The following is a 72,089-nucleotide window of genomic DNA, read 5'->3' on the forward strand; positions in this document are numbered from 1 at the left end:
CTGGAATATTCCTCTGTAAACCCTATCACAATAGTCCTGCAAAATGGCCATTCCACAGACTTTATGGGGAGCCAGAATCACAGCAAAAAAAAAAAAAAAAAAAATCCCCTCTCTGCTCATCTTGTGTCTTCAGGTTTTCTAGGCCTTGATTCTACACACACAGCTCTGCAGGGCTAATCACATGTGCAAACTCACTTGTGTGTTACATGTTTGCAGAACCCAGACACTAATGTACAACCACGCACAATGGGCAGCCAAAAGTTGGCCCAAGGGTATTTCTACTGCTTAAATGCCCTTATCACAAATCTGCCTGAAGTTGTTACCTTTACTCTGTTTCAGCAGTGTTTTTTCTCCAGATCTAGTCCCACAGAAATCATTAGAACTACTTGAGGAATAAGGTACTGCTCACTCTAAGTAAGTAAGTAAGAATCTGGCCTTTGATGTAAATGCAAAAGTGGTTTTGAATAGAGAATATCTAATTCAAAAAAACATATTCCATGAAGCACCAATATTTAGAAGAAAAGGATCTTTAACAGTCTATTTTTAAAATAGAAACAACTCAAAGGTTGCAGAAAAAATATAAAACTACACAAGGACCCTCTCTAATGATTCAACTGTTTATTATACATTCCACTAGTTTTCTCAGTAATTGTAACGACTAAATATTTTCAAGAACTATATAAAAGAAAGCCAACCTCACAATTTCACTGTATAAAATTTTTCACTTATTTTTCCTCTATCTGAAATAAACAGCTCTAAGCAATGATAAAAGACAATAGGGCTTGATCCAAATTCTATTTAAATTAATGGGAGACTTTCCAGTGAGGCAGGGCCACAGGTACCATAGCTGGCAGAAAGATTTTGTAGCGATGGCACAAGACTGGGTATCAGGAAACCTGGATTCTATGCTTGGCTAAACTCTGCTATAGACTATATGACCTTGGGCAAGTTATTTCACTTCTCTGCACTCCATTTCCTCAAGGGTAGTAATAATGATTTTTTATCAAAGATTCTCAGTGTGCTTTCAAATACTAAGTCATTAAACTTTGCAACAAGGTTGTTATCCCCATTTTCCAAATCAATACACTGAGGTTTGTGACTTGCCTAAGGTTACATAAGTCAGGGTAGAACTAAGAATAGACCCAACTGGTCCTGACTCTCTGTCTCTCTGCTTTGATGCTAGCCAACAGTCCCTTTGACCCAAATCCAAAAACAATCCCAATAAGATGGGCAAATCCACCAGGACCACAAAGAACCATACACTCTCAACTTGACCAGAGTCAGCCTTTTAATGGGGCAAGTCGCAGCAAGAACACAGAACTTGGACCAGTTTGAAAAGAAATAGGTAATGGCAATACATTATTTCAGAATAAATAGCATACACTTGTGTCAATCTCCTATTACTGTATAGGTATTGTGCCACTATCTCTTTTAGATTTAGAAATATTATTGAAAACAAAAGGAAAGTTTTATGAGTGTATATTCTTGTAATATTTATATAAAAATGTACAAAAAAGTGTATAACTTTATGCATGTGGATAGTCTCAGTAAAGTAAATGGGACTACTGATGTGTGTAAGATTATGCACACGCTTAAGAGATTTGCAGGACTGAAGTCTTTACGAGCATTACTGAGACAAAGATCTAGTACTGACAATGCGGCAGGTACTAAGCAAGGGCCCAGCAGAAAATGCACCTAGCTGCCATGCTGTTACTAGTCTCAGAAAATCTACCTTCCTACAACTGATTTATGTAACACAGAAGCTGGATGAATTTATCTGTGCTGCTTTATATTAAAAAAAGGAAAGAATATTATTGCATCAAAGAAGAATGAAAGGTTAGAATAACTGTTATAGAGCTGTTAACATTTCCAAAAGCTTATATTTTTCTTAAATTGGCTGGCAAGTATCATTCTACACGTACTGTAATCCTTCCTGTGCAGAGGGCATTATTAATTCTAGAATGAGTAAGATATTGGAAAATGGAAAGAAAACTCAAAGCTAAATATAGATTGTTCATCTTTTAATAGAAACAAAATCTGACACGTTTCCTGGAGTCGTATTTAATATCATTCTATTTTCGTCCAATAAAAAAGAAAATGTTTTCCATGACCTAATTGGAAATTTGCAAAGTTGAACTAAAATGCCTTTTGGTATTATTATTCATAGGTTTGTCCAGGGACTACTCTTCTTAATGGATAAAATGGGCCTTTCTTCTTTTTAACCTATGGATGGAAAATCTTGACTTTCCTTCTAAGAGAACAGACTTCTGTTTCCCTTGTGAATTATCCTTTTGGAACTAACCAGAACACCTTGGTATCCTACATTGCTGTACAAAGGATTCCACTCTGCATTCAAAAAAGCAAGACTATTTAAATTATATTCATATTTAAAGATGACCATTAGAATGGAAGACAGGCACAGAGGGCTGAACTTCAACTATTTTGGCTTTGTGGTTGATAATATTTGATTATTTTGTTTGGCATATGTTTTCTTTCAAATAAAAGAAATGCTGCACAAAACAAACTTGGATTAGGAGTTTAAAATGTACTTCCCACTCCCTCCTCTCAAATCTCCATGGAAAAACAGTTTAATAGCTTTTCATGTGAGGAAGTATCTGTTTCTGGAGAACCCAAACCCAGACATTTGTCCTTGAGTGGAATTTGAATTCTACCAGTATTATATGCTAAAGGTTAAGGTATATATGTGTCTTGTCTTCTAAACCATGAGCTTTCTAAGCTCTGCAAAACTCTGCTGACACCTACATGATCAACCTCATCCCTAAAAAAAGAAAAGGAGGACTTGTGGCACCTTAGAGACTAACACATTTATTTGTCTCTAAGGTGCCACAAGTACTCCTGTTCTTTTTGCGGATACAGACTAACACGGCTGCTACATCCCTGTTTACTCTCACAAATTCCCTCACTCAGCTCTACTGGTACCTCATACTCAACTCCCATATCCGAGCCTTCTTTCACATTATCATCCATGACTGGAACATTTGTCTCATCCTAGCCAAGTGAGCTCCACCAATGCACTCCTTTAATTTCCTTTGAAATATAACTTTCCCACCCAGCTGGCCAGACATAGCCACTGCCTCCTGACCTGTGAGGGTTCATTAAAAAAATCTGCTGCATGGTTTTGGTAAGCAGTGCTTCCTCGGCTTTTGTTAATGAATGTGCTTGACTTCTTTGGCTGTAAAGTTCTTGGTGTAAGGAGTGTGGCTCCTTTTTTTGTTCTGAATGTTGTGAGCAACGGGTCCGTGCTCAAGAAATAAAAAACATACAGCCAAAGGGCTAAATTCTGGCTAGCAATGAGCGTACATACACGTCAAAAACTTGTGGGGCACAGTAGGAGCGTCCTGTGGATGCTGGATGCCCTGTTTCTGCTTCCTATGGAAAGTCACTAACCTCTGCAAGGGATGAGGGCCACAAGGGACATAGCAGGGGGAAGTACTTATAGTCCCTGTTTCAGAGTAGCAGCTGTGTTAGTCTGTATTTGCAAAAAGAAAAGGAGTACACAAGTACTCCTTTTCTTTTATAGTCCCTGTGTTTAACTGAGTTTATATATGACACTGCCTGAACCAAGCAGTCATTCCTGTGCACTGTATGGAAATTATTCCTGCTCTTAGCAGGAGTAGAATGCAGAAGAGAGCTAAATGTATATTTGCTTTCAGATTGAATATGGGCAGATACCAAACCAACCCCACCTTTTCAATCTCTATATATGTCCTTTTGATGGTTTAAGGGATTATGCCACTTTCCCTGTATTGTCATTAATAGCCACAGTTTGGCCCATTGTTGTATCAATACCTCTCAATTCTAGCAAGACCCACACAAGTGATAGATGTTAAAGGTAAGGGTCACAGATTGCATACAATTCCTTTCTCCCTCATCATGTTGAGGAAATCACTTAATCTCTCTGTGTCTGTTTGCCTACCTGTAAAACGGGGAGGTGATGATACCTACCTGTCTTTGTAAAATACTTTTGTTGTTAAAAATTGCAAAATGATGCAACAGGTGAGTGGGTATTAATTGCATTGCATTGCTATTTGTTGTAATTACATTAATCCTATTAAAAATGTTTGCTTGGAAAGTAGATGGACTAGCCTATGTAGAGCCACTGGAATCTTTATTACAGCTGAGTCCCTGGCTACAATTATAGTGTTAATGCTAGGGGAGGGAGGAGAAGGAAAGGCACTCAGTGAAAATTAACATGGACTTTATTACTTCAAAGTCTTTGTGGGCCTCTGAGGAACACATTTTAAAAAATGTGTTTAAAATTAATGTCTGATCACGGTGTCCTTTTCTCCTAAGGGAACAGTGCCTCTTCAGATGTCAGCTAACACACTTAAAACAACATCAACAATCCATGCTGCAGAATCAAAGAAAGGATGGGAATGAGAATGAGGAGTGTGAAAAATCTGTTCCAACCCCTTGTGCTTCGAAACAGAATCTTTTGGGAAGTCTAATTCCCGAGCAGTTTGTTAAGAAAAGGTAACTGGCAATGATTATTGGCCTTTTGTTAAACACATTCTGTGTGCTGCATGGGTGGTAAAAATGGCATTGGCTGGAGAAGCTCTGGTGTTGGTTTTTTGTTCCAAAGAAAAAAAGGAGACTTAACAGTCTGCTCGTGCCGCATACTGAATCCCCAAAGTTTTTGCTGAGTCTGATAGCGCATGGTGCTGAGTGGCCTCAACTCCCATTGGTTTCAGTGGGAGATATGAATGATCAGCGACTTTTGGGATTAGACTGGAATTGTGGCTGGTTCTTACTAGTACAGCATGCATTCTGGGCAGCAGACCCACTGTACAGCCTCGCACCATACAAAGGATCTTTGTACGAACCTTCAGAGGGTTCTTGGCTTGTTATTTTAGTGAATGATAGAATCTGAGACAGAAACAGACCTCACAGTAAAACTACCAGTGAAATTCCAAGCTTTGCCCTCTTACTTTACACTTGCTGTCGGGTGTTAGCCAGCCTTGCTTTAAGAGTCCCACTTTCCAGCTGGAACTCTTGAAGTCTTTATAGAGGGCAGTCTGCATATTACCATGAACACTATCATTCTAATTAATAGGCCACTGGCTGTGCTTGGATTGCTTTATTTATGTGGAGGTATATCAATGACACTCATCACCATGGTACCAGAATGCCTCATAACCAGTTAGGGCTAGATTGTACCTTTAGGGTGATACAGACAAGGGAGAAACTAAAGGATGGTGCCTCAGGGAAGCACAATTCCTTCCCCCATTCCTGAGTGCACAGAGGGTATCTAGACCACACTGTCACTTCTAGGGTACTTAGCATAGGGGTTGGTACTATAGTCCTTTCTCTTTGGGTGGTGATGAATGCCCCCTGGGGCCCATAAGAGGAAACAAACCCTGCTCTCACCTAAATGCAGGGACTGCAACTGTGACTGTCCTCTTGTGCAGACTGCACAATGGACAAAGGGCTCCTTGCCCCCTACCAGTGCCATGACTAATATCAGTCTGGTCTCATTGCACCCCTGGAGGCACGGGTGGATCATTATCTTCATTAGGCAGCAGGGGAAGCTGAGACAAGGAGAAGTTAAGTGACTTGGTCAAGGAGATGCACTAAATCTGTGAACAGGACTCAGGTAACCAGAGTCCCAGTCCAGTTCTGTTCCACCCATAGCAGCACCAACTCAGTCCTTATTTCAGAAATAGAGGACCCCAGTGAACACAACAAAATAAGTTTTAGAACATGGACATAGCACCCTAGTGTACATGACCCTTTAAAAATCTCAAGGCTCAACTGGCTTGTGGGAAATATTTTTCATAATTATCTAAATGAAAATGTCACCTCTCAGCATGGGCAAACAGTGAGATTATCTTGAAGGACATTATTTTAGTTCCTTCTACAGCTCTGACATTGTAGTGAAGGGAGAGGTATCAAAATTTGATAGATATATGCAAATGGAAAAAAATGCAGCAAAACAGCTATTACATGAAACTGAAAGGAAAGGCTATCACTTCCATGCTCTGTAACAAATAGACCTGCCAAGTTATGGCACAGAATGTGAAATAAATTAACATTTTTGGACACAGCACCACAATTAACAGATGACGCTCTAAAAAGCCTGGGTCAGATCCTTAGCTGCTGCAAATGGGTATACTTTGGCCTCAGTGGAGTTGCTCTGATTTACACCCATGATGTTTTGGTCCCCTAAACAACTTTCTACAAAAAGTTCAATTCTACTCTTTGAAAAAGTTATGTTGAGACAGACCACTCAGTTTCTAGCTCTTTGTCTTTGAAGGCAGCTATTATTCGGTACCCCTAAGGGGTCACATTCGCTACCAGAGGCTGGAATGTTAATAGGATGAATAACACAAAATTAAACTGTTTTCTTGGCAAATCTGACCAAAACTTTTTTGAAAGGAAGAGAGAAACACAATTGGTTCCTGTTCATTTAATATCACTGACGGAGTCAGAAATGTTACAGAATTCCACTCTGCTTTGTCCTTTGGAGCATTTGTCTTATGGGGCACAAAACATCTGGTTCAGATTGCAGTTACATTTTACTAATTGAGGTCACAAAGGGAAAGAACAATAACCATTTAATACCTTCCAAATACATTATTTATTTGTATTGTGGCAGAGCATAGAAGCTCTAATCATGGACTAGACCCCATTCTGTTAGGCACTGTAGAAACGCAGGCCAAAAAGATGGTCCTTGGCCCAGAGAGCTCACACTCAGACATGTGCACCTGGCACCAGGCCATGTGGTCATTCAAAGGGAATTCTTAACCCTTCTTCTGAGGTCCAGAGGAATCACATAGGGCAGGGGAAGGCCAAGCAAGATATGATGGTCTGTACAGATGTGTGCACACTGTGTGTAGTGCAGAGCCCAGCACCTAGTGGGAGGGGAGGGTGTTTTGTGACTGGCTGGCGAAGGGTGGGGCGGGGATGCTCAGGGATGCAGCTGCTGAGCAGTTCTGCAACTGGTCCAGAAGGAGGCGGACGATTTCTTATTCCAAAATCATTCCCTAGGGAGAACATCAACATATAACCCACTACTCTGACTGGGCTCTAGTGACCAGCCTTTGGACCATAACAAATACAACACAAGGGAGACTTCTTTCAAGAGCTCTCAAGTCCGGAGAAGTCATGTAGTTTCTTACATGCTCTTAGATATTGTTAAATGTCATTCTAACAGTGACTTGCCCCTTATCCAAATCACACATCTCTGCCTACCCAGCACTTGAAAGAGGACACTGTTGGATGGAATAGCCCCTGGATTTAGGCTATTGAAGGGATTTTATAAAAAATACTTGTGATTAAAACATTTTAATAAATTCTTTTTTTAAATTGCTGTAAGTAAAACCATATTTTAAGCCCCTTTACTCCCCACCCAAATATTCCCCTGGAGTGCTGGAAACCACACACCAGTTTTGGGCTCATTTAGATTCTGTTTTTTCTCAAAGCAAGTTTAATTGACAAGAAAACTTTTGTAAAATACAGGGATATGGGGAATTATAGGCAAAGAACCCTTGACTCATAATTAACTACAACAGACTCTGACATTGAAGTGACATTAACGGCTTTTCTCATAATGGAGAGACATTTAATCTAAACAATGCAAATTCAAAATGCCCTTAAAAATCTCGTTAACTGACTAGTTAAAATAACACAGAGAAATCCTAGATTAGCAAACAGCAGTAACCAATTGACATCTTATCATTAATAAAGAGCATATGCTCTTAGACGCACATCAGAATGGATATGTAGATATGCTAAGCTGTTGTGACCTGACACAGAGAAATGAGATGATTGGAGCTTTTGGGTGCTAACATAATACATTTAGTACATGCCCTAAAATTCGGCTCTGACACAGGCCTGGCACAGAGCCTTGCAATTGCAGATCCCATAAGGGGGATGCCCTCTTTCCCACTTTGAGGGTGGCCACATAGCCCTGATGTGGCTGCCAAACCTCTACCACTTTGGGGAGTGGGGGAGCTAGTGCATTGAGATAGCTCCTACCCCCGACTGTGGCAGCCGGGGCACAGTGATGTCAGCACAAGCAGTGCCTCTGAGATGTCCTTCCTAGCAGATAGTCAGGGACAAAGTGAGTGGGCCAACTTTCAAAGACACCTTCTGACTGATGGCTTGGATGAGAGCTGGGAAGATGAAAACAATCCATAGATGCAAAGATTCCTCCCCACATAATATAACAACCCCACTATCCCCCTCTGCCTGCAGACTACTCACTTTTTTTTTTTTTTTATTGCTTACTTGCAGAGCCAAAACCTGCTTTACCCTCTCTCCAGCTCTGTGGTGGTTATGGCCAGTACTGCAGTCAGTTTTGTGGTTCCTCTGACGGGAAAGAGGAAGACAAAGATCCATGTGTAACACTCAGTGTTTTGTTTTTTTGCATAAAGGGACCCCTCTTGTTCTTCTACTGGTCCGACATGTATGTCACATTCTGGGGCTGAGTGTGTGTGATTTCATAAAGGGATACTTCTCAGCCTTCTCTTTCACTGCATTTTGGAAGTCAGTGTCCATTAGACTGTAAAAGGAGTCAAGGTAGCCACAACATTTATCTGCTAAAGATAAGGTATATTTTGCCTTTGGAAGGGTTAACTTTAAAAAAAGTATAGAAGAGCAAAGGGGGAAGATAATTTTTTAAAACAAACCAAGTATTTGCAGGGTCTATTTATTTATTTATTTAGGTAAAAAGTGATTTCTTTTGATGAGATTTACATTAAGTATTAGATCTGGTTTATGCCAGACTTTTTGGAGGTTATTTTACTTTCAAACAATAGGTAACAAAATTCCAGATGCCATCCAAGATGGGTTGAAGAAAGGAAAAATTTCTGGGAACCATTGTGTGAGTAAATGACTTATGGTGTTTGATTTTATGTACCGGGCCACCACCTGTATAAATGATTCAGCCCACGCTATAATACACTTTGTGGTTTATTTCCCCCTCTCCATTAAAGCCCTCAAGGGAAAATATACATTCAAATGGTCACTCAGCCCCCTCCTAATGAAGCTAGATCTTTCCCTGTAAATAGGCCTCTTCTGATGTGGCAGTTACAGGTGATTTTTTTCCCCCTCAAAATCATATCAAAGGTCCCTTTATAGAGGAGACCACATGTAATGCTGTGAAACATTCCTGCTCTCCAGCCCTCCTGCTTTACGGTCTCTGTAAGCAAACATTAGAGCTTAGATCAGAGAGTGTGGACACAAGATAACCCCCATTCACAAACAGTGTGTGACTGTTAAAGCTAACACAGCAAATAGGTTGTCTCTCTCTCCCCACTCCCCTTTACTTGGGAGAGGGGAGTCTCCTCATAACTTGCAGTCAAAGATTTCTTTGATGTGTTTGAATCTCTGTACTAAGGTTGCTGCTCATTGACATGAGAAACTTTAACGTTTCTGCTCCAGCTCTGTGAGATTGAAGTTTCAGGTCAGACTGCGACATGATCTGCAAAGCTTGCCAAGACCATGTCTGATCTCAAATTGCCCTTGGAACACCCAAAATAGTGCATCTGATGTGCTGACGTGTACATCACAGTGTGAGGCTGACCATGTTTGACTGCATAAAGGGGTACTTTTCAGTCTTCTGTTCCTATGACTCACAGGGACTGTTTCCAAAAGTCTGGGACCTGTTCTTTTAAGAGAAAAAAAATGCAAAGCATTTTCCTTTTTATAAGTCCAAAGGAACATTTCACAATAAAAATCTTAAAACAAAAAACAAAACCCCCACAACCCACAGTGGTATTTCTGCTAAGGTGCTGAACTCCTGATTTAGAACTCTATCCAACTCCCCTTCAAGAGACTGTTCAGCGACTGTAATCAAGTTACATCAGGCTCACACATTGGACTTATTGGGCATGGTCAGTTGCCAAGGGGACCTTGTAGCCATGAGGGCAGTGGTGGGAGGGGCATTGTATTTACTTATTTAAATCCCTATTCCATTTTACTATAAAATTATGTAGATTTTTTGTTTCCACATGCATTAGAATTCTCTCTATATTGGATATCAGCCCCTTACTGCTTTAATTAAGAGACTCAAATTGTGTGGATAATATGCTAATCTTGGCCAAGATTTTCAAAAGTAGGTACCTAAAGTTAGAGAGACAGACTGGGTGAAGTAATATCATTTATTGGACCTGTCACTGTATGGCATGTTTTCCAATCCTTTAACCATTCTTGTGGCTCTTCTCTGAACCTTTCTTTGGCCTTCTATCTTTACGGTCACTTTTGTGTGGCATGGTGCTTAGCTGGAAATATTGATTAAAAAGGCAATGTGGAGCACTGGGATTTAAATTTAATTTAATAAAAAAAGTTGCTTTTTTTTAAAGTATGTCTACATCATTGCCCCCTGCCCCAGTGGTTCTTGACTGCCAGGGGGGACCCTTGAATTCAGTGGTAATAAACTGTAAGTTAGAACAGCTGTTATGGATCAAGCCCCCCCCCCCCTCGTCAGCCCATGGATCAACAGAGCTTAAAGATGAATTAAAGCCACCTTCCCCCACCATCATTCCTCAGTCTTACACAGATCATAGGTTGGCCATGCCAGAGAACTGGGGCCTTAATTATCTGCAACTGATGACTATGGAGAAGAAAATGAGCTAATTTTCCTTTTAAAATTGTGCATTAGTGTTTTGATGTCTTATAAAGAAATGGCAACTGATCTTTTATTTCAAAGCCACTACCAAAAAGGAGTTATCTTTAGATTTTCATAGTTGCCACCTAAGAAGCAGCAATATTTAAATTGACATGGAAAATTTAGTTCTACAGTAGGAACATTCATGCTACCAAAAAAAAAAAAAAGCACCATGAAAGGGAAACAGTTTCAGTGTGTGGAAACTGTAACTCTGTAGGTGGTATTAAGGAAGCATTTCCTTCTCATAACCAAGAACCACTCTAGCCCCAAACCATATCAAATAGAAGATTAAATTAGTGCAATCTTCCCACAGCACATTTTCAAACAGCAAGGTCTACAGCAGCCCATTGAGTGACATACTCTGAGAGCCACAAAAACTAGACATGCTGCTTTGATTTACAAAAATCATATGGGGTCTTTTTCAACTTCACTTGGCAACTCTTCCTGATTAGCGCAACTAATTTGCCTCAGTTCTGGGTGACAGGCAACACAGTGCCCTGATTAAACACCTTGGGAATTAATTGATACATCTGTTATATTTGTTTCCTTTAGCTTACTTCCAGTCTAAAGACAAATATCAGAAGCAATACTCAAAGCCAATTTCAGCATCTCTTCTCTATCAGCTACTATTATTTCAGCAAAAGCTTTGGTTAAAGACAACATTGTCTAGACAAAAAGAGAGTAGTTTTTCTTTTCTTTAAACAAAAATAAACTTCTCAAGTCAAAAAAGCACTAAAAGGTCTAAATGAAACTAACAAAAATCCACCAAATTCAAAGATAAGGATGACTGAATTTAGATGACTATACTTAATTCATGCTGTTGATGAGTGCTTGTATATGTTAGTAGACTAACAGCCTTAGCTTTGGCTTTCCTGGAATTTGTAGGTTCAGACAGCTGCAGCGGCACAGGAGCTAGCAAACAGAGCTCTAAACAGGGGAGTTTGAGTGGGAGTTCTGTTGGAGGAGAAGGTAATTGTACTTGGTTTTGTATTTTTTTTGTGTGTGTGTGTAGGGGTTTTGTGCTGGGAGAGCAACTGAGCCTGATTAGGGGGTGGGGCTTTGTGCTGAGAGAGCAGCTGAGCCCTGCTTAGGGGGTGGGGCTTCTGACTAGGGGCCCTATAAAGGTAGCCAGCCAGTCAGGCAGCGGCATAGACAGCTGGAGCAGCAGCAGCAGCATAGGAGCTAGCAAACAGAGCTCTAAACAGGGGAGTTTGAGTAGGAGTTTGCAAGGGGAGTTTGGATTGTGGTGCTTGTTTGGGGTTTGCTTTTGCTGGGGGGGGGTGTGGTCTTTTTGGTGTGGCTTGTGTTTCCCAGATTAACAGGATTTAGGTGGGAAGGAAATGATAGATACAGAGGCAGCTGTGGGAGTGACTCCTGTAGTGAAAGACACATTGAGGATGACTGGATGTGGAAGCTGTGGTATGTACATGATCCTGGAGGGGGGAACCGGTAAGAGTTTTTTCTGCATGAAATGTTGTCTGATAGAGCTGATGGAGGAAAAGATCTGAGGTTTGGAGATGCAGGTGGAAAGTCTGGTTGAGTTTAGGAAGGGGTTTGACCAGATGATGGAGCAAAGATATGAGGTATCTGAAGGGAAAAGCTCAGACTCACAGATGGAAGCAGGGCTGGGGAATTTTGAGGAGAGACTGGATGAGGAAAGTGGTCAGTGGAAACATGTGACTCAAAGAACCAGGCAGAGAAAAAGACGGGCTAGTGAAGGAGAAATAGAGCTTAGGAACAGGTTTGCAGAGTTGGAAAATGAAGAAGGGGCTCAGCAGGTACTTGTTGAAGGTGGAAGGGTAAGGAAGAAGAGAGGCTAGTCCTATAGAAAAAGGGGAAGAGTCAAGGGAGACTATACCAAATATGAGCCCCAGGAGGATACAGGATGGGTTGAAGAGGATTGTAAGGAAAAATAGGAATGGAAAGAACTTGCAGCCAGAGGGAACAGGGGAGAGACTGGAGAATAGCACTGTCACCAGGAAAAGGCAGGTCTATGTGATCGGGGACTCTTTATTGAGAAGAATAGACAGGCCTGTAACTAGAGCTGATCCTGAGAATAGAAGGGTGTGCTGTCTTCCGGGTGCTAAGATGTAGACCTGAGGTTGAAAAGGATCCTAAAGGGAGTGGGAAATCCCCTAATTATCCTTCATGTGGGAACAAATGATACAGCCAGATTCTCGCTGGAAAGTATCAAGGGAGACTATGCTAGGCTGGGGAAGATACTTAAGGAAATTGAGGCTCAGGTGATCTTTAGCGGGATCCTTCCTGTTCCTAGAGAAGGGCAACAAAGGTCTGACAAGATTATGACTGTCAACAGATGGCTTAGGCAGTGGTGCTATAAGGAGGGCTTTGGGATGTATGGCCACTGGGAGGCATTCATGGACCGAGGTCAGGTCTCTTGGGATGGACTTCATCTGAGTAGGGAAGGAAATAGACTTCTAGGATCAAGGCTGGCACAACTGATAGAGAGCTTTAAACTAGGAATTGGGGGGGAGATGGATGGGAGATGTCCAGAAAATCTCCACGCCAGATTTTAGCATTGAGAGGGAAGAAGATGAAGTAAGAAAGGATACAGCCGTGGGTAGGAGAATGTATATAAGGAGCGAGGGCGGTGTGGATACTAGTCTAATAGGTTATACTGGCTGTAGAATGACTGTGCCTAATAGGGTACAAAATGTGAGTGAGTCCAAACAGCAAAAATTAACGTGTTTGTACACCAATGCGAGGAGTCTAGGTAACAAAATGGAGGAACTAGAGCTACTGGTGCAGGAGGTGAAACCAGATATTATAGGGATAACAGAAACATGGTGGAATAGTAGTCATGACTGGACTACAGGTATTGAAGGGTATGTGCTCTTTAGGAAAGACAGAAACAAAGGTAAAGGGGGTGGAGTAGCATTGTATATCAATGATGAGGTAGAATGTAAAGAAATAAGAAGCGATGCAATGGATAAGACAGAGTCCGTCTGGGCAAAAATTACATTGGGGAAGAAAACTAGTAAAGCCTCTCCTACGATAGCACACCCCAAGCACTATAGACCTCCGGGATCTAATTTGGATATGGATAGAGCCCTTTTTAATGTCTTTAATCAAGTAAATACTAATGAAAACTGCGTGATCATGGGAGACTTTAACTTCCCAGATATAGACTGGAGGACCAGTGCTAGTAATAATAATAGGGCTCAGATTTTCCTAGATGCGATAGCTGATAGATTCCTTCATCAAGTAGTTGCTGAACCGACTAGAGGGGATGCCATTTTAGATTTAATTTTGGTGAGTAGCGAGGACCTCATAGAAGAAATGGTTGTAGGGGACAATCTTGGCTCAAGTGATCATGAGCTAATTCAGTTCAAACTAAATGGAAGGATTAACAAAAATAAATCTGCAACTAGGGTTTTTGATTTCAAAAGGGCTGACTTTCAAAAATTAAGGAAATTAGTTAGGGAAGTGGCTTGGACTGAAGAACTTATGGATCTAAAGGTAGAGGAGGCCTGGGATTACTTTAAATCAAAACTGCAGAAGCTATCGGAAGCCTGTATCCCAAGAAAGGGGAAAAAATTCATAGGAAGGAGTTGTAGACCAAGCTGGATGAGCAAGCATCTTAGAGAGGTGATTATGAAGAAGCAGAAAGCATACAGGGAGTGGAAGATGGGAGGGATCAGCAAGGAAAGCTACCTAATTGAGGTCAGAAGACGTAGGGATAAAGTGAGAGAGGCTAAAAGTCGAGTAGAGTTGGACCTTGCAAAGGGAATTAAAACCAATAGTAAAAGGTTCTATAGCCATATAAATAAGAAGAAAACTAAGAAAGAAGAAGTGGGGCTGCTAAACACTGAGGATGGAGCGGAGGTTAAAGATAATCTAGGCATGGCCCAATATCTAAACAAATACTTTGCCTCAGTCTTTAATAAGGCTAAAGAGGATCTTGGGGATAATGGTAGCATGACAAATGGGAAGGAGGATATAGAGGTAGATATTACCATATCAGAGGTAGAAGCGAAACTGAAACATCTTAATGGGACTAAATCAGGGGGCCCAGATAATCTTCATCCAAGAATATTAAAGGAATTGGCACCTGGAATTGCAAGCCCATTAGCAAGAATTTTTAATGAATCTGTAAACTCAGGAATAGTACTGAAAGGAAATGCAGTGGATCTAATTTACCTAGATTTCAGTAAGGCATTTGATACCGTGCCACATGGGGAATTATTAGTTAAATTGGAGAAGATGGGGATCAATATGAACATCAAAAGGTGGATAAGGAATTGGTTAAAGGGGAGACTGCAACGGGTCCTACTGAAAGGCGAACTGTCAGGTTGGAGGGAGGTTACCAGTGGAGTTCCTCAGGGATCGGTTTGGGGACCAATCTTATTTAATCTTTTTATTACTGACCTTGGCACAAGAAGTGGGAGTGTGCTAATAAAGTTTGCAGATGATACAAAGCTGGGAGGTATTGCCAATTCGGAGAAGGATCGGGATATTATACAGGAGGATCTGGATGACCTTGTAAACTGGAGTAATAGTAATAAGATGAAATTTAATAGTGAGAAGTGTAAGGTTATGCATTTAGGGATTAATAAGAATTTTAGTTATAAGTTGGGGACGCATCAATTAGAAGTAACGGAAGAGGAGAAGGACCTTGGAGTATTGGTTGATCATAGGATGACTATGAGCTGCCAATGTGATATGGCTGTGAAAAAAGCTAATGCGGTTTTGGGATGCATCAGGAGAGGCATTTCCAGTAGGGATAAGGAGGTTTTAGTACCGTTATACAAGGCACTGGTGAGACCTCACCTAGAATACTGTGTGCAGTTCTGGTCTCCCATGTTTAAAAAGGATGAATTCAAACTGGAGCAGGTACAGAGAAGGGCTACTAGGATGATCTGAGGAATGGAAAACTTGTCTTATGAAAGGAGACTTAAGGAGCTTGGCTTGTTTAGCCTAACTAAAAGAAGGTTGAGGGGAGATATGATTGCTCTCTATAAATATATCAGAGGGATAAATATAGGAGAGGGAGAGGTATTATTTCAGCTCAGCACCAATGTGGACACAAGAACAAATGGGTATAAACTGGCCACCAGGAAGTTTAGACTTGAAATCAGACGAAGGTTTTTAACCATCAGAGGAGTGAAGTTTTGGAATAACCTTCCAAGGGAAGCAGTGGGGGCAAAAGATCTATCTGGTTTTAAGATTCTACTCGATAAGTTTATGGAGGAGATGGTATGATGGGATAATGGGATTTTGGTAAGTAATTGATCTTTAAATATTCAGGGTAAATAGGCCAAATCCCCTGAGATGGGATATTGGATGGGATCTGATTTACTATAGAAAATTCTTTCCTGGGTATCTGGCTGGTGAATCTTGCCCATGTGCTCAGGGTTTAGCTGATTGCCATATTTGGGGTCGGGAAGGAATTTTCCTCCAGGGCAGATTGGAGAGGCCCTGGAGGTTTTTTGCCTTCCTCTGTAGCATGGGGCATGGTTGACTGGAGGGAGGCTTCTCTGCTCCTTGAAGTTTTGAACCATGATTTAAGGACTTCAATAGCTCAGACATGGGTGAGGTTTTTCATAGGAGTGGGTGGGTGACGTTCTGTGGCCTGCGCTGTGCAGGAGGTCGGACTAGATGATCAGAATGGTCCCTTCTGACCTTAGTATCTATGAAGACAGTCTCCTGTTTTGCTCTTAATTTCCTAGGCTTCTTTCACATTTATTGCAAGGTGCTTAGATGTTATGTCAATAGAGTCCATGCAAGTACTTTAGATAGATAGCTTGCTCTGATTTTTCTATTTTGAGGGTATAGCTCTAAGGGCAAATTATGCCCTAAGTTGTGCATCCCAGCTTCCGCTGTCTTCAATGAAGAAGTTGAAGACTTTAACAAGTAAAAAAGGGACATACTCTATTTACAATTATGAGTGAAGAAATCTGAAACAATAACAAAAAGCAGCTCTTAACAAAATAATGGCCCTTCTCTGTTATTATTTGGCCTCTGTCTTTCTCGCAGACTAAAATTATCCAAAATACTGTTTTGCTCTAGCTCCAGGATACAGGTATTTGCTTGAACTCTCCAATGGAATTTAAATTTATAATTAAGTCTGTTAGAAGTTTTGCCTCAGGATAGGCTAAGTTTTTCAGGGTTTGGCCCATTATTTCACTGTTTTTATTTCAATTTCTTCAGGGTTCATTGCTCATAAATGCATGTTTGTTTTCATATGATAATACCACAAAAAGGAATAACTTTAGTGTTTTATTAGATTATCCATTTTACTGTTTTTAATACTTACAATGTCTAGTTCACTACAAAATATTATTGCAAGTTTACCTCTTTAGTGCCCAGTCATTGACTTCAGAAAGACTTGGGCCTAGCTTAGTGGTGGGCAACCTGTGGCATGCAGGCTGCATGCAGCCCATCAGGGTAATCCACTAGCAGACCATGAGACAGTGTTTACATTGACCGTCCACAACCACAACCATCTGCAGCTCCCAGTAGCCACAGTTCTCCATTCCTGGCCAATAGAAGCTGCAGGAAGTGGCAGCCAGCACATCCCTGTGGCCCTCGCTGCTTCCCGCAGCTCCCATTGGCTGGGAATGGCGAACCATGGCCACTGGGAGCTGCGGGTGGCTGTACTTCTGGATGGTCAATGTAAACACTGTCTCGCAGCCTACTAGCAGATTACTCTGATGGGCTGTGTATGGGACGCAGGTTGCCCACCACTGGCCTAGCTCTTCAAAGCTAGTTAGTCACCTAACTCCCATACCTTTGAGGATCTGGGCCTAAGGTCCTGATTTTCAGAGAGTCTGAACACCTGCTGCAGCCATGATTTCAGATGGAGTTGTGGGTCCTCGGTTATCAGTAAAGGTCCTGTATCTTTGCCCCACAGAAGCATCTCCTGCTTAGGAGTGGCCTCTGTCCTCTAAGGGCTAGGCTCTGCAGTGGGAGGGAGCAATTGCAGACCTAGCAAAGTCAATGGATCAACTGTCATGCTCCCCTGTGTGGCTCTTTGAACCTCTTCCAAAGCCTACTAAAGTTGTGGGAGTTTCCATTTACTTCACTGGACTTTGAAAGAGGCTCTGAGGGTAGAATCCACAATGCTACTTAGACACCTAAATGTGGCTTTAGGTGCGTAAGTCTCCCATTGTGATTCACAAAACTCCCACTGAACCCCGTAGGCATTTAAATTCCCTCTGTGCCTGAGATTTTCAAAATAAAAATTCCGTAGATACCTAAGTTTTTTGCCTTGGGGGAGGTGCATTGCTGTCTCACTCTAGCTGTCTGGATACCTATCTCCTGCCTAAGCCCCAGAGCAATTCACAAACTAGGGGAAGACAGATGCCTAACTGGCCTGAGGAGCCTGATCTGGTAGGTGCTATATGAGCACACCTATTGAATTAGGCCCCTTTCAAAAGCTGGCTAGAGGAGATGGTGGTGCCCACCTTATAATTTTTAATTCAGTGGTTAGAGCACTCACCTGGGAGGTGGGAAACCTACATTCAATGGAAGAGCTTCAACAGGAGAGACTGAGGGAGTCCTACATCAGAATATCCTGTAGCTCAGTGGTTGGAGCACTCTCCTGAGAGAATAGAGACCCCAGTTCTCATTCTTCCCCATCTGGTGGGGCGGGGTGGGGAGTGGGGAATTGAACCTGAGTCTCCTGCATCCTAGGTGAGTAGTCAAATCACTGGGCTAAAAGTTAGAAAGCCATTGCTGCTCCTGCCATTTTGTGTGTAATGAAGCACCTAACTCCTTCCCAGAAGAAACAACATAGGCCCCTACACCAGGAGAGGGGTTCCTGTTTGTGGATTGCTAGCAGAGCTAGGCACCTCCCTGCATTCTGGACTCAGGTACCTGTATCTGAGAAAGGAGTGGACCGTAGCACATTGGTGTCTCTCATTGGCTAACTTAAGCAGCCCTCCTTGCTTGACATGCTGGCTTTTGTGAAGCACATTCCTGTGATTTTTTTTTTTTTCCCCCTGAGGTGCTTAGTTAGGTGCCATGGAGTTCTGTGTTGCAACACCTAAGTCTCTGTGTGGATTCCACCCTTAGCGCCTGCCTTGCAGCAGTTATCAAGAAGTCAACCATTTTGTGGTAGGGATATAATCAGTGCTGAGTGTTTCTTTCTGATTTTGGAATTTGTCTTCATAGCTGAATTCGTCTCTATTGTATATTTTCCTTGGATGATTTTGAATGTCATAGGGACATTTGAAAGAAATGCAAACAAGTTTTGTATGTTTTCATTTCAGTATATTAAATGTCTCTTCTTGCTTGCTTTTCTTTTCCTCTTTCCCTTTTCACCCCACCACCTTCTCTGCAACTGATCTCATGCTGTTTTAAAAAGAATTTTTCATGTTTCTTTTCCTTTCCTTTACAAAAATGCTATCTTCTTGCTGCCCTACTATTGCACTATGCCGGGCTGAGTTGCCTACTTTTGAAGGCAATGTTTTCAATGTCATTCTCCTGTCAACGCTTGTTCCTCAAAGATCTGATCCCCGTTCACCACTTCTGCTTGAACCTTTTCTGGAAGACTCTTCCCTCCTATTACTTCAGCTTCTTCATCCTTTGCTCATGGGAGGAGTGAATGTCCATTCTGCCATAAGCTGTTTTGTCCCATGATCTCCAGCTGACCCTCTTTGCATTGTTATCTCTAGGAAGCTCTTTTGCAGGTATCATCAGGCCTCACCAAGCTGGAGATCACAATGCTGGTGCTCCAGTGTTTATCTTACTAGGATGAGGCTTAATTAGGATCTTCCTGTTATATGCAGAGCTACTTTTCACTGTGGCCCATTGTTTCCAAATTCTCTGCATCCCAAGCTACAGTGGTGTCCACTTCTCCAACCTGGTGCATCCCTGTTTTGTTTCTTTCCTTATCTTGACAGTTAGGCAATGGATTGCCATGTCTACCTGGAACAAGAGGCCCTAATGGAGTCTATTTTTTCCCTCTCGTTATTAAAGTAATTATCCTAAAAGGCATTTCCTATTCTCACCTATTTTCCTCACTAGGCTTGCACAATGTCTTGTGTGGCAAAACATACTCTCTCATTTGTCCTGCTACTGAAGTCTCTGTTTCTCTCCTCAAGCTCTGTCAGAAGGGTCTTCCAGCAGCAGGACCTTACCAAAATTCTTTTTCACATATTCATCTTTTCTGCAGACTCCTCCCTTGCATCATAGTCTGCAATGTTAAATGTATTGGTTTAAGTAGTACTATGTGAACAGGAGTTGTCATGGTATTTCATACTTTCACCTTTCCTAATAGCTTTCAACTAGAGTGAGACCAAAGCTTAAATGAAATATTTTCCAATGCCACGTCATTCTAAAGGACAGTTTCTAATTGTGAGTTGCTCCAGATTTAGAGCCCTCAGCTAGGACTTGGACAGGTGGGAAGTCAGGTAGGAGGACCCACAGGAAGTAGGATAAGCTTCTATGGTGCAAATCCTGAGGTAGGGGCTACAAGGAGTAGGGAGGTCCCTAGGGAAGCTGCCAGAGTCCCTGGTAGGGGGAAAACCTGCTAGAAAGAAGCAAGAGAGAAGAATTCTGCAAGAGTTGGGGAGGCCCTTAAGAAAGAGCTTCAGTGGAGCCCAAGAGGGATGGAAGAATTGTTATTTGGATGTTTAGCATTGGACTTAGACCTCTGGCCAAGACATTTGCAGTTCAGCCCCTTCAAGAGGTTAAAAGAAGTCCAATCAAGTCACAGAACGGAAAGGACAAGGTGGTGCAGTGCAGAGGAAGCAGCCAGAGAAGTATTAGAGATGCTAATCTGTGTAATACTGACTCCTGATGCAAGAAGGTGCTACAACTGTGAGCAGAAATGGTTACAGTGCCTAAATATAGGTATAGTGATCTGAATTTAGGAAGATGTTTTTTAAAAAAAATCTTGATCAATAAACCTAAAACATCTGATCTTAAAATGGATTTTCTACATATAAAAATGTCAGACCGGAATTTAGAGATTGTCTTTTGTCCTTCTGAGGCTACAAGGATGTTTTTTTGGGTCCCCTTTCAATGAACAGGATCTCCTATTTCTGGAATTACAAAACAGCCTGTCACTGGTGCAAGAATGATGCCCATCATGGGCATCTGGACAGTGCAATATTTTGGAGGGAAATTTCATATTTGGGGGAAGGAAGAAAACATTTTTGGCAGGCTGATTTTTTTTTAAAAAAACAGTGGTGGTTTGAAACTGCTCAGAGATTTGGAATGTTAGTAGTTCCAGAGGAAATAGATTTCTTTCCAGAAAGAGGATGAAGTGGTCAAAGCCATATAAGTATAGTACATTAGATAGCTTTGCAATTCATCACATGCATAGCACTACCACTACCACACATGTGGATGTGGAGTGTGTGCAAGGATACATAGATATGTTGTGGAATTTAAAAGCATGTACATTGTCATAGCTAGCAGCTACGTGATGGAGTCCTATTGTAACTATCCATGTGTCTAGAAAGGCATCAACTAACTTTCTGGCTAACAGAAAATGTAAATTGTCAGTAAACTTTATTTGCTGAATGCTTTTTCTTGCCCATGATGAAATGTTGTGGTTTCTGAAATGAGCAATAAATAAGATGACTATAGTTTTTAACATTGTGCAGTCCAGTATGCAGAGTCCTTGGCAGGGCTTCAGTGAGTATTATTGGAAATACATTAGTTCCATAAGCCTAAATTTGGAAATAGCTACAATAATATTAAGCACAAGCAGATTGTGAAAGCAAAATCAACCAAAGTAACATCAGGTCAGCACTGGGCCTATGTCATCCTATTTGTTTTTTCACTTACAAATCTAAGCTGATGGCCAACAAGTTTAGAAAAATTCCTGCACTTCCAAACAAGAAGAATATAGGAAAAAGGGATTATACGGCTAGTTTCCTGTCTGTTAACATAGGATTATAGAGACATCATTCTACATAAAGACAAATTTCTTGTGCTTGAGAAGCTCTTTGCTTTGTTAGAGATGTGAAGAAAATTCACAAGGGGCATCTGAAATCAAGTGAAACTCAGTTGGCTTCAGGTTTTATTACAAGCTCAAAGCTCCTCTCTGGCTTTGGGAAAGCTCAAGACTCTTTTGAACGAGGGCCAACTTATGATTTCACATTGGAACAGTATAAAACTTGCAAAAAAACCCTCAAAACAAATTCAGTTTTGCCTGATTTACATTTATTTTTGTAATTCATGGGAAGCGTGGACTCAAAGTAATATGTAGCAGGTGAAATGCTACAGGGAGGGGAATGAAAAGAATGTTTCTCCTGGAAAACACAAATGCTGAATTTCACACAATTCTATGGAATAGCTTAGTTCTATGCAATAGCCAATTCACTCCACAAAACTGGAGTGAAGGGTAAAGTGTTGTGGAGCAGAGTATTGTTGGCCAAATCCTCCCATGTGTTAGGACACCTTATCTTTGCACTGGTGAAGCTATTTTAAAACCCAGTTAGCTGGCCACAGGAGAGTCTTCCCACATAGAGAGAGCCTCAGGTTAAGGCAAAGCTGCCATAGACACTATGCCAACCCCTTCTCTGGAGTTGGTATTGAGGCCATAGAGAAAGGGGGCATGGCTGTGCACCAGCAATCCCACTCTGCCATAAAATCCCTTGGGACTAGGGTTGTGGACTTTAAGCCACCTTTGCAGTCCTCCTCTCTGAAGCTATACTGCCTGTCCCTATTGCAGCTGTAGATCTAGCCCATGAAAGCAGATGTGCTACCAGCTCAGATTTTTTTTTTCCTCATGGCTCATCCTGATATTTACTCACCTCCTGGATATTGTCACTGGTGCCTGCCATTCAGAGATTGATCAAACTAACAAACCACCTTAGTAAAAGAAGAAATGCCTCTGATTAGACAGACTGCTGGGGCTAAATAAAATCAGATTTGGTGCTACATGGATCCTAACAGAAGAGTGAGTCTAATGCTTCAGATCCCTGATCTTATATTTTTATAGGCATTTTTCTTTAATTTGTGATAGTGTGTGCATCTAGGCTGATATCTAATTTTGTGGGAGCTTTGGAATCCAAATGAAGATCAGGATCAGAACTCCATAGTTAGCACTATGAAACCAAAACTGTATGTACAAAGAATTCAGGACTCTGAGCCATTCAAAATCTGCATCCATATTTGCTTTGCTTAGTGAGGATCTGATTTTTGGTCTTTTAAAGATGCTGACTGACCCATTCTATTGTCTGATGCTGAATACGATGTACTCAGATAATGGCATGTACAGTATATACCTTAAATAATGTGAAAAGAGAGAATAGTTGCTGGAGCTAAACTTCTTCTGTGGATTGTAACTTTCCACCCTCTGCCCCTCATTTCTCTGTTTTGTTGGGCACTTTTGAAAAAAATGGGAAAAATACCCCGCAAATGCTCATCTCCTCAAAGGCAGATATACAAATCGGTTTGTAGAAGAAGACAGCTGAAATGTATTCTGTTATATCGCCACAGATAAGTGGACCAGTGCTCAAGCCATTAATTATATCTGTCACTACACTTGTTATCTTATATCCTAAGTGCTATGCACTGGCACCTGAACTCCATAACAGGTGTCTTCAGAAATATAGTGGAATTGTGTAGGTGAAACCAATTGTCAGACAGATAAACTCACAAAGATTCTAAGTCTATCTTCAATAATCATGGCATATACAGTCTAAAAAGTCTTGGAACATCCATAAAGCAGAGTGAGGAGTTAGGCAGAGGGGTGGGAAATTCTTTTTTTGACGACTACATTTTATTTATGCTGCTATTCTACTATTCAGATCTGAAGGACACTTAGAATTAAAGGGTTTTCCTTCCATGTAATTCTCAAAATTTCAGTATGGGGGAGATTGGGAGAATAACTGAGTTCAGAGAGAAATTACAGTAGAATCTATCATCTAAGGGTTTGTCCAGGGTTTAAACTGGATTGATTTGACATGCATGATTTAACATAAAATATGCAAGCTGCATTAATAGTGTAGACATGGTATGGCTGTGCCCTGTTTCAATTTGCATCACTGTGTGCAAATGGTGTTGGCTTGCTGAATACTGAGAATGAGGTCTCTAGGTACCACTGTAATAAAAAATAATAGTAAGGAATTTACTCACTGCATTAAAAGTGTAAGCAGAGTCAGGATGAGCTTTACCCTGATATATGGTGGTGAGTTGTGGCAAGCTGTGGAAAAGAACTTCAGGGGCTGATCTCATTTGCATAGGCACACCCACCCCGCCTAGCATGAGCCCATAGCTGCCTAAATGGTCACTTTGGCTGCTGTGAGATCCCCAGTTTCTCTGTTATTGGGGCAAGAAGAATAAATTGTAATTATCCTGATTATGTGAATCAAGGACAGTGGAGCAGTACTTGGTCTTTTGTTATGATGGAGGGACTCCCCATCAACTAGTAGCACTCGCTAGGCAAGGGACATGGATTCCAAACTCAGTGAATTGAGAAAAGTTGGGGACAGGTATAACTTAGATAATATTTTTACTTCAGAGTCCAAGAGACAGACAAGGTTTTTATCTTAAGGCTAAAAGACCAAAAACATCAAGACACTTGATCATGGCCTTTGATAGGCCAAGAGACTACCGACACTTGATCTTAGCTATAAGGCTGAGAAGCGGAACATGGTATGGGGCCACTGGTGAGGGCCTTACATGCTAATTGCACTTCCTCCTCTTTCCATTGTGGAATATCAGAGCTAATTTTGATTCCATTAGGAGTCTAGTTACTGGCTGCTGAGCTGAATTCACTTTGGGCCAATGATGCACCAGCACTGAGGCTCCCCTACTACAGGTTGAAATCACAAAAGAGCTACACTTACTAAGAGCTGAAATCACTGAGTGTTGTGTTAAGTAGTGGGGGAGCCTGAAGATATATTGCGGAGCAGTTTGCGGGACAGCTGGCAGAGCAGAGTGGCTCTTGGAGCAGAGCAGAGGGCTTGTGGGATGGCTGGAGTGGCTCATGGGATAGCTGGCAGAGCAGAGCGGCTGGTGGAGCGGAGCAGTTTGTGGGATGGTTGGAGCAGCTCATGGGGCGCGGCTGGCAGAGAGGAGCGATTCATGGGACAGCTAGTGGGGCAGAGCAGAGCCTCATGGAGAGGTGGGGCAATTGGCTTTGGACCACGTAAGGTGCCCCTTAACCCCCTCCCCCCCATCTCCACCCAGGTTGGGAAGTAAAACTCTGCAGATAAACTTTCGAGCTCTGGTGCTGCACTGACCAGGGACAGAGAATTTTGGGTTGTTGGACTTTTGGGACTTTGGGCGACTTTGGGTCGCTGGACTCAAGAACCAAAGGGAAAGGACATGCCGCAAATTGCTTGGGGTGGGTTTTTTTGCTCATGGCTTGTGTTATGAATCCTGTTGGTGGTATTTCCCCAATATAATGCCACATTGTTTCTCTCTGTTATTAAAAGTCTTTTGCTACATTCAGCCTCTGTGCTTGCGAGAGGGGAAGTATTGCCTCTTGGAGGCGCCTAGCGGAGGTGGTATATATTTGTCCCAGGTCACTGGGTGGGGGCTCGAGCCAGTTTTGTATTGTGTATTGGAACGGAACCCCTTGATACTGAACCCAGCCCTTGTTGCTGACAACTCTGATGGGCAGAAGGGTTACAAAGTATAGAAATGAAACAAAAGTGCACTCTTCAGAGTGCTTGACCACTGATCAGTATGAGCTTTAAGAGCAAAGGACAAGCATACATGTCTTGCTACAGGAGGATATTGAATTGCCATAAAGGTGTCAAGCAAAGGTTAAGGAGCTGAAGAAGAATATATTCCTCAAGTGGGAGGCAAGAGAAATCCTAGGATGTTTTTCATGTGACAATCCATCCATCAATAAATATTGGAAGTCAAAAGGTCCTTCACATATAGTACCAAGTGTCAAGACTTTCCATCTCATTTTAAGAAAATTCTATAAATAGTAATTACACTGATTCTAATAAAATAGCAAACATTTGGCATTTGACTTCATAAATACTACATGTTGACAACAAAGGATAAAGAGCTATACAATACCCTTGCACGTGAAAAAGCATAAACAGAAATATATGCTAAGATATGTTGCAAGCTATCAGAGAATTCTGTTGCATGCTATCAAACCTAAGTGGAAAACAGATTATGTAATAGGTGTGGTCTAAAATAACAATGGAAGCATCAACAATACTGAAACACTGTCAGAGAAGTACCACTGAAACAAACTCATCCTCTACAACTAGGCTCTATAACCCTTGCATAAATTCTGTAAGCCTCACAAAAACTGATAGCTGTGTGCCAGATTAACAATACTAGATACAATATGAACCATCCATCGTTCTCCTGACAGAAGTCTGCATTACCCATGTGTTCTTACTTGTACTTTATTGGCTACTTATTTGCTGGATGTAATCCAGGTGGCAACCACAAGTAGAAATCTTTAATGTTTTTTTCATCAAAACATTTTTTACAAAATGTGACTTTTTGACAAAAATATTAATGGTTTCCAGAAACATTTCACACTGGTTGAAATTTTCCAGTTTTAAATGAAAATTTGATTTTTTTTTTTTTACCAAAAATGATGTTTAAACCCCTTCCCCACATTACTTTTCAGTTTTTAATTTAAAAAATGAAATTATTTTTCCCCAACAATTTTCATGAAAAACTGGCTCTTTTTTGACCAGCTCTAATTATATGTCTCCTGTCCTTCACCCTCCTGCATCACCTTCTTTTCTGTCTTAATTTATGGTGCCAGGACTGTCCCCGTGACAGAATAAATGAGGTTTGGCCAATCCACACAATTTTTTTGTTATAATCTCTCAAATTCACATAACATCTGCTGGTTTTGAGGAAGATTATATGGATTAAAAGATTTGCCAGCTGAGTCCTTTCACTGACAGCCCCCCATTTTATTCTTCCACAGGGGTATTTTGGATGACATGTGTTGATGGCTTTAGATTTTGAAAAAACTGCATTATTTTGATGAAGTTATTGAAATAATGAGAGTCTGAAGAATTATATTTCTCAGAGATGACTCTGGGATATGTAGAAATGCAATGGCTGGAAACCATTAATGGCACTAATATCTCCCCACTCCTCCTATCAGCCTTATCTGAAAGGCTGGCATTACAGTAAAGCATTTTTTAAAAACATCCAGCACTACTATGGGCAGGTACTTAGAAAATGGATGAAGTGTAATGTGACTTGAGGACTGTAATTAATTATTAACATCAATAAAGTTATTAATAAAGTGTGTTTGCTCTCATACCTTAGTGATCATTAAGGACAACTTCAACACGTGTCATCCTGATCTGAATACTTCACAATGAGGATTCAGGCATCTAATGTCCAAAAAGTACATTTCATTATCAGTCACAGAGCCTGGTTTTCCTTTCATTTGCAACAGTGTAAATCGGGTATTATTCCCTTGAAGTCAATGGAGTTAGACCTGTGTAAGACAAAGACTAATTAGTGCCATAATGTCAAAGGAAAACATAAGGACACAACTACCTCAAACATCTCAGGTTCTAACTCAGAAAAACTGCAGGACAATTTCCGCTAGGGGCACAATAGGGGCATAAGGGAGGGCACTGAGCATGGAAGGGAGAGCCCTTCTCGGGAAAATTCTGGTTGTACCCCTGGCTTCTACATAAATCTCTGGCCTGCAGAAAGGTGGGAATTCACCTTTTTCTGTGCAAACTACTTTCTCTGTAATCAGCAGGAACACTCTCTCCTGTCACTTCACACTCTTACAAAAGCCTTTTCCAGCATGCTTGTTTTGTAGCTGCTCCTTTAAATGTGGGAGAGAGAAGCAGGGTAGCCGTTAGGTGGCCATTTTGCTTCTGGCTGCTGTAGGTTACATCTTCCTCTCCTCCAGCTGATAAGTTTTATTTTTTTTAAATTTCTACTACATTTTCCCCTGGATTTTTCCCTTATTCTTATTTGTGAAGATGTGACACATCCTCTTGCCAATCAGCCAGTGCCTCCTGAGGACTAACCATATCCTTACACTAAGCCTGAGAAAATTCAGGCCAAAAGAAGGGATATATTTTTGCTTTTCTTTTTTAAAAGATAGACGGGAGGTTGGGTTTGGCAGGAACTGCCCTAGGACACCATAATAAAATAGCTTTAGACCTGTAAGTGGTTTTAAAGTCAATACTAAACTTTGAATCAATCTGCTGTATCCAGCTGGGGTTGTTGCTTTTATTTGATAACCATAAAGTTTTACTCAAGTTAGTTACATAAATCCCAAGAGGGGTCTCTATGGCTTTGGATACATGAAGTTGTTCAAAGGAGGGTTCATGAGAGAGGAATTTGCAGCTCTTGAAAGAGGGTGCTCTAGAGAAGCAAATGCCTGGATTTGTGTTCTCTCTCTCCCTCTCATACCCAGCACTCCTTGAGTTCCAAGTATGATATTCACAGTGTACTTTTTTTCCATGGTTGAGGTTAATTTACCTGAGGCTATGAAGCCTTTGCAATAACTAGGACAATCTAAATAAATCCCTAGGAACCTGAGCTCATTAATTACTTTTAAAACTCTATTAATTACAAGGGTGTTAGTTCTGATTTGCATGTGGTGTGAGGTCAGAACTGAGCCGTCTGATTCAAGGAAGTTTCCTGCCTCAGAAGTTGTTCAGTTCTTTAAGGGGATGGGAGGGTGATTCTAGATTAGGAAGTGGTGTTCTCAGTTCATGTATGATTGAATCACCAAGAAGTATTATGTAAATTAGGAAATTGTCTCTGTTTTGGTGAAATCTTAGTATTTACAGTCCAGACTTGGTTGGCAGCACATTTACAGAATACAGTGATGCTTTCTGACTGGCTATAGTTAATATTATAATGGTGTCTGTAAAAGCCAATAAATACAAAGGCTGGCAGAGTTGCTTATTCTTAGCTATAAATTACATTTAATTAAAAATAAAACATTTTGGCCTTGTGCTAAAAGTGCTTTGGGAGCTCTAGAAGTGCACCTTTTATTCAGTCTTAAAGCTTACATACAGAAAATTAGTATGTTAGAAATAAAAACCCTAGGGCTGCTGTGTGATGCTTCCAGGGGGTACCAGGGTTGTGAAGCACCTCATTTCTACCTGCCCTTAGTGTGAGGACACCTTGCTTTTGCCTCCTGGGAGCGAGGGGTACGGAAGTCCATGGGTAACACGAGCATTTGCTGCTAGGCCTACACTGTCTCTCTACAGGTTAGCAAAAGGCATGCTCCAATCTCCGAATGTCCCCCTGGAGTGTCCAATGCCTGATCCACTGACCGCTCATGTTATTCGCAGATTTGCTGCTCCCAAAGAAGCAGTACATCCAGCTCACCAGTTCAATCACTGCTCTACTTAACACACAGCACTTAGATATGTTTATAGTGAAATCCAATATAGGTTTATTTAATAAAGCACACAGATCAAGTAATAGCAAGTAGAAGCATTGGAAACATAATGATAACTTATAAAGTAAAATAGTAACACACATTCTAGAGCCTCAACTTAATTAACAAGATACTTTCATGTCTAAAGTGTTTCTCACCAGCGCTTTACTGCCATGCTGGCTGTGACCCTCTTTTCATGGGACAATCATACTGTCAGCTTCTCTCCTTGGTGAAGGATAAAATCTGGTCTCCTCTTTTTATTTTTTTTATACAGTTACAGACTATTGTCTTTTACCCCTGGAGGTCCTCTCTTCAGGAGCTCATCTTGGGGTTTCTTTGTCTTTGTAAATCCTCAGGCCCACACCTGGTTCAGGATATTTTTTTTACTGTCTATCTCCAAGGATGCCCATTATTCTATATGCTGTTTGAGTTAGTCCTGAGGCTCACCTCAATTCAGCTGACATGCTTTACTTCAACAGTTTTGGAACCTAATATGGGAGTTGTACTTTGTGTGCCTCATGTTCCTATTCTCCTTTGTGGGTCCAGGTTCACAAGTCAGATTGCATCATGGAAGTTGTAATATAGTGGTACACAAAAAGGGAGACCAATGTGCATCATGGAAGATGTAGTCTTGGCCCATAGAGGAGAATGAAAGCACAAGGCACTTGAACTATAACTCTCATCAAACATTGTGGCAGCATTTCCAAATAGAAATGTTTGATTTTTAAATTGAAATATGCCACCCAAGGCTAAGGGGCTGTTTGATTCTTCATCATCAAAAGTATGATGGAAAATGTCACTGAAAAGTTTTGATTTCACTGAAATTTTCCATGGAGGGGAAAATCCATTGTCTAACCATCTCTAAAAACCCTAAGGAGGAGCTCTAGCATGCACTGTACCTATTTTACAGTCTAGTAGTTAGTGCAGAGGACTGGGAAATACAACCCACAACCCCCATCTCTCTCACTGACTGACTGTGCAACTTTGGGGTGAATCTCTTAAACTTTTTGTGCCTCAGTTTCTTCATCTGTAAATGGTTATAATAATTCCTATCTCAGAGGAGTGCTGAAAGGTTTATGTAATTAATGTTCTTAAAGTACTTTGATATCTCTGGATGAAAAGTGCTATAAAAGTGCAAATGTGTTAAAATCAGACCATATTTTAGCACTAGCTAAAGTCAAATGGATCAAAAAGTCAATTGCATATTAATTTAAAATTCAATGTACATTGTATCAAAACTCATTTATGGACATGTAGAACACAATTTTAAATGAAAATACCCCTAGCGTGTTCTCTATGAAAATATAGAATGTTGGCTGACATGGCTTTTATGAAATATTCTCAGATAATAATGCTGCAGTTTGCTATAAAGGGTGAAGTCAGTAACTGCTGTAAGAATTTCTTGAATAGATGTTAAATTTTTGCTGTGTGCTCCATTTCCGTCCACAGAGAGAATGCTGAAATCCTCACTTTATCTCTCTAAAGTTGATAACCTTAATACCAATTGATGTCTGATGCTTGGTAAAATTATTTCCCAGGATTACTGTGATTTCTAAACATAGTAACTTGCTTTTCCATCATTATCATATCATACCTACAACTCTTGTCCATAATTTTCCCTGGTGTGCATGAAACCCCACACCATTTATTGCTCTTATTGATGCACATCTGGTTAGGCTTGCCAAAAATGAATTATTTTCAGTGTAAAAAAAGAGAGCCTTTCTTGCCTTCTTTACAGTCCACTTCCTTATGCAGTATTGATTACTATTATTCTTTGAGAAATATTTCCTCATCCTCAAGATCATATTTTTTCCAGCTCACTGTGGATAATTTTGACGTGCTAAAACCACGGATTCTTTGAAGGGCCAGCATTCATGTCTGTGGTTAATGGTTAATTTATTTTTGAGGAAATAGATGTCTTTTGGTTCCTATTAATATTATAAACACAGTCTTTATTTCTGATTACAACCATAATCTTTTCTTTGCCATCTTTTTACCATCACTATTAAATATTCTTTTTTAAAAAAATTATTTCCTGAAAATGTAAAGGTGATACAGCTTCTCATTCATAATGTCTAAAAAGGTTGATATTGTGGCTTTATACTGTATATTACATTAAAAATAGTACATTAAAAGAACATGATCAAAGTTGCAAAGTCAAGCACTCAAAAGGTAGGAGATGCCAAAATTAAGGTTGCCTGTGCAGTCTTGTACATATCTACTATGATAGTCTTTAATTACATGATCATATAGTATTTTTCCCATAGAATCTGTGCTTCATTAAGTGCACACTTAGTAAACAGCTAGAGAGTATTAGAGCTGGTCAGGAATTTTCTGATGGATTTTTTTTTAATCTGAAAAATGCTGAGTTGTTGAAACCAAAACTGTTTGCAGATATGTGTTGGCTTTGACAAAACTTTAATCAGGAAAGGTTCTCAGGTTCAGGATGGAATGTCTGGTCAAAACTGGGGTGTGAGGGAGGTGAGGGGGTGAGGAGAGGGAAAGGGGCATGCATCTTAGCCTGAGTTCCCATATCTATGTCTACACTACAGCTTATGTCGGTGGAACTTATGTTGCTCAGGGGTGAATGTTTTTTTTTTCAATATCTTCATAAATGATCTGGAGGATGGTGTGGATTGCACTCTCAGCAAATTTGCGGATGATACTAAACTGGGAGGAGTGGTAGATACGCTGGAGGGGAGGGATAGGATACAGAAGGACCTAGACAAATTGGAGGATTGGGCCAAAAGAAATCTAATGAGGTTCAATAAGGATAAGTGCAGGGTCCTGCACTTAGGATGGAAGAATCCAATGCACCGCTACAGACTAGGGACCGAATGGCTCGGCAGCAGTTCTGCGGAAAAGGACCTAGGGGTGACAGTGGACGAGAAGCTGGATATGAGTCAGCAGTGTGCCCTTGTTGCCAAGAAGGCCAATGGCATTTTGGGATGTATAAGTAGGGGCATAGCGAGCAGATCGAGGGACGTGATCGTTCCCCTCTATTCGACACTGGTGAGGCCTCATCTGGAGTACTGTGTCCAGTTTTGGGCCCCACACTACAGGAAGGATGTGGATAAATTGGAAAGAGTACAACGAAGGGCAACGAAAATGATTAGGGGTCTAGAGCACATGACTTATGAGGAGAGGCTGAGGGAGCTGGGATTGTTTAGTCTGCAGAAGAGAAGAATGAGGGGGGATTTGATAGCTGCTTTCAACTACCTGAAAGGGGGTTTCAAAGAGGATGGCTCTAGACTGTTCTCAATGGTAGCAGATGACAGAACGAGGAGTAATGGTCTCAAGTTGCAATGGGGGAGGTTTAGATTGGATATTAGGAAAAACTTTTTCACTAAGAGGGTGGTGAAACACTGGAATGCGTTACCTAGGGAGGTGGTAGAATCTCCTTCCTTAGAGGTTTTTAAGGTCAGGCTTGACAAAGCCCTGGCTGGGATGATTTAACTGGGACTTGGTCCTGCTTTGAGCAGGGGGTTGGACTAGATGACCTTCTGGGGTCCCTTCCAACCCTGATATTCTATATTCTATGAATAAACCACCCTCAGAGCAACATAAGTTACACCAACCTAAACGCCAATGTGGACAGCGCTATGTTGGCAGGAGAGCTTCTCCCGCTAACATAGCTTCTGCTGCTCATGGAGGTGGTTTTATTATGCTGATGGGAGAGCTCTCCCATTGGCATAGAGCGTCTTCACCAGATCTGTGGTAGTGGCGCAGCTGCTCCGCTGCAGCACTGTACATTTAGACATGCACACAGATTCAAGTCCCTGCATTGCCTGGAGCTGAGCGAGGCTACAATCCTGGCTCTTCCACATCCTGAGGGAGTGCCCTAATCACTGGGCAACTGGCTCTTTTGTCTCTCTCTGTCTCTGTCTCGCTCTGTCATAAAATATTTTTGAGAGGTCTGAATTTTGTTCCAATGCAGAACGAAAATTAATGTCAAAACCTCAGTTTTTTCCAAAATGGAATTCTAGTTTTCAAGCCGCCCTTATTCAGTATTTTGTTTTTTCTTAATGACAGGTTTCAGAGTAGCAGCTGTGTTAGTCTGTATTCACAAAAAGAAAAGGAGTACTTGTGGCACCTTAGAGACTAACAAATTTATTAGAGCATAAGCTTTCGTGAGCTACAGCTAAAGTGAGCTACAGCTAAAGTGAGCTGTAGCTCACGAAAGCTTATGCTCTAATAAATTTGTTAGTCTCTAAGGTGCCACAAGTACTCCTTTTCTTTTTGTTTTTTCTTGTCATTGTTCAATGTGTGGTTTCTTGCCCCATTTACTGAACACTGTGTCAGTCCTGCTGAGAAGACAGTTATTAATTTCCACATGGACTTACCACTATAAGAGCTAGTTTTTATTATTTATTTTAGTATGAATGTTTCATAGGCATTAACTAATTTATATTCACAGTCCTGCTGTGAGCTGAGTGGTATTATCCTCACTCTACAGATGGGGAACTGAGGCTGAGAGAGATGGAGGTCAAAATCAGCCACTAATCATGGTGCTTAATTTGAGACATGTAGGACCTTATTTTTCAGAATTTTGGCATTCTACAGTACTTCACGTATTCAAGCCCAACTCTTACTAACTTCAGTTGCATCTGTGAGTGCTCAGGACTTCTGCAAATCCCCCAGGATCTCAAGTTAGGCACCTAGAAAATGAGAAACATATAATTTGTTACCACCTGGGAAAAGCTTATTTTAAGTGACTTGCTTAGAATCACATAGGAATTCTTTGACAGAGGCAGGGATAGGATCTACCTATCTACGGCAGCATTCAACTGCCTTAACCGCAAGCCCATCCTTTGTTTTCCTGCAACCCCTGCTTCATTCACCACACACCTTCCAACATCTGCAATAAATTTCATGAGTTCCTACACGCAACATGTCCCTTCACACTCCTGCTCCACCCATTGCACAGGTTCACACTGTGCACTGAGTGAGGCAGAGGTCCTGTGGAAAAAGTAGTATGTGACCATGTAATCAAAGACTGTTTCTTAATGCATACAGACAGGCAATGTTAGTTCTGGCATTTAGGAACTTTTGAGTGCTTGATTTTGTAATGGTAATCAAGTTGGCTTTTTTAAAAGAAACATTGCTTTTTAAAATAAACTAGGAAATTACACACAAACACACACAGCATCACTGAAAAATAAGAAATGCCATTATATAGCATCATATTAAAGAACCATGTGGGTGTCAGCAAGATTGGAACCTTTGTATGCATCACACAGTCCTCTGCCAGTTGACTTCTGCTAATGGAGTAACTGTTAGCAGTAGAATAACAGAAGTGTAGGACTGGAAGGGACCTCGGAAAGTCAACTAGTCTAGTCACCTGCACTCGGAGCAGGACTATGTAATAACTAATAACTGTAATAACAAACAGGTTTTTGTCTAACCTGGTCTTTAAAACTTCCAATGACGGAGATCCCACAACCTCCTTAGGCATATTGTTCCAGTGCTTAACCATCCTGACAGTTAGGAAGTTTTTCCTAATGTCCAACTCAAACCTCCTTTTGCTGCTTTTTAAGCCATTGTTTCTTGTCCTATCATCAGAAGTTAATGAGAACAGTAACTTTATCCTTTATCTGGACCAGCATTAGAGGAATGCAACACTTTCCAAGTGGGTTTCACAGATATTGGCTGACAGCAGAGGAATGTTAATGCTCAGGAATTCTGGGTTCCACTCCAGGCTCTTGAGGGGCATATGTTTTAGTGTGCACAGACTCTTCTGCCTGTTCTACTTCAAGCTTGACCCCTTCTGCCCATCCCCTCCAAACTGTCCCAGTTTCAACCCCTCAGGTTTCTTGTCCTAAGTCCCAGTCTCCTTTCCTAGTGAGTTGGGGTCTCCCCAGCTCCCAGTCCCTTTGCCCAACCAGACCAAGTACCCACCCTACTGTTCCTCATCCAGTCTTTCTCTTCTTTCCCCGTCCTTCAGTTGCACCCCAACACACATTCTCCAGTCCCATTAGGTTCCAGTCTTGGTTATCCTCCTGGGCTGCTAGTCCAATCTAATTCCCTGTACCCCCAATCTCCTTGCCCAGACAGTCCCATCTCTCCTGCTGCTCACTGGCTCCTCATAAGAACTGCCTCCCCCCGTCCATCTCTGTTTCCCTAAATCCTACCATTTCTAATTTTCTTGCCCAGCCAGTCTCATTCTCCCCACCTGGCTCCCCATTCAATCCCACTTCTCCCCTCTCCCTGCCACTGGCTCTCTGTCCACTATCACTCCCTTTTCCCTCCATGTCTCTGGCCCACCCAGTCTCAGTCTCTTCCCACCCCAAACTCCTGTCCCACTTTTGCTTTCTCTACCATCTCCCAGCCTCTTTTCCCATTGGTCTGTCTCTTGACCCCTCTGCATTTGAATCAGGCAGTTTCCGCCTCCATATTGCCTGGGTCCAGCAATGGGGGAAGCATATAGATCACAGGAGAGAAAGTATTCCTGCATTCAGTTACAGCTCCCACCCTTGGCCTGCAGCAGATCAGAGCAGCCATTGCAGAGAAAGTCCTGCCTAGCTCCAGGCTGGAACATGTTCAGTGTGGATGGAATCTTTGTGGAATTTAGCTCCTAAATACTAATGAGTCTCTACTGATTATGCATGAACTGCCATTTTTCAAAGGTCAAATTTGGGAAGATTTTTGCAAGAATGGCAAAAGGCATATTGCTCACATAAAGGCCATCCAACTGCCAAATTTCAAATTCCTGCTCCTAAGTACAGGGATGCTAGAGCTTTTCAAAGAAAAGGTTCCCAGAAATTTTTAAAATGGAGAAAATGCTCTCCTGGAATCAATTACCTATTGATTTCAGAATGTGAATGTCCCTGGTTTTTAAATCAACACTGAAAAAGTTCTTCTGACTTGCTGTTGGACACAAAGCTCAGAAAAAAAAAAAGGTTAAAAAAATCAGACAACTTCATGGGGCGGAGGGAGAGAATCTTCAGATCAAGGAATAAAACTAACAAATCAAGAAATAGTTTAGATTCTTTCACCTGTTTTAGATCATCATTTAGACATAGAAGGCCAAAAAGTAGATGGGGAAACACCAAATTCCAGACACTTCAGCAGGTGCCTTAAAAGAGCCAAATGTTCCAATGTTAGTATTTTATATAATCATGATGCATGATGACACTCTGGAGAAGGATACTCAGTGTTTCTCTCACTCAGCTGCCCAGGCCTCTCTGGCACATTCACACACAGCACTCTGAATGATGTAGGTCAAGGCCTAAAAGGTATCTACAGTTTTCAAGTTACATTTTAAACAGGCTTCTGTTGATTAGCTGTGCATCCTTTGATGTCTCTGTTCCATTTTATAGAATGATTTGAAAAAAGTTAAAACATTCTTAAATATTTGGAAAAGGCATTGGGGGATAAATGTTTGGCACCACATACCTAGGTCGAAAATGTAAAAGAAAATTTTATTTACATGATGGTGGCTTTATTTTTTAACAGTGCTGATGAAACATGCCAGATTAATAGAACTCTGGAAATTCAAGTCCTCTGTTTTTCTAACAGAGATGTTTGTCACTCTGCCCCAGCAGTATAACTGAATGGTGATTCACCATTGGAACAAACTGACAAGGGAAGTGGTGTATTCTCCCTGATGTCTTCAAATCAAGACTGGATTCCTTTTCTGAAGATATGCTTTAGTTAAACTAAAGTTATTGCAGTCAGTAAAATGTAAATGGGGCTTGTCTATGTGAACAAGACAAACTAGTGACAAATTAGTGGAGTGTGAATCTATCCTGCACTAGCTTGCTGAACATGAATTGTCCGTGTGAACCCTGCTGATGTGCAATAATAGTTTTGTTCATCAGGCTCCACCCAGACAGTTCCTGTGCAGCAACTACTGTGGGGTAGATTCACACCTCAGCTTGCCACTAACTAAATGCTCATATAGACAAACCCTGGGTGACATTTAATGGCTTGTTCTAGACAGGGGGTCAGACTGGATGATCTAATGGTCCCTTCTGGCCTTTAACTCTGAATTATGAGCTGGAAGGTCATACCACCTACATTTGTTTAAAAAGATGCCACGTGCGAGTGGTGGCTTTTCTGAGGTGGATCCTTATGCACTGAGTGGACTTTATCCACCAACTAATTTTATCTGTTTATTGCAACTGCCATCAGATGATTACTGGTCACTATTGATGCAGTCTAAAGATGAGCAAGTGATTTAGAAGTGAAAGGCTCAGTATCACATTATTAAAACATTAGCCTCTCATGTCTCAAAGTACATTCTTATGTTTAGTTTTAGGGAATGTGAGACATAGTCACACTCAAAGCTGAGAAAATGAAATTAAAGTAAAAGACAATCTTTTTTTATCACATGCCATTCATGGTTGTGTAAAATTACTTGGTTTTATTGGATACTGTACCTTTCTTTAAGTAGGTGCTGTAGTTTTGAGATGTTGTGTAAATTGATCTATCAACTTGTGATGAGACAATTGCTAAGGTTACCATACTCTTGTATGAATAAACAGACTCTTCTGGCAGCCATAACTCCGAGAACCCATTTAAAAGAAATAAATAGCATTTTCTTCCTGGTTGCATAAATCATATAAATAAACTTTTGATATATAGCCTATTCGGAGTAACACTCCGATTGCTTGACATTCTTTGACTAGTAAGTCTCCATAATTGCATGTTTATACTTATTGATGACTGTAGTGAGGGGGACTGGCTTTCTATGGACCCAGACGGGGAGGAACCCCTCACTGAGCCCTGGTGGGTGGAGCTGGCTGTGCTCACCTCTACGACTGGAAGTCAGTGGGCAGGACAGGAAGTATACAGGCGGGTCTGAAAGCTCAGTTGGGCTGCAGCTGCTGGAGGAGCCACATGCCTCCGGCTTGCTCCCAAGCTGGGAGACTGCTGCTGGCACCTGGGAAGCTGAGGACTGGCCAGAGCGGCCGGAGCCATACGCTGACCCAACCGCAGAGGATTTGCAGCACTACCACAGGCCTTCTACCCGGACGATGTGGACAAACCTCTACAAGACCAGGTATACCCTGAGGGTAAGGTAGAAAGTGGACCGGGGTAGCCAGCCCTAGTCAGGCTGCAGCACCGCCTGGGCATAGGTCAGCGTATTGCGGTCAGGATCCCTGCTGACCCAGTGGCAAATCCCGCTGCCACTGTTAGGCTGAGTAGAGGGGAATAATCACTTCTCTTGATCTGCTGGCAACGTTCCTACTTTTTTAGCTGGCATTGCAAGGTATTTATGTGCCAGATATGCTAAACATTTTTTTGCTCCTTTGCTTTGGCTACCATTCCAGAGGACATGCTTCCATGCTGATGACGCTCATTAAAAAAATAATGTGTTAATTAAATTTGTGACTGAATTCCTTGGGGGAGAATTGTATGTCCCCTGCTCTGTTTTACCCACATTCTGCCATATATTTCATGTTATAGCAGTCTCGGATGATGATCCTGCATATGTGGTTCATTTTAAGAATACTTTCACTGCAGATTTGACAAAACGCAAAGAAGGCGCCAATGTGAGATTTCTAAAGATAGCTACAGCACTCGACCCAAGATTTAAGAATCTCAAGTGCCTTCCAAAATCTGATCGGGTCAGGGTGTGGAGCATGCTTTCAGAAGTCTTAAAACAGCAACACTCTGATACGGAAACTACAGAACTCAAACCACCAAAAAAGAAAAATCGACTTTCTGCTGGTAGTATCTGACTCAGATAATGAAAATGAACATGCATCAATCCACACTGCTTTGGATTGTTATTGAGTAGAACCCACCAGCAGCATAGATGCATGTGCCCCGGAATGGTGATTGAAGCATGAAGGGACATATGACTCTTTAGCACATCTGGCAAGTAAATATCTTGCGACCCTGGCTATGACAGTCTCATGAGAACATCTGTTCTCACTTTCAGGTGACATTGCAAATAAGAAGCAGGCAGCATTATCTCCTGCAAATGTAAACAAACTTGTTTGTCTGAGCGATTGGCTGAAGAAGGAGGACTGAGTGGACTTGCAGGCTCTAAAAGTGTTACTTTGTTTTATTTTTGAATGCAGTTTATTTTGTAAATAATTCTACATTTGTAAGTTCAACTCTCATGATAAAGAGATTGCACTGCTGTATGTCAATTCGGTGAATTGCATTATACTATTTCTTTTGTTTTTTTTAAAGTGCCAATACTTGTAATAAAAAATAAATATAAAGTGAGCACTGTATACTTTGTATTCTGTGTTGTAATTGAAATCAATATATTTGAAAATGTAGAAAACATCCACAAATATTTAAATAAATGGTATTCTATTATTGTTTAACAGTGTGATTAATCGCTTTAATCGCATGATTAATCACAATTAATTTTTTTGAAAGCCCTCATTTCTAGAAGTGCCTATTTTGCTTTCCCTGTGCTATTAATAATTTTTTATGTCTATACAGAGGAGATGAATAAGAGTGAATATAGTAAATGACAGAGGAGAGAATAACCTGGGGGAAGAGGGGGATGGATTAATTTTTGCAAAGTAGCTATACATTCTGAATGATTTGTCTAGGATTAGAGCTGTATCCTGCTGTATATCAGTCACCAGCCACTAACTCCCTGACTTAATGATACTCGGCATAGCTCAGAAACCTCTGAAATCAAACTGCTGCTCTGAGTTCAGCAGAGGCATTAAAATTAAATAATGTAGAAAGTGAGCTAACCTCTTGCCCCTAAAGATTGTTTCTTGACATGTCAGGATTCGGGTACCTTCCTGAGAAGCTTGTGCAGCCATTGCTTATGCTGTTCCTGTTTTGTGGATAGAGGATTTCTGTAGCCTGGGCTGTCAGCTGAATTTTTTCCACAAAAAAAAAAATACCACAAGGGTATTTTCTGTAGCTGTCAGTATTAGTGAAGAGGATAAGATTGAAGAATTGTGGGAAAGCTGCCTCAACGGATATGCCTTGCAGCTGTACCCCCCAAAATGCATTCACAAATATCCCATGGGTCTCACTTCTGTCTCTGTAATCTGATGAATCTTCCTGCTCCCAGTCTGGAAGGAAAGGAGAATAATCTAGGAGGATACTGTTTATTGTAAGATTAGAAAATGCCCACACTGATTTGTCTAGGATTACAGCTGGGTTCCTTCATGTATCCCTCACTACTCCTGGCAAATTGGCCAGATTTGGCATAGCTCCCAAACAACTTGTTTCTGAGCTCCGTCAAGTCTCATTGATCCAAAACAGGGGAGTGGCTGAGGGAAATGCGTGGCGGGGAGGGGGTGGGGGAAGGGAGAGCGGGGGGAGAACCAGCTCTGATTCTAGACAGCTTGATTACCTACAAATACCTAATCTTAAAGATAAAACAATTCACTCCCTTGGATTTTCTGTCTTCCTTCCAGACTCCGAGTAGGATGATTCATCAGACAGTAGGAGTTACACAGACTATACAAAAACAGGAGTGAAAGTGTTAGACTATTTCTCAATGCAACTCTCTGTCCTAACTAATTTCAAGGTTATTATAATGACAGAATTATTAATAAGAGACTGTACTCAGAGATGTGAGGGATACATATTTTTCATTAGCTATTGTACAGTGACTAGAAGGAATATCTGATTGTGGTTCTGAGGACTGCACTCTTGTTCCTGGTATAGAGTAAGTCTGCTGAAAATAACAATTGACAATAACAATAAAAAATCATGTTTAAAATGAACTTTTCCTAAAAATGTAGGTATTTAATCAAAGGTGAAATTATTATTTTAAAACAATAGAGTATTAAGGTATTTTAAAACAAAATTCTTTCAGATAAACTCATATCCCTTTGTCCCATCTCACAGGTTCTACTTTGAAAAGTGACTATGTAAAAACAGTGTCATGGGGTCCCATGTTTGTTGTGTGCCAGTGATTTCAAATGTGCTTAGTTTACAAATGTATATTTTTTTTTCTAAAAGCCAGTTCATAGAATCATAGAATATCAGGGTTGGAAGGGACCTCAGGAGGTCATCTAGTCCAACCCCCTGCTCAAAGCAGGACCAATCCCCAACTAAATCATCCCAGACAGGGCTTTGTCAAGCTGGACTTTAACAACCTCTAAGGAAGGAGATTCCATCACCTCCCTAGGTAATGCATTCCAGTGCTTCACCACCCTCCTGGTGAAAAAGTTTTTCCTAGTATCCAACCTAACCTCCTCCACTGCAACTTGAGACCATTACTCCTCGTTCTGTCATCTGATACCACTGAGAACAGTCTAGATCCATCCTCTTTGGAACCCCCTTTCAGGGAGTTGAAAGCAGCTATCAAATCCCCCCTCATTCTTCTCTTCTGCAGACTAAACAATCCCAGTTCCCTCAGCCTCTCCTCATAAATCATGTGTTCCAGTCCCCTGATCATTTTTGTTGCCCTCTGCTTTCCAATTTTTCCACATCCTATTGTAGTGCAAGCCCAAAACTGGAAACAGTACTCCAGATGAGGCCTCACCAATGTTGAATATAGGGGAACGATCACGTCCCTCGATCTGTTGGCAATGCCCCTAGTTATACAGCCCAAAATGCTGTTAGCCTTCTTGGCAACAAGGGCACACTGTTGACTCATATCCAGCTTCTCATCCACTGTAACCCCGAGGTCCTTTTCTGCAGAACTGCTGCCTAGCCACTCGGTCCCTAGTCTGTAGCAGTGCATGGAATTCTTTCGTCCTAAGTGCAGGACTTTGCACTTGTCTTTGTTGAACCTCATCAGATTTCTTTTGGCCCAGTCCTCTAATTTGTCTAGGTCCCTCTGTATCCTATCCCTACCCTCCAGCGTATCTACCACTCCTCCCAGTTTAATGCCATCTGCAGACTTGCTGAGGGTGTAGTCCACGCCATCCTCCAGATATGAAGATATTGAACAAAACCGGCCCCAAGTCCGACCCTTGGGGCACTCTGTTTGCTACCAGCTGCCAACTAGACATGGAGCCATTGATCATTACCCATTGATCCCGATGATCTAGCCAGCTTTCTATCCACCTTATAGTCCAGTTGATTAATCCAGTTGATTAATTGTTGGATCTGAGAGCCCAGCTAGACTCTTTCCATCTTGTGCATCATTCCCAGTAATTAATATTCCTCATCTTAAATTAGGAGTGACTACTGTGAAAACACACAGTCTTCAGTACATGTGCCTGATTTCGATAGGCACCTAAATACTTTTTAGGATCTTGGACTCAGAAATAATCCTATGGATGATACAGAAGACGGAAGAAAGAATCCTATTATATAACTCCTTCCTCCATCTTATCACAACCTTCTTGCATTACCTCTTTCTCCTATGTGGTATTTAAAGAGATCTGGGCTCTTATCCCTTGAGGCAGTTTTCCCACAATTCTTCACTCTATAAAGAATATTCTTTCCTTTTAATTCCAGCACCTACTGATAATCTCAAATTTCCATCAGATTCTTTACCTGGGACACACTACCCGTTATAATCCAGTATTCCAGCCTTCCCCTGGCTCAGGAGAATTTTTAGCTGTGCTGCTTATTAATGGAAAAAATGTGTGGTTGAAAACACTGTGCTCTGAGCTCTCATGCCAGTACTTGGGCCAAACCAGTGGTTTAGAATGCAGCTCTTTTCTGAGGCTCTTGGTACATGCAGAAGCCTCACCAAGGAATACTTTTATTTTAAACACTATTTTGCCAAAGGAAATATACAGGACTTATAACAGTTTTTTATAACAGTAAAAAGTCATTAATGACATTTGAAACCCAGCTTTCAGAGATCAAAGCACTTAAGCACATGCTTAAGTCATAGGGATTTAATGGAATTTAAGGACTCCAGGGTTGCCAGGCATCTGGTTTTCGATTGGAATGCCTGGTTGAAAAGGGATCCTGGTGGCTCCAATCGGCACCGCTGACTGGGCCATTAAAAGTCTGGTCAACAGCGCAGCGGTGCTAAGGCAGACTCCCTGGCTCCACGCGGCTCCCGGAAGTGGCTGGCATGTCCGACTCCCAGGCTCCCAGGAACTGCAGTGAGTGGGAGCTGTAGGGGTGGCGCCTGTGGATGGGGGCAGTATGCACCTCCGCCTGGCTGTGCCTCCACCTAGGAGCCAGAGAGAAATGTTTGCTGCTTCTGGGAGCTGCCTGAGGAAAGTGCTGTTGAGAGCCTGCACCCTGAAACCCCTCCTGCACCCCTACCCCAGCCCTGAACCCCGTCCTGTACCCCAACTGTCTGTCCCAACCCTGTGCTCCTTCCCCAACCCAAATTCTATCCCAGAACCTGCATGCTGAACCCCTCGGCCCCAGCCCAGAGCCCCCTCCTGTACCCCAAACCCCTCATCCCATGCCCCACACCACAGCTCACATCCCCAGCCAGAACCCCTGCTCCCATCTGCACCCCAGCCCGGAGCCCCCTCCCGCACCCTGAACCCCTCATTTCTGACCTCACCCTGGAGCCCATACCCCCTCCCACACCCCAACCCTTGACCCAGCCCAGTGAAAATGAGTGAGTGAGCGAGGGTGTGGGAGAGCGAATGGTGGAGGGAGGGGGGCAATGGAGTGAGTGGGGGCAGGGCCTCAGAGAAGGGGCAGGGCAGGGTGGGGCCTCTGGCAGGGGATGGGGCAAGGGTGTTTGGTTTTCTGTAATCAGAAAGTTGGCAACCCTCACTTAAGACCACCTTGGCTCAGCAAACCACTTAAGTACAGGTACACTTGTGACATGCATGCTGGAATGAATGCAGAATATTCAGTAAAGAACCATAGTATAGGCTGAAGAAGAGAATTTCATTTGGCAGTTGTTAAAGCTAAACATGTTACAATACATAACTGGCATAGAGTATAATGCAGTCCAGGCCTTTTGTGTAAAAGTCCAGTCACATAGAATGCAGAGAATAAAACCCGGCTGCTAAGACTCTTTATACTAATAACCTTTATTCCCTCCCTTCAGTGGCATTATTTCAGGATTATACCAGTGTAACTGAGACAGAATGTGATCCCGTGAACACAATTACAAAAAATAATTTTCTTTGCAAATTATGTCTCCTTTATTTATATATGCATAACATATTTTAGCTATCTGTTGCATAATTGCTAAAACATTTATTATGGGGGGGACACCTGTTTTCACTTCAACAAAGTGGTATCAGCACCTTTGTTATATAAACTTTGTTTTTTAACTTCATAACATGAGTATACTATTCAGCTGACAAAAATGTGGTTCAGGCTTAAACTTGGCATACATGCTAAGCTTATGAGTAAATTTATTCTCCCATATTTCAGAACAAAAATCTGGTAAATCATTTTTAGTTAAAGGAATAGAAAGAAAAATAGAAAGTTAAAGTTTATGGTCTTATTTTTGTTACTTATATAATTCAAGAGGTACTTGTGGCACCTTAGAGACTAACAAATTTATTTGAGCATAAGCTGTAGCTCATGAAAGCTTATGCTCAAATAAATTTGTTCGTCTCTAAGGTGCCACAAGTACTCCTTTTCTTTTTGCGAATACAGACTAACACGGCTGCTACTCTGAAACTTATATAATTCAAACATGGGTTAGTGTTTTTATCAGAATAAAATGTTACAGGCAATTTGTGGGCTATTTATTCAGCTATACAGTCACTACTTATATATTTGGTGAAAACAGGGTTATATCATGTTTTGTGCCTTGCAGCCATAGGCAGCGATCTCATAAACTAAACAACCCTATATTGTTGTTTCAAATCAGAAAAAAATTATTTCTTTTTTCTAATCAGAGATAAAATGATTCCTGTGTTTCTTAATATAATTAGAAAAGTTTTTAAAATGCCACAGGATTCTTAAGGAGTACAAGATGCTTATATACACTTAAGTTGTTTTTAGTCATTATTATCTTTACTATCATGGATCAAATGTGTATAACAGGGCAAATACTGCAAAAAAAATCCACAAATATTCACTCAAGTTTTAACAAGCTCAAATTTTCAACTGGGCTCACTCTCCTTTTTTAGGTCATACAGATGCTCATACTCCTTTTGTATGCTTTCTATAAACATACACACTCCATATATATGAATGTTGGAATGAAACTGGCATGATTTGAGATTAAAAGTCAATGGATTTCATGTTCCTAAATCACCTAGATGTTTCTGAAAATCCCAAATTGGGTAATTTTCAGAGCGATGTGATCCATGTATTTAATAAAAAGAAAAGGAGTACTTGTGGCACCTAAGCGACTAACAAATTTATTTGAGCATACGCTTTCGTGAGCTACAGCTCCCTCACGAAAGCTTATACTCAAATAAATTTGTTAGTCGCTAAGGTGCCACAAGTACTCCTTTTCTTTTTGCGAATACAGACTAACATGGCTGCTACTCTGAAACCATGTATTTAACAGACACTAACCTGTCTCTCCAGGACTTATTTTGATATTCAAACACCTCGAGCAGTTTCAAAAAGTTGTCTTAAAAAAAATTCAAGAAGAAAATCATTGTGTGTTAAAATTCTCCAGGATTATTGCATCAGGATAGTTGTAAGGGATACCAAGAGAACAATAGAAAAAGTAATTTAATCAACAGATTGGTCATGTGAACACTGATGTTCACTTTTCGTTATACTATGACAGGTAGGAAGAAAGGGAACAAAAGCAAGAAGATGTTGGTGGGGTAGGCCCAAATTCATTATTGTGATAAAATGCAGCCCATTCCCCCAGACAATGTATAATTTATTATGTATGCATCTGGAGAACAGCATGAGAAAGAGAGAGGCTAAGCTCACCCGTCATTTTCCAAATGACAGGAATAGCCTCTTTTCTAGCCACTAGTTCCTTTCGGTGCGTAACTGGCAATAGTTCAGGTATTCGTTTCTTGTTGCTTAACACCACTCTCAGGCACAATGATTCTTTATACATTATTGCAAGATTTTTTTCTTTCTAAACAATGATCAGAAAGAACAAAAGCATTTTCTTCTGTCTGTTTCTCATAACACTCTTAACAGATTACCTTCAGTTCTTCTCAGTGCAAACAAGCATGAAATAGTCAAGCCATTGAACCATAAATCAGTCAGTATTTTATCTAAAATCCTAGCCTGATGCCAACAAAATCACGATATAACGGTGGTGGCAAGTACTGTACCTACAAGCAACAAGTCATGATACTATCCTTACAGGCTACCAGCGTTCCAGTCAATTTAGCTGATAATCCTCCAGAGTAAAGTCTGCTTTACTCACATCAAGATCAAGCAGTTAGTGTTTCTGTGAGTGGAATAATGGGGGGTGGGTGGGAATCAAAATGCTTACATTAACTTGGAGCTAAGGTGCTGGTCTGTAGTACAGCCCCAGCAACTGTTATTCTGGTTTATGTGAGAGAAGAGCAGCTATAGCTCTTTCACACCAGTGGCACAGGTTAATGCAGTTATGGGTAAATATGGATCTTGCAGCCACTCCCTTGTCCTGCCACCTCAATCTACTTTGGCTGAGGCCATTGTTGAGACCCTGTCCACAGTGTGCAGGGAATGAAGGAACCTAGGAATGCTTCAGTCACCTGTCATCCCTCCTGAACATACAGTGTGGGTCTAGTGCTCGCTATCCACAGCATGGGTGAATTTCACTGCCAAAGCATAAGTTAGTTTGGTAAATACAGGTTTTGCTAAAGCCTTTTAATGAAGATACAGAAATGTTGACTACAAGTGGTACAACAGCTCTCTGAAAATGTGTCAGAACAAAGCAGATTTATTTCTGCAGCCCAAATTCTGGGATCTTACAAAACTCATATCTCTCTTCTCTTGCTTTCGAGGGATCTTGAAAAGTCGAACTGCTAGGTATGACCTTAAAATCTATCACCTCATCTAATTAAATGTTCAGAATGTTAATGGCATAAGAGGCAAAGCACAAGATTACTGTGGAGTGGAGTAATTGCTCCATAGATAAAATCAGGCAGAGTCGTAAAATTATGGGTTGAATTCCTGGCTCCACTGAAATCAATGGCAAAATTCCCATTGACTTCAACACAGCCAAGATTTCATCCATGGTACTTTGAAAATTTTGTTGCAGTTTATTTCTGAAGTTTCTCTACTGCTTTTTTGGCTTATAATATCTGTGAAATAGCTTGTCCTCGTGTAATGGTTTAGGGTATGGTGTGCTTTAGACTGCTTTCAGGCATACTTGTGGGCACTCCTCAAGAAACAGGCAACTCTCTCTGCATGGAACCACATGGTTCTACCACTATAAGGTCTTGTCTACACTTGTGGTCATGTATAGGATAAGTGTAGCTACACACCACACTGAAAGGCAGTCTGCGTCCATGCTACAGTGTATAGCTACACATGGCAAAGAAATCTGTGTCAGTGGGGAAAAGCTCGGGAGTCTTTCACTGCAGTGGGGAAAGGCTGAGGCAGTGGGAGGCTACACTACTAAAAGTAGCAATGGAGATGAAGGAGTCAATGCTTGGTCATGTAGCAGAGCCATGTAGGATATATACCCTAGGGTTTTGGTGTGTCTGTTCTCTACTCGCCTAAGCAGTGCCTCACTGTCTATACTACTGTTTATACTCATGCTACCTGGGCGTGCAGTCATTATACTCTACAAGTCACCATAAGTGTAAACCTACCCTAAGATAGGATCTCTGGGCAGCAGACCCCCTCTTAATTGGCAGTGTTAACCTGACAACACCTCCTGAGTTTGGCATATTTAAGCCCTTTACCTTCAGGGACCTCTGATCGCAGCTGATTAAAGTAACTCAAAACCAGCTTCTTCAAAACAAAGTAGCCTTTATTTTCCAAAAAGAACACCACATTTAGGAAAACAGGTTAAAAAAGGCATTTTTATATATATTTCTTTATCTAAGATTAACCTTTCTAGCCATAGCTCAGATAGATCCAGCTTACTCCCATCTCTGGACTTGGAGGGCAAGCCTGTGTGCTGCAGTTGTCTCTCTGTTGGCTAGCGGCTCATCTCCAGCTGCTGACATCTCGCTCGCTCCCACTCCTTACCAAGATCAACATATTTAAGGTTTAGGATCCCATTTGATCCTTGGCATTCAGCCTTGGGAAGAGTAAACCATTCAGCCTGGTGGGAGCCAAGCATGGGCAGTCCCAATTTTGTTGCAGTTTACTTCTGAAGTTTGCAAAAGTGAGCACTCTAACGTCAGGAAATGCCCATGCAACCTTAATTTGGCCCCCTTATGCATATGCTTTGTCATTAGAGATGGGCAGGAAACAGACTTCTGTTGGAAAATTCCAACTCATTGAATCTGGCTGCTAAAAGGAGCAATTTGGGGAAGAGTCTGGCTCTACTCCTGCAGATTCTGGATGGAGCATGCTGAGTCATACACAATTTAGTCAAAACGTAAAAGCTGTGAGAGGATAGATTGTGCTCAAGCGCTGATAATCTTCAGAGAACTTAGCTGCCAAACTCTTACAAGTCTCTACTGAACATGTGTGAACTGAGATTTTCCAAAAGCTTATAACTTGGTCTAATTTGGGCAAATTTTCACAGGAACAGCAAACTTGCCAAGAAAACTTCAGCCTGACGCAAACACCTACCATGGAAAGTTTCATCTCAAATGGTTAAAGTTTGGCAAAGTTATAAAAAACTGAAAACAAGGTCTTATGATGGGAAGTTTTGGACAACATTCATAATAGCAGCATTACTGGCTCTAATAATAGTAAACGGTCAGAGTGTTATAGATAATATTAAACTCATAATATGATTAGTCACATTATGAATGTTTATAGTGTTATCTGGTGAAATTTTGGATCTGTGGCAGTTTCTGAAATATGAATAACTATAAGGTAGCAGCTAGAGGCCTCAACTGAGATCTGGGTCCCCATTGTGCTAGGCATAGGTGATGACTCCATGGGGGCTCTGGGGCTGGAGCATCCACGGGGAAAAAAAATAGTGGGTGCTCAGTACCTACTGACAGCCCTGCCGATCAGCTCCTTCCCCTCCGTCCCAGCACCTCCTATCTGCTGTGATCAGCTGTTCAGCGGCATGCCGGAAACACTGGTGGGGGGAGGAGTGGGAAGGGGCAGTATGGAGGTGGGGGCTTGCTGGAGGGGGGGCAGGCGGGCCCTGGGGATGAGCGGGGGTCAAGCACTCCCCAGGAACTGGGGAAGTCAGCATCTCTGGTGCTAGGCATTGTACAAACACAGCCCCTGCCCCCGCAATAAAAAGACAGGATTGACAAAGGAAATCTCATTTTCCTCATTTTATAGATAGTACATGTGGTGGTGGGGTGGGGCTAAAACAAAGCGAATAAGTGACTTACTCATGGACACATAGGAATCTATAGCAGAGCTGGGAATTGAAACCAGATCTCCTGAATCCCAATGCAGTGCCAAAGCCACAAGATCATCTTTTCTCCTTTGAGGACTCTATGGTTAAGGCTCAACAGAGCACCCCATTATAAGCCTAATTTTCTACTCCCTGTTCCCAATTTTATTAAAAAGAAAGCCATCTGCTTGCAATTTTGAATTCCTCATATCATCCCAGGAAAACGCTATCCTGAGAAGTTTTGTAATTAATCAGACTCCTCAGGTTTTAAGCTATGGTGTTTTGAAAATGTAGCCCATAGTTTACTTTTAAAAGTTATTCTAAAGTTTGGCTCATGATATCTCCAAAATGACTTGACCTAGAAACCCCAGATACGTCTTGTTTTGTTGGCTGTGCTGAGAAGTGCCTTTTTCCTATAAAGGGTTGTTCTTAAGTTTATAAAGATCATAGTTTATAAATATAAATATTTATAGATGTAAACTGACCTCCTTCTGACTCCAGCTTTTGGGCTGAGCAAAAGGTTTTTGGAGGGCATTGATTTGTTGGTAGACAAACAGAGAAAAATGCAGAGGGATAGCAATCTGGGAGAGGGCCAAGAAGAAAGGCAGGAAACCAGGAAGGTCATAAGATAGTGGGCACAGGGAGGGGTGAAATGGAGTCAGGTCTCCTGGTCAAAAAATGGGGGAACTATGGGAGGTTCCCATAACTATATTGGGCTGTTTGTGGAGGAGGTGAAGGAAGTACAAGGACTTCCAAAAGTGTAGTGTGAAAATGAGTGGACTCTGGGGGACCAATGGAGGTGTGTTGAGGACATGGGGGACAGGGAAAGGCAGAGTGCTTAAATAACTCAGAAAGATGCGTTTGTAGCCCTTTACTGCTCGTTTCTAACTTTTGAGGTCATGTTTAATAATTCTGTGGAGATGATGATATATTTTCTGGGTGTTAAATAGGCTCCATTGCTGCAACCTTAACTATTTCCTAAGAAAGTATTTTTTTAATGAATAATCTTAAAACTCTACAGTCCATAGGTTGTTTGGGCATTTCTCATTTCCCGGTTGGATATAAAGTATTCCTACAAGTATTGTGCCATTTTCTGTTTTTATCACTGGATTTATTTTCCCCACCTAAAAGTAACATAATCATCTTATTATTGGTCTAAAAACACTGGTAACCTTACTTGTACTTACACCATTACTGTAAAATATATCAGTAATCTCAATATGCAGGGATTTAATCTAATGGTAAAAGGCCTATACAAATCAATTTCTTTATGATGGGCATTTTTCCTACTCTAGAACTCCAGAAAATGGCTTTGATCAAATATAAGGAGAATGGTGGGGAAGGGGGAAGCATTGTCTCTAGGATGACAGCTTACAGTCAGTTTATTGGATGTGATCTGAAAAGCTTGAGATATTAAATTCTGAAATTTGTACTAAAAGTTTTAAGATATTTATAACCATAGCATTTCCTATTTATGATTAAATAACAGTGCTGACTACTTGTCAGAATAGATCCATGCCACTTTTTGCAAGAGTAAAGATGCTAACACTATTGTTCTCACCAAATTTCAATTATGAAAATATTTAGCTATATTTTACCGGTCTAAAATCCTTCCTGCAATTTCAATTAAATACACTATTTTAGTTCCCTTTCTAAACTACTTTGCAGTATTCCTGTGAACTTTTAATCATATGCCACATTCCACCTCAGAAGTGGCTGCAGTTTAGTGGTGGTGAAATTATTCCTGAGATTGTGTGCATATGGAAGTGGTGGAGGGGATCTGGATCCTACAGACCTTGTGTAGGCAAAACTGCCAGTGGGCTAGAGTAGCAAAATGGATTTAAGCATTGTGATGCTCACTGTCACAACATCTAACTTTCAGGCCCCTAGAAAATCACTGGGATTCACAAAGCTTGATTTAGGTGTGCCTGCTCCCTCTACAATGAATGGAGGGAGATAGGTACCCAAGAATGGGATCCACAAAAGCTAGTACACTAGATGGGAAGCCACTTAAGTTAGCTAATGGGAGATGCCAAGGAGAGGGGTGTGTCCTAAGTCCTGCTTCTCTCAGGGAGTTTGGTGCCTTAACTCTGGACTGGCGGGAGATCCAAATTTCTGCTTGGAATTCTCACCTGTGAACCCCCTCTTGGAGTTAAGCGCCTAACGTGTTTCTTGCAAGAAGCTGGTGGGGAGGGGGGCAGAGGGAAGAGAGGACAAGGATTTCACTCAACTTTCAGCCCAGTGATTAGGGTACTTATCTGGAATGTGAGAGAACCCCCCAATTCAAGTTCCCCAATTGCCTCAGGGCGGGAACGGATTTGAACAAAGAGCTGACACCTCCCAGTAGAGTGCTCTAACCACTCAGTTATGTGATATTCTGATGTGGGGTTCCTCAGTCTCTTCTGTTTAAGCTGTTCTAGTTTGGATAAACATGAGAGAGTCATTTGGAGCAGGGGACTAGACGCTGAGTTTCCCACATTCTAGCTTAGTGCTGTAACCATCAGACTATAGAATCATTCTCCTGTTCATACTCGCTTTCTCGGACTCCAGACTGTTGTGTGGTGGTACCATGTTCAGAGCATGCCTAGCAGACTGGGCCCTGCACATGAGTTAAGAGAGGAATGCCTATCTTCTTCCAGTTTGTGAATTGCACTGGGTCTTAGGGGTCCATACACCTGGAGTGAGGCAGCAATGCACATGCCCAGAGGCAGAAACATAGGTGTCTAGGGAACTTGTACAGCAAAAACATAGCTGCTGAGTGAGTTTAAGCGGAAGCTGAGCAGGGGGGGTTGTGAATAACAGAGGTACCTACATCTGGGATTTAGGTGTCTAAAGTGGCAATTAGGCACCAAAGTCCTTTGTGAATCTAGCCCCTTGACTTCAATAGTTCTTTCTGCATAAGGACTTACGAATGGGGTTCCTACTACTTTAATTCTTTGGGATGAAAGACTCTATATAAAATGTAAGCAATTACTGTTGTTATTACTGAATCATAGAACCATATAGTGCTGTGAATTTTTAAGAAGCAGTCCTTGTTGAAATCACCCATTAATTTAAACAAGAGTGCTGCTTAAAAATCCGTGGCATGATCTGATCAATAAAAATGGAAAATACTTATTTAGACCAGCTATACCTTCTCCCTTCCAGCATAAGAAATTTCTCTACAATAAACTCAGTGTATAGTAGTGTCGGCAACCTGGCAGTTACATTCAATAATATGATTGCTTTACACTCTAATAATTAGCATGCTAGCAATATTGATAATATTTTTCTCCAGGAGTCATCAGTGATGCATGTAAGCACATGCATTCTTGCATTCACATATATACAGAGTACTTGCTTCCAAATGCAGTTGTTGAAGTGTTTGCGTGAACTACTTAATTAATAAGAGATACTGTTGGAAAATGTCCCTTTCAAGATAACACACTTTTTAGACTAGTCCAAATAACTACTACTTTCAATCTGGGAAGGAGGGAAGGGGAATCATGGGAGTGTGGAAAAGAAGTTCAAATAAGACCCAAAGGCTTGCTCATATTGATTTTTTTTCCCTTGCAAAATGTTTACATCGGTGTGCCAAGAACTTTTAATGCTTTTAAAAGAGCTATGCATCCACTACAGTCTACAAAATGAAATCAGACTTGTATCGGTATTAAAAATTTCTGCTGGTTTGTTTGTTATAACACAGCTGGGCTTCTAAAGAAAGAGTTGAAATTAACCGCAAGCAATGGAATAGCAGTTTGCTTTTTCACAACCTTATGAAAGCATTTATTTCACAGCAGCTTTTAAGCTGTGTTGTTCATAGATCTTTATCTAGGGGAAGCTGTGTGGTACAGGTAGATGTGTATTTATTTGCATAGGTGTCCCTTTGGCACTTTCTACACCTATAGCCAGGGGCCTGGGTTATGGGGGTGAGTCTAAATGTGCTAGTTGGCCCAGGCAGCTTTAAACTAACAAACATCTTTAGAAAAAGTTGTTTGTCTGAGTTCAGTTTGCATTCTGATGCAACTGCATTTTTCATCTTGCTGACAGCAGTATAAAATGGACCAAGATCACTGAACTAGTGATGTACTGGACTTTTCTTTGGGGGAGAAAAGAAGGCCAATGTGTCTTAACGATAGGCAGCTAAAATCATAACTAAATTTCCAAGTAAGTAGCCTGATTGTTTCTAGTTTTTTTCTTTGAACCAATGGGAGCTACAGTCACTCAGCACCTCTGAAAATTAGGTTACTCTTTTTGGAATAGAAATGTGGAGTTAGATGCCTATATTTAGATAGCCATGTAAAGTCTGAATATTTTGATATGGCAACGTGGAACATCTGGGATTTTAGTCTCAGCTGTGCCATGGACTTGTTGTGTTATCTGGGTAAAATCTCTTAACTTCTCTATGGTTCAGATTTCCTATATTTAAAATACAGAGTGTTACTTACCTAGCTTTTAAAATTGCATTCAGTTCCATATTTGAATGGTGCTAGATAGGTGCTATTAAATACCCTTTCTGCAACAACAGGTTTTTTTACAACTTATTTATGGCTTATAGAAGTGAATTTAAGATGACTTGTGATCCATCTTGAAGTTGAATCAAAGACTACAGTATATCATAATGAAACATAGTGAAACACTTCATTTTGCAGAGAAAGCAAGCGCATAAATAGGTTTGAATATAGTGGACTTTGACTGAGTCATTTGCATATTTCCCATTAAAACTAATGGAAATTACTAAAAAGAGACAATTGTGGGAGAACTGAATCCACAGCCCGCATGTTTGGAAGACTTTCTTTAAGTAGTGGATGAACCATTCATGTTTTCAATATTTCTCAGTTAGCAATGCCTCATAATACCCTCTATTTCATGGTTAAATCTTATAACAGATTATAATATGTTAAGATGTTGGACAAAGCAGGCTTTATCCTGGTCTCATCATGCTGAAATACCTGGCAATGATTTATTTTTTTTAATGTTCCAGAGAACTGCTCTGGAGTTTGAAATATTTCCTGCTTTCAAATGTAACTAAAAAAAAGCAATAATATATCTATATATCTCACTCCAAATCCGACTTTCCTGAACGTCAAATCATGATAGTTGCGGCTCAATGCACTTGGATTACACACGCCACTTCCATTCATTAAAATGAACAAGAGCAACACAAGTCGATCGGTGTCTGATGTTTTGCTATGTAACACATATTTTTAAATTAATTTTGAAGATTGTTTTTCAGAATACACGACTGTTATTTTTGCATCCTGTACCAGATTGCTTGCTCTCTCTCTTTTCCTTGATTCCCTAAGAGTAAGCATCTCTGCACAAAGTTTATACGTTTTTTCAAGCTTCTAATATATTGTTTTGGATCCACTCACACTGAGAAATCTCACTGTGATGGATGTATTCATCTGCCATGGTTATTTACTAATATTCGTACAGCAAGATAGATATAGATGTAGATAGAGAGAGATAATATACCACACACACACACACACATTACAAAGATAACTGTATCCAGGGCTGTCTCTGGGGGGGTGCGGAGCCCGGGACAAATCAGCCTGTATGGGCTTCTGGTGAAATCTGGTGTGGGGAGGGGACACCAGTGCTGGGGGGTGAGGGGCGATGGAGAATCACAGGGTGGCATCTGTGCTAGTGGCAAGGGGCCCCCCTGTGCTGGGGGGGTCCCAGAAAAGGGGAGAGGTCTGGGGCAGAAGTACAATGGATGACTCAGCCTGGTGCTGGGCTGTTCCAGCAGCGCTAGGACGCTGGCAGCCAGTGTGGCGGCAGGGGACGCCGGGAGCCGGCAGGCCGGTGCGGAGTGGGGTGGGCTGGGGTTGCTGCTGCTGGAGACTGAGGCTGAGCTCTGCGATGCTGAGTAAGCAAAGCAAGTACAAAGTGTGCTTCCTGCTGGTGAGTGAGGGCCCGATCACCACTGCCATTGCCAGGCCCCCTGCTACCCCCCACCCCCTAACCCACCCCGAGCTGGCCTAGCGCCCCCCACATGACACACGCACACTGAAGCATGTGAGCAGTCCATTCGAGTCCATGGAGGGACTCAAAGTTAAGCACATAGTTCAGTATTTTGATGGACTGAGATCTGAGTGCTAAGCACCTTGCAGGATTGAACACTGATTTATTAACTATTGATACCATGATTTTTCAGTCTTAATTTACAATTTACCTGTCCCGGTTAACTTTTCTAGTGGTTAATGCAATCTGCTTGTGATGATCTCTTCTATTTTCAATGTAATGTTTGATTGCATACAGACACAAGGGCATCAGGGCCACCTCCAAAGTAAATTAAGGGCCATCCAAGTGATAATCAAGTTAAAGTGTTGACATGGACCTGGCAGAAAGATTAAACTCTGGTCTGTAGAAAAAATCTTTAGTGTGCACCATGTTTAAAACACACCAATGTCTGATGCTCAGTGTGACTCATTTAGTTATTAATACAAATCCAGAGATAAGGTATTTGACAAGCACACACTTCTGTGCACACTGAAACTAAGAATGTTATATAATACTGGGAGTTTCAACCAGCCTTTTTTTTTTTTTTAAGTTTCACTGAAAGCATTCACGGAAGGGAATTGAATGCCAGCTTTGTTATCACCTATAGGAAACCAAACAATAAGGCATTGTAGACATACCCACTGTGCTACCAAACAGAAGGATTTAGTGCACCAGGATTTAGCTAATGCCTGTCAAATGGGGCATGTATGCTAAAAATTCATTATGGATAGCCTATTTTATACTACAGTTAAAACATGCAAAGAGGAGAACATTTACAAGGGTAAATACAGGAGACTGAAGTCAGCCAGGCAGTAGTAGTAATAATTAGCACATACTTAGAGCTGAGCAAGACATGGCTTTTCCATTTCACAGGAAATGCCACAATTTTTGAATTTTTTATCCTCATTTTGAGACTGAACAAAATCAAAACGTTTCAAAATTTCCTGCAAAAGAATATAAAAAAATTAATTTGGGGTCAATCAAAATGATTCGTTTTGATAAAAATCAAAACCTTTCATTTTGATTTTGACCTTGTTAAATTTAAAACATTTCATTTAAAAAAGTCCTTTTGAAACAAAAATCGTAACATTCTGATCTGAAAATGTTGAAATGGAGATGTTTCAACATCAAAAATGTTTTGTTTGATGTTTTTTTAAACAAAATTTCCTCAACATTGACACACTTTTAGAATTAGAAAACGTATTCTTGTCAAAAACCAGCTCTAATTTTACTCTTTTATCCATTGATCTCAAAATACCAAGACAGGCAAGTGTTCTTATCCCCATTTTTCAGGGTAGGAAACAGACAACACAGAAACTAAATGACTTCCTCAAGGTGACAACACATTTTAGGCTAAGGAATGAGAAGGCTGCAGAGATCAAGATAAATTGATAAAAATATTCCCTGGCTTATTTTTTCCAAATTGAAAATAGATTTGAAGGTTCTGGAGCAACATTATTGACCAACTCTTGCTTAAATAGAAATTGGTGTGGTATTTTATTATTTAATATAAAGATAAAGGCAGCATTTTTCATCTCCGTAATCCTACTAACCCTTTCCATAATTCCATGCTACCTACCCCTGAACAATGTACTGATGATCTGTGAGACCGCACAGACTTAGTGATCATGAACCCTTCTTTCCCACTCCAGTGAGCAGAGTCGTAACCATCATTCTTCATTGTTATGGTGAATTCTTCTACTTTAAATTACACTGTTTCAACACCACAGTGTTGCTTTTCTTGCTGTATCACACTCCTTCCTCCACTCTTGTGCATAAGAAATTGCACTAGAGGAGCAACAGAAAGAAGCTGCAATTATGGAGACAGAAGAACCAGTGAGAATTTCTAGTATGGATGTCCTGCCTTAAAGTCCCAGCACTGGGATGCCCTTTAAAAAAACAGCAAGAGAAATGATGTCTTCACTAATGGCCATGCTCTGAATGCACTAATAGCTTTCTCATATTAGCCCTGTGCAACTTATTCTACTGGACTGTTTGAAAACTTCCCCTTCCTGTACATATTGAAGATACAGAACCTTTATCAAAGGTGATTCAGAAAGAAGATGTTTTCAGAACCCCTCCTCAGCTCTTCATTCCTCCGTTCTTTCACCACATGTGAGTTCAATCTGAGGTAACAGGAACACATCTTGAGAGCAATGATCATGTAACTGGTATTCGGATTGAAATGGTGTATCCGGCAGAAAGAGGAGGAGAGGGAGAATTTCCCTTACCCTGGTAGAGTCTGTCCATCCCTACCACTTCTGGATACTATATAACATTCAGGGAGAAACTCTTATCACTAGCTTATCATTTATTTCCAGTAGTGTGGCTAGGTGTGTCCCACACAGAAAAGGCATGAATTGACTTCTTAAGTGCAGTTTGAGTTGTTTGCTTTTAAAATGTACCACATTGCACTAAGTAGCAGGTATCTTCAAAAATTTTCCTGAGGAAGGACACCCCACCCACCTTCAGCATATTGTCCTGTTTAATTGTTACATACAGTATCCATCAAGGTACACTTTTGTATCATAGCAGGAGATTGCACCTTGTTGCTGTGAATAGCATCAAGTTAAGGTTTACTATAACTGTTAATTAATGAAATGGGATTTCTATGGTATCTATCTCTGTAGTCTGAATATTGCATTAACATTGCTTTGTGTTAAGATGCAGCGTCCTTCTGAGGCAGGAAATTATTAACCCATTTCCCAGTTGGAAAACTGAATCACAGAAAGATTATTTCTCTTATGTCATCTAGTGACTATAGAAAAGTCAGAAACAGAACCCAGATCTCCTGACTTCTAGTTCTGTGCCTTAACTACAAGGCTCTCTTTCCTCTAGCAGCAGTTCCACAAGTCAGAGAAGTCGTACTGGTCATTCATTTTCAGACACTTAAAAAAAAATCCTGCCTTCCATAGTTCATCACCCTTTGAAATTACATCATGCAGGGGGATTTCCATTCCATTTTTTACTTGTTTTATAAATTTCCTCAAGGAAAGTTTCATTATTAAGCTGAATAAAAAAATACACCAAGCTAGTGGAAGGTCAGTGTCATTGGTGACAGTTTAGGAGAGTCTGTTTTTCACAGGCACAATCTCATATACCTCAATGCTTTAAAAGTATTCTGTACAGATATAAGCAACACTGTTATATACCCAGTGTGTCCCAGGCCCACTGTGACAGAGGAGAGGAAGTTGGCTTTGTACTTTAGACAGGATCCCAGCCCCTTAAATAACAAATGTTCCTATTTGCCAGTCTATAGAAAGAAGAAAAGGAGTACTTGTGGCACTTCAGAGACTAACAAATTTATTTGAGCATAAGCTTTCGTGAGCTACAGCTCACTTCATCGGACGTGCATCCGATGAAATGAGCTGTAGCTCATGAAAGCTTACGCTCAAATAAATTTGTTAGTCTCTAAGGTGCCACAAGTACTCCTTTTCTTTTTGCGAATACAGACTAACACGGCTGCTACTCTGAAATCTATAGAAAGACAATCTGTTGGAAATTTTCCCCCAGTGCAATAGTTTTGTAGCTAACATGGTATGGGTTTTCTTATTTTCCTTGCAAATATGCCCAACAACATCACAGCTTCTTTTGAGTGGTTATTTTAGATGCTCTCTCATGATTACCTGTTTGTGTCCACACTACTACTTAAGGAGCCACTATGTGACACCATTAGATTTTATCTTCTGCTAAGGTTTACTTTAATTAGGGAAATCCAGAGAAGATCAGATTGTTTTAATTATCTTTAGCACAAGTGGAAACTGATTCTGAACATGAACTAGCACCAGTAATTTAAATAAAACTGGTAAGCTAACAAATATTTTTTTTAGCTAGTCTTTCTTCTTGTTAAATATTTGTATGTAAAAGATCCAACTTCCTATGCAAAATTTTTGCTGTGGACAATAGTACAGAATACCAGTCTTCAGTGTGTCATGGAGAAATAGCAGGGCCTGTGATTGGCTAAAGGATGGGTTACCTTTTTGATCTTTATGTTATTCCCTTGTGGATTGTGCAGCAGCTACCTCTTAAAAAAACAATTATATAATTGTCTTTTGAAACTACCTTATTTCAGCCAGAGCCCTGGCTGCCCAAATGATTGAGTAATCAAAATGAAATCTGTCTCTTCTGCACCTATTTATGTATGGCTTAGCACTGACCTAGTATGGCATGTGATAACAGATTTAGTGTGGTGTTGTCCTCCATGCTATTCCAGCATGCTAATGATTCACATAATCCGATCTCCCCATATCTTTGTGTATGTATGTAAATATTAACAGAATGACAGAGGGTGGATGTGCACATCATCAGGAGTCAGACCTTTACTGCTCTGTTGGAGTGTGTCTTCAGACTGTGGCTTTAGTTATGAGTAAAGCTAAGATTTTCTCATGGACATTTTTAGTAAAAGTCACGGACTGGTCACAGTCAATAATGAAAAATTCCCGGAAGCCGGTGACTTGTCCCTGACTTTTACTAAAAATACCTATGACAAAATGGGGAGCTTGCCGGTGGGCTGGGACCTCCAGCCCCAAGCTACCCGCAACCATGGCGGGGGGGGGGGCTGCCAACCACGGTGTTACCTGGGGTTCTTTCAACCCAAAGTTTTTTGGTTTTATTCTGTGCGAGGTGATGTCAGGAAATAAATCAGGGGAGAAACAGCCATCCGACTGATAGATGGCTGCCACAAACAGGACAACACAAGAGTGCTTTCACTTTACTAAAAAGCTAAACTTTACTTAGTCTCAAGCACTTACACACGTCCGCAAAAGGTTAGTAAGACACCTCAACCCTTGATAATTACCAAAGCTGAGTGTGGCTCTCGAGTGACATAGCGGCAGGCTTCTGGTGACCAAATCTTCCGTCTGCTGGTGGGGACTGCAAGATGTATCCAGAGGGAGAGTCCAAAAAGAGTCCAACTACCTCAAACTTTTCCCCCTTATTTATACATTAGTAATAGAATGACATGTCCCTTAAAGAAAACTTGTTAAGTAAGCCATTTCAGTAGTCAAGCAAGAGGTTCCTTCTGATTATCAATTAACCAGGTGTGGGTTTTTCCAGAGTTTGCAGCCTTGAGGCCCCCAATAGACATTCCTGGGGCACATCCTGCTCTTCTAAAATGCATGTATCTGCCACTTCAACACAATTCTTATCAGGAAGGATGCGGGGTCAAGCTGCCCTCTCTCTGGCACCCAAAGACCCCCCTCTCCTCCTGCCTTGGTTAAGCTAAGCCTGCTGACTTGATCAATTTACAGCCTGCTGACTTGGCTGCTTTTAGCAATAAGCCACAGTAGTTTCAGGCACTTTACCGGTTTGCCAAAGTCTCCCTGTACAACAGCTGGCTGAAGTAACGAAGGTCTTTGGAAGTCACGAATCCTTTGACCTCCATGACTAAATCGCAGCCTTAGTTATGAGTAAGTAACAAACTAAATGGGCAGATCAGTTGAATTATGACAATGCTACATTTTAGCTAGGACTGAGTGAAAGGTTTGAGGGAAAATCCCTAACTGGGAGCAGGTTCTTATTGGCAGAACTAAGTCTGAACAGTCTGAGTTCTGTACACCCATTCTTGGGACATAATGATGTCATGTGGCAATTTTGTATGTGGCATTTGCATCACAGTGCTACTCTGAAAAGGGCAACATTGTGGAAGGTCATCCCCAGTGTGTCAGTGCCAGAAGGAGGCTGGCCACACAGGACAGAAGAAAGCTGAGAAGAGCTCTGACTTTTAGGAGCTCATCCATGGAGTGCAGGGAGAAGTTGGTTGGAAGCATCCCTATGTTGCTAACACTCTGCTGCCACCCATGTGCTATCACTGGAGCATGATGGTAAGGTGCCATGAGGTGAAGTTTGTGTAAGTATCGTTGTCTGTTCTCAGGTTAATCAAACATGGCTAAATCCCGTCCCTTACATCTGAACACCTTTTTATCATTAATTCCTGACTTTATTTAGGAGGGAACATCTGAAAAACACCATTGTTTTTGTGTGCTTTCCACCTCAAACGTCTCTTCTTATAGTTAATACTAGATAGCTCCCTTCACCTCTCTTAGACTGACCAGTACATGTCTGATCTGGGTCAGATGCAAGACTTCAGGGTAGTAGTCTCTTTTAGATGCTCAACTAGTTTACTTTTGGCATGCTGTGTACCTCCATCAAAACAGAGTTATTTCACATCCCAAGCCAGAACTCATTCAAGTCACATTCAGGTCACATAGGGTAACACAACAACTCTTAGTATTACTGGAATAAGCTTCAAACAATGTTTGCAAATTTTTGTTTGTAAATTCCACAAATGACATGTCAACTGATTTAAAACATTTGCAATTAGTATGTGTCAACTGAGACTGCTAGTTTCTTAGACTTTCTACTCTTTAACCCAGATACTTACTCATTGGTGTATGCTCATTTCCATCGGTCCTGACTAATAATGTCTAATCAAAGGTGCAGGGGAACCACCTCCCCCTCCTCCAAAAAACCCCAAACAAATCAATGGCTACCTGGGACAGAGTAGTGGGCAATGGTAGCTGATTCAGTGCTCTGGTCACAGCAACTCTAATTCCTCTAGAATAGATCTGATTAAGAAGAGCTGTGCCTAACTGATGGATTGGGTTGGGCTGAGGAGAGGGAAGAGGCTAATTAGCTCATTAGGCAGTGTCATAAATATAAAGGGAAGGGTAAACACTTTTAAAGTCCCTCCTAGCCAGAGGAAAAACCCTTTCACCTGTAAAGGGTTAAGAAGCTAGGATAACCTCGCTGGCACCTGACCAAAATGACCAATGCAGAGACAAGATACTTTCAAAGCTGGAGTGGGGGAGAAACAAAGGTTCTCTCTGTCTGTGTGATGCTTTTGCCGGGAACAGGAAAGGAATGGAGTCTTAGAACTTAGTAAGTAATCTAGCTAGATATGCGTTAGATTCTGTTTTGATTAAATGGCTGAGAAAATAAGTTGTGCTGAATGGAATGAATATTCCTGTTTTTGTGTCTTTTTGTAACTTAAGGTTTTGCCTAGAGGGATTCTCTGTTTTGAATCTGATTACCCTGTAAGGTATTTACCATCCTGATTTTACAGAGGTGATTCTTCTACTTTTTCTTCAATTAAAATTCTTCTTTTACGTACCTGATTGCTTTTTCATTGTTCTTAAGATCCAAGGATTTGGGTCTGTGTTCACCTATGCAAATTGGTGAGCATTTTATCAAGCCTTCCCCAGGAAAGGGGGTCTAGGGTTTGGGAGGATTTTGGGGGGAAAAATGTTTCCAAGCAGGCCATTTCCCTGTTATATATTTGTTAGATGCTTGGTGGTGGCAGCAATAAAGTCCAAGGGCAAAGGTAAAATAGTTTGTACCTTGGGGAAGTTTTAACCTAAGCTGGTAAAAATAAGCTTAGGAGGTTTTCATGCAGGTCCCCACATCTGTACCCTAGAGTTCAGAGTGGGGAAGGAACCTTGACAGGCAGAAAGAAGAAAAGATATAGGAAGGAAGTGCTAAGTATGAGAGAGACTTTCAGAGGCAGAGCCTAGAGAGATCTTCTGGGGGAAGATCCCTTCCATTCCCGCCCCCCCCCCCCACCATGGCCAAGGGAGATAACGATTGTGTGTTAGTGTAAATATGAGGCTGCACGAATTTATAAAGGGGTGGGAAGGACACTGAAATAAACCACATGAGGTGCTTAACAGAAGAAGGTCTATGAGCTGCTTGTACCTTAACAAGAGGAGCTGCCCTGTCACACCACTCTTTTTGAATTTGACGAGTGGTGAACTCGTCTATTAACCTGTGTCTATTTTGCATGTACCTTTGTCCTTCGAAACTAGCGAAATTTCACAAGACAAGCTGATCCTGATGGTATTTCTGGCCCGACAGGAAGCAACAGAAAGTATTCTCAAGAGATTTTTCAGCCCAGTTTTGTAAACTCAGGAGACAGCACACAAATCTTATGTGAACCAGTCACTTGAGCCTTGTGAGGTTCACCCCCTCAATAGTTTGGAGTGAGTTTGTAGGAACATCTTTTGGGTAATTTTAAATGGAGCCTCATAATTATGGGTTATAGCTGATGCATATTTACTTTTTCAAAATGTTTTTAAAATGTGTATTGAAGTGTGTATATCCATCTATAAAAATAAATATGGATTGATTGTATCCCTTGCTTCCACATTTGCTCACATAAACTGTATGCTCCTCAGGGTAGATGACTGCAACTTCCTGTGTGTGTGTGTGTGTGTGTGTGTGGACAGCAACCAGCACACTTTGGGTGCCAGTCGCACACAAATAAAGGGTAATGTTATGTTGGAAGGTGCTAATGGCTGCTATCATGGGGGTCTTTGATCCAAAGACAGACACAGACTTCATTAAAGCCAATTAAAACATTCTTCCAGGATCAAGACCCTTTATGTAGTGAAAGAGCTGTAGACAGCGAATGCTACCCCCGAGGCACTAAGCCTCATGGCAAGGGCTGAACAGAGCTAACCTAGGGTTTTCCATGGTTGCAAGGTCAGGGGCTAGGGTATTGGTTTCAGCTTGCAGAAGCAGTTGTGTGACCGACTCTGAGAGGAAGCCAAGAAGCAGAGCTTCTCAGGCATAGAGCTCACTGGAATGGCAGACTTGTGGATTTCTGAGCAAGGAAAATGCCAGCTGTTGGTTTGTTTCTACATGTTCCCACAAACAGATCTTTGTGTGCATTTTTTTGTAAATAAACAAGATTACACTGAAAATATACTTCACTTGTATCATTGATTTCTCCTCCTAACCACTCTGGCCAAAGGGACACCAATAATAGTTGTCCAATAGAGCTTGTTGTGATTAATGGTCTTCTTTAATAGATAATCAAAGTGTAATTTTTAGTGATTCTTCACTTATCCACAATCAGCCACCAGAGCTGGATGAAAAACATGGAATGTTGTTTCACAAACATTTTAAATGGGGGAAAAAAAGGGTTTCTGTTTAAGTCACTGCCCTGAGCACAAAGCAGTGTGTAGCTGCCTTGCTCTAGAAAGAGTACTAGAGAAACCGTTCTTCAGCCAGGTGCTGCTCCTTGCACACACAGGTTGAGAGATGGCACCTCGATCTGGGCTGTCTTTGTACACATGCACTGGGCAATCTGCATCCACTTCCTCCTTTCTTCTCTGGGCTCCCAGTTTTCCTTAGCCCCTTTTAATTCCCTTTTCAGAAAACAGCTCCCCTGAGGAGTAGGAGCAAGCACTCTCTGTTCCCTGGCATGTATGGAATAGCTGAACCTAACTACTTGTTCTTTTGCTCCTGCGTGGCTGCTTGGGGCCCATACAATTTAGCTGAGGCGGAGAGAGAGAGAGAGAGATCATTGAATGTAGCACAATGAGACAAAATCCTCAAAGTGCAGAAAGAAAAAGAGCAGGTACTGTAAGTAAACTGGGCAGGAAGCTGACAGAATTCTTTGCAAAGAAAACCTTGAAAACAGATAAGATGGATGGGATCCAGAAAATGGAAAGGAAGGCCAAAGAGAATTGCCAAGGGATGAAACTCTCAGATTAGTCCAACAAAACTGCATCTAGTCTGAAGAAATCTGTTGTGGTTAGAAAAATGTAATGGGATATAAGTTTTTCTTATCATTATCATTTGGTTGCAAGCCTGCCCAGGCTGGTGGTGATCTAGTGTTAACTGGTGGCTGGTTGGTGAGCTATGTGAAATGAATTTAATCTCAGTCCAACTCTGAGTGGACAGCTGTTCAAACTGAAAAACAAAAACCACTATTGTAATTGGCATATTTGCTGGCAGTCTCCGCAGAAGAGCCAAGGACTGAATGGGCATGAAGCTTTGAACAATCCTCTCATCCCTAATGGATCCATCCAGAATGAGGTTGAGGCACAGGGGAGGGCTCAGCCATTTCTCCCTGCTTGTGCTACATGTACAATTGTAGGAAATGCGTATATAAATGACCAGTTAGACACATACTGTAGCTAGCTATTTGCATACTCAGTTACTGTAATTTGGCATGCAAATTAGGCACAGTTATGTATTCTGTACTTATAAGCACACAGTTTTGATAATCTAGGGCATGATCTAATCTCATTTACACCATTTTTATATACACCAGTATAAATTCATTGACTTTATGGAGTTACTATAGATATACTTTGGCATACATGAGATCAGAATTGAGTCCCTTGTCCTTATTGTCCCATCTTTAGCTTTGCTGTTCACTAGTGCAGAAGTATAACTAATCTGGTTCAATCTATTTGCTAGCTACTTCCTACTCAGTTATCTTTAATAAGAAAACAGCAATGAAGAATGAATAGAAGTAATCGCTTCCTCTGCTGAACTCCTGCTATGAATTCACTTCCTTGTCTGATTCCATACATGGATTCGGAATGCCTGGCTCCCAAAATGCAGACTGTACCACAGGAGAGAGCAAACTATACCTTAGCTTTTGAAATAGAGGAAATAAATATTTGGCATGTTTTTAAATAGGCTTAAAAAGAATGTGAAACCAGAGACATTCAATGCATACATACAATGCAAGATATGTTTAAAAATTATTTGTATTGGGGTGGTGAGAAGTGCTAGAGCAATAATCATCTCTTTAACTCACAATAACTACAAGTGATGTAACTTTATAAAATCAAGCTCTACAGATACCTAGTCAAAGTGCCCTTTCCGCTGGTGATATGCATGTACAGTATAGTTCCTCTTAAAGGAAAATTCCCAAGGTTTTATGATACAGGAACATTCCCAAGGTTATATACATAGTTCAATATATATTAATGGTAGCATTTAATTCAAAAATACTGTACCTGTGACATTTTCTACTTTTAGATACCTATGACCAAATTTTGCAAGCCAATGTATTGTGAGGGAAATAGAAATATCTCTTACCTCTGATGTCATTCCTCCTTCACATGTCTATTTATACCTCCACCAGGTAATATTCCATTTTTTTTAAAAAACAAACCAACCCTAGAGACTTGGGAGAATAATTGAGTTCTATCCACATCCCCACCTAGAGTGAGCCATCACCCTTTTGAAAACACCCACAGTCTCATCCACACCCATCATAGGCATAATTCTATCACTCTCATCACATTCAGTATTGTCAGCTCTCTTATGATTTTATCTCATATCTTGAGATTAAGACTTATTCATAATTTTCCATTAAAACTTTTTGATGGACATTTTAGATTTTCAGCTGAATAAAAATTTTCATGTCGAGTGCTTTCTTAAAAAATTTTCATCAGAAAATGCAAAAACAAATTTTTATCTGAAAACCAAATATATTTGGTTTTTGACCCAACAGTGTAGGTGTTTTGGCTTCAGTTTTGGGATTTTTGATTTTTTTTCAACGAAAAATCAAAATTTCTTCAGTAGAGATAGTGTCTCCCGACCATCTCTACTCATGAGACTTGATATTTTCCTTAGAGCCCCAGATTCTGTAATCCTATGACTATCTGAGAATCTCAGCATTCATATTTAGTTTCTAGCCCTTGTGGTTTCAGAGACAAGCTTGAAAATGAAATGAGCTGTTTGGCTCCAAAATTAGAAGGCAAATTTAAAGAAACCAAATTCTATTTTTAAAATTCTCATTATTTTAAGCCATGATTTTTGGGGCCTCACTTGTGTTTGAATGATTGGGACTGGCAATACTGCACACTACATTTACACTGCTGCAACTTCATTGCTTTTCTGGAATTACAACTTGCTTTTACACAGATGTCAAATGAGATCAGACTCAGGATAGAGTGTACGGAAGTAGGAAAAAAAATTCAAATTGAAAAAAAATATAAATTTTGCACAATTGCTTGATCAAAGAAAATAATGTCAAGACATCCTGTTCACCTCATTGGCTTCAAATAGAGATAAATAGAAACATGTGTAAGTATAGTCACAAATTGTGAAATTCTGTTCTACTATTGACCCTAGCCAGAAAAAAGTCAACTAAAGGTCATGTCTTAGGAAAGGAAAGTTTATGATGCACAAACATGCATACTCTAAGGAGGATCTAACACTCTACATTTTCTTGATTAGAATTGGAAATCTATTTAATCATATCCAGCAATATTTTATTAATCATTTCCTGTTTTCCTGTAAATGTCTCCATCTTGCAAGTAGTCTTGAATTTCTTTGGCAGTTGTTAAACCCCTTTGAAGGACTGAGTGGTGACACTTACTCTAAGCAAATGTTTGAGACGTTCTGGCATGGAGGAGCTCATGAAAAGGACTATGGTTGGATACTTAAGACAAAAAAGACAGCTGTAACCAATAGTCCCTCTCCTTCCAAACCTTGTAAAAAGGGAGAGAGTGGGGTAGTGTGGCAAGGTGAGAGAGAGAAAAAATTAATAAGGGTTGCTTGGAGTGACTAGCTAATAAGAAATGATAGGGGAGGAGCAGGCAGTGAGGAAACCACCACACTTCTGTATTTAAAAAAAACAGCCAACCCCCCCGCCCCAAAAAACCCCTTTCATTTGTAGTCTTTCCTGTGGAGCTGCAAGAGTTGGCAAACACGGCAGCTACAGCCCCTCTCCAAACAACAAGGAAGTTGTAATCAGTTAGATCTTCTCAACTTTTCCAACTGTACTTGTAGAAAATTATGATAAACTGATTGGAATTTGAGAGATGATTTGAGCCATCTGATTGGCAAATGTACGTCACAGTTGTCTCTAGAAATGCCCTCCATGTGCCACATGAAATTTCATCACCCTTAAAAAGTCATACATCAGTTGTTTTTACTTATTCTGAGCAAACCTCTGCAATCTTTACACAGGTAAGATTCCCAATGATCTTTGACTAAGGAAGCACTTGCAGTATTTGTATAACTACATTGGCTCTGAGTATTTCTTGGGGAAATCATGACTGGCTGAATTAATGGTAGCTTTTCCCAGCTACTTTTCAATCCATAAGAAATGCCCTACATCAAGACCATTACAGTTTATGTGCTGTATTGCAACCAGTTTCCCCCCACTGTATCTCATTTACTGCTGCTAGAGAAATGACAGACATATGTTTAAAATAGTCACACCTCATGCAGCTCCTGCTACAGAGGTGATTTTTCATTTAGCTCTGGTGATGAAGAATAAATATCAGAGGTAAATAGTGCACAAATATTTTAGTGATGTTTTGCTCCAGTTTTAAAATTAGTTTCTCATTTCTTTTGCGTATGATTTCTGCAAGTATTTCAGCAATTCAGTTTTGTTGACACAAAAGTTTGTGGAAATTAAATTTCAAAGTTGCAAGCATAGATATTTCCACAAACTGAATTTTATATTTATGCTTGCAAATGTTCAAGCTGGAAGTGCTTGTGTACTCATCTAGCAACTATACCATGTGACTTATCTTGTCAATGGTAACCAAGCAACATAACTCAAATTTCAAGTATTAACTGTACGTGGAGAACTGTTCATGATCCATCTCTAGAGTAAGGAAAAATGGGGGGGGGGAATGTTCAGCAAATGATTTGTGATTTTCTTGAATTTATTCATTAATCAAATCTGTTAGCAGACAATTCATGAACAGCAAAAGAAGTGATATTCATAGAATAGAGTATTCATTGTGAATTATTTGCCCAATTCTATTAAAGACAGTACCCCCCTTTCTTTCCTCCTGGGATTAAGGTTGAGAATGAAAGAACATTTATGCTGTAAAATAACTTTGAATGATAACTTTAACTTCAACTTCCCCATCTTGTGTGATGCAGCAGTTCTTCTGGAAAGCAAAGAGCAACATATTGCTTGAATATTTTATTTTGTTTTATTTTTAGGTGTCCTTTGTTCATCTCAAAACCAAAACCAAAACTGTAAAACTGATTCGGATGAATAGTGAGGTTTTTCTATTTTGTAACCTCCAAGGAGATTACCTAGATTCCTGGGGCTCTGTCTGCTGGCAGCTCAGGGAGAGGCACACTGGCCCTGGTAGGGAGGGGGAGCCAAGGCAGACTCAGTCTGCCCAGCAACCAATAGGGAGTGAGATGCCCTTCCCAGGGAGTTCAGGAAAGGGGAGAAGCCATTTTTGAGTGAGTCTGGAGCCAGCCAGGGCAAGGGCAGGACTGGTTGTGTGGGGAGCTGGTGAGTCCTAGGCCTGCATGCAGGGTTCCCCCTGAGAACTGGCTTCTAGGGACCTGAAAGCAAGATCCCTCAGCTGGGCCTTTCCCTCTCCACTGATGACTCCCCTTCGTAGAGTTTTCCTGGGGAGCTTCCCCAGCCAGGCTGAGTTAGCCCCCAGCTCCCTAGGTGAGACCAGTCATCATGTGGTCAGCTCTGCTCTGTCTGCTAGTTCGGGGCTGCTGCCTGCTGTGAGTGTGTCTGGATGCTGGGATAGGAGACGACAGTTTGGATTTTAGTACTGTTGTGTAATCTGCACCTTGAGCCCTGAATCCCTTTGTGGTGAGGGGAAATCCTGGGACCGAAGCTGCCTGACTCCTGCCTGAAGAGGATCCTGCCAGCAGAGATCAGCCCCTCTGCAGTGACCGAGGCATCCAGAGTCATCTCTGAACCTGAGGATCATTCATGGAGTTTGTGAGTGCACCATCTGTTAGTTAATCAGTCGGGGAACTTGTTTTGGGGACCCCCTTACTCCCTGAACTGTGTCCTCAAGCCAGGGAGTAAGGGTTTGGGGACTTTATAACCTGCTGCATATTAAACCTGTGGAGGGACTTACCACCACCTCCCACTTGTGAGTCATTTGGGCTGTACTGAACCCGGTCAGCCACACTGCTAAACCACTGCAGAGAAGAATCTTGTGGTCATAGGTCATCAAGGGCCCCAACAAAGTATGCATACCAACAGGACACTAATCTTACATTTGCTACATCGAGTCTCGTGACTGGGGAAAGTCACAGGTATTAGCAGCTTGGGCACCGGTGAACCTAAAAATAGTGTTTTACCCTGTTATGTTCTATTTGTCTCCTATTTAATATAATTATTGTGTTTGTTTGTTTCTTGGAAGTCTCCAACTACCTGGCAAGTAAGTGAGGATTACCCTATGGTTAGAAATATCCTCCCAAGCTGTCCTGGTGACCCTGGCAGGAAGGAGCAAGGGGGTGGAGGCACCGCCAAATAAATTCATAGGAAAAAATAAAGAAGATACACCTTGCTGAGTGGGTGGCGGGATCCAGAAGAACCCACACCTGTCCATCAAAACCTGTAAGCAGATTGGCATTAAAGAAGGTAACCGGGAGGAGAGGGGCTGCTACAATTTGATGGGGTAAGACTGGGATTTCTTTGTAAAATGGGTAAAAGTGGCCAAAATGAGCGGTTTTCTAAGTCCTAAATCATCTCAGCATTGACTCTACATTCATAGTAAAAGTTTGGTTTTCCAAAAGTCTTTCTAATGACAATCATACCCAGTTAGGGAGTGTCCATATCAAAATGCAATGTGCAGATTTCCTTGCATGTGTGAATACCAACATACAAATAGTTCCTAGTCTTATCACGGAAATCACTTAACCCAGCTGATGCAGTAGTAACAATAGTCTCAGTGAGCTGGAATTTCCTTCACAGTGGACATAGCAATCTTCAAATGGTTGATGGGTTAAGCAAACTGATAAACCAGGGACTTTCTCAAACCCCTCGTAAAAGGACCACTTTCCTGACAAAATCTCATCTGGAAAACTATGATGTGATGTCAGAAGACAACATTCATGGGCAAAGTTAATGGAGTAGGAACTTCACAACTCATTATGTGTTCAAATAAACTGTTTGAATTTGCAAAGCATTTTCCCAGTGTGATTTCAATGCATTTTCCCTCATGCATGATGCAACTATTTTAATAAACCAAAGCTTAGGTTCAAACCTTTTGGGACAAGGAGTTGCAAAATTCATGTCTGCGTATCAGCATGGGCTCTTGGACTCTGGGTGGTAGGAACATTGCCTGCCTTCCTGGTGATGGCTCTTGATCAAAATTTTGAGTAGGGCCATACGATTTCACATAGTTGTACATGGCTCAAGAATGAATGTCACTTCAGAAAGTGCCTTCGAAAGTAGTACAATGGCAGTAGGGCTGTTCAGTGAAGTCCTCCTGCAGCTGCTTTTGAGCTATCTACAGGACTGTGCCCATGTGCTCATTTACCCTAGTGGAAATTCCTGTAGTCTCCATTAGAATCCTTCAAATGCTTTCTTCTAGAGGACCACCAGCTGCAGGAAGCAGTACGCCATAAGGCCCATTGTTCTGTTTCAAACCTTGCTGCTATCTGGAACCAGTTTAAACTTTTCAGCTGGAAAGTCCACTAGGATACCCCTCCCCAGCCCCTGGTAGTTGCTGGGCTATTCAGTGCAATCTTGCACCTGCAGCTTTGGAACCTTCTCCTGGAATGTGCACATGTGCACTTTATGTTCTGGGGCATGAGGGCATCTTCCTGACATGGATCCTTCACCTGGAGGAGAGAGGCCTAGACTATGTGTTAGAGAGAGGCTAGCAAAAGCAGTCTCACTTTTATTCATTAGAATACTACTTTTTCCCTATTTTTCACTCCATTTGGCACCCTATATTTCTAATGGATATTTTTTTCTCTGCCTCATCTATGTCCCTTTTTCACAGTCACTCTTATGCAATCTCTCTTCATGCTGGCTTTACTCAGGTAAACAATCCCATCTGCTTCACTAAAATTACTTTTGAAAATAAGGTGAACGGGATTAGGTCCTTGGTGTACACATGAAGTGGGAACGAAAGTTCCAAATGAGGTTGCTAATTGGCAGAAAAAAATCCCCATGTAACTATCCACTCTTATTTTCCAAAGTATATGTCTGCATTCGCAATGTAAAGATCACCTGTAAACAGCTGGAGAAAAATAGTTTCCAGCATATGTATGGTATGGTGACTACTACAGTGTAACAGGAAAAAAGACACCATTCTTCATACTGGTTAGTTTATGAAACCAGTATTGGGACAGCCCAGTGGCAAAATGCTCCAGTGTCTACTCCATGGAAAATGTATTGAATTGTAATAAATTTTATTGCTATGAAACTTTTTTCAGCAAGAGATATTAAAGATAGCATAATAAAAATATCTGCTGTTTATATTAGCCCATTTCTATGTGAGAATAATATTCATGGAGCTGACATCTCAAAAAGCTACCTT

General features: G+C 41.1%; 1 long non-coding RNA gene across 1 annotated transcript; it reads left to right on the top strand.

Moving 5' to 3' along the window:
- The first annotated feature begins 25,018 nt into the window (after positions 1 to 25,018).
- LOC122460516 lies at positions 25,019 to 36,926 on the top strand. Its single transcript, XR_006281873.1, has 3 exons — positions 25,019 to 25,193; positions 36,752 to 36,756; positions 36,915 to 36,926. It is a non-coding gene; the product is annotated as an uncharacterized LOC122460516 (long non-coding RNA).
- Positions 36,927 to 72,089: the final 35,163 nt, after the last annotated feature.

The sequence above is a fragment of the Dermochelys coriacea genome, chromosome 6 (genome assembly GCF_009764565.3).
Source record: "Dermochelys coriacea isolate rDerCor1 chromosome 6, rDerCor1.pri.v4, whole genome shotgun sequence".
Lineage (NCBI taxonomy): Eukaryota > Metazoa > Chordata > Testudines > Dermochelyidae > Dermochelys > Dermochelys coriacea.